The sequence below is a fragment of the Triticum dicoccoides genome, chromosome 2A, assembly GCF_002162155.2.
Source record: "Triticum dicoccoides isolate Atlit2015 ecotype Zavitan chromosome 2A, WEW_v2.0, whole genome shotgun sequence".
NCBI classification, from domain to species: Eukaryota; Viridiplantae; Streptophyta; class Magnoliopsida; order Poales; family Poaceae; genus Triticum; species Triticum dicoccoides.
The window spans coordinates 627,880,165-627,932,643 of NC_041382.1; the positions used below are offsets into that span (position 1 = coordinate 627,880,165).

Sequence of the window (52,479 nt, forward strand, 5' to 3'; positions counted from 1 at the left end):
CACCCGCCGCCTGGCCGCGCCGTCGCCCGCTGCCACTGCCCGTCGCCGCGTCGCCACTCCGCACCGTCGAGCCGCCTGCCCGTCTCGTCGGAGCCACCGCGTTGTTCACCGTTGACTGCCGCCAGCAAAGTCTGGTTAACCGGTAAAAAACCGACACTTTTCTTTTTGGTTTTTTCGATTAGTTAGGTTTAGATCGGATTTATTTTCGGTTCGTTATTTGACGAACGCTCACCCGTTAGTTTCTTTTTAACGAACAATTTCGTTCGTTAGGTTTTCATGGCGAACATTTGTTCGATCGGTTTTTCTTTTTATTTTATTTTTTGGCCAGGGACCTATCCGCGAATACTTTTATCATAGATTAGTCCCTGATCTTCGAACCCTCGTTACTTTTTACTCGTTTTTCCAAATCCAGTGAAACCAACACCAAAATCTTCGTCTTGTCGCCTCTTTCCAGATAACCAACTTGCACATGGTTTTGACAAATTAAAATTTGGTTTCAAGCAGATTTGAATTTGAACTTCTTTTGATCGTAGTTTGAGTTTCGTAGCTCTGATTTGATTGATTCTTTTTGCAAATCAAAGCTCTTGAGTTGAACTTTTAGTTTGGATCTTTTCATTTCAATTTTACCCTTGCATATTATGCTTGAGTGCTTATGTATGCTATTGTTTGTTTATGATAGAGTTTCCGGAGTGCGAAGCGTGCTACTGCGAATCACTAGGGTTTTCAGATCGTCAGCAAGGCAAGTAACACTTTGATCATACCCCTTATTTACCCAGTTTTATGCATTAGTTTCAATTCTCAAACATTGCATGAGTAGGCCTGATAACATGTGGGTATTGGGAAGTAGTTGATGAGGTAGAACCTATTGTCTTTAATTTCAAACCCTGGGAGTTACTTCTACGGTATGCTTATACTGCTATATTATGCTCGTAGACGTGGTTTGGTTTGAGTGATCCATGACAGATGTGAGAGTTTTAATGAATGGTTAACTTAAGGTGGCTACTTTAATACACATCTGGGTGGATTGGTTGAGGCACCCTGGAACACCTAGTGGTTGTCTGGGCACCTGGAGCAATCCAGCGTTGTCCTGGGATATCCCGGAGTACCTGTGTGATCATCCTATGGTTCGTCACCCAGGCTCAAAGGGATCATAAGATTATTCATGCTAGAAACTTCCGTGTGCAGTCATAAGCCATTATGGGCTCTGGTATAGTTGAGTAAGTTGTGGGAAACCTTTCCATGATGGGCTAGTAGATGTAGGGGATTGTAGGTGTACCGGCCTATCTATTGGTTAAGGGACCTCTTCGGAAAGACTGTGTTTCGGTCATCCGTTTCTCAAACATCATGCAATGTGAGAAATCCAGCGGAGGCGATCGAGTCTTGTGGGGAAAAGTGCGCAAACCTCTGCAGAGTGTATAAACTAATCATGGTTAGCCGTGTCCCCGGTTATGGACATCTTGAGTATCTGGTATTTGAATGATTGATTTGATCTCATCGCTCTATTTAATTAATTTGTTGGGTTGATAAATATTTATTTTGGGATTGAGCTGGAGGAACCTTTTCAATGTTTTCAACAAACTTTGTAGTTAAATGAATATTCCTTTGCCATAGGGGAAAACTAGCTTTATGCAAATGATAACCATAGAGCCTCCGCCAGCCAAATATGCATATAGTTATAGTGGTTACTTCTTCATTGCTCTATAGTGTTATTTTGCCAGCATATTCCATGTGCTGACCTTCACAGGCTGCAATGTATTATGTTGCAGACTTTTCAGACGAGGAGTAAGGTGCGCTATGTCGTTGTCGTGCACTCGGCTATGCCGTTGGAGTTGATGGACTCATTTACCTTCGAAGCTTCTGCTGTTATCGTATTTAGATGGCCTTCAGTCATACTATTGTAATAGTTCTCTTTTGAGACATTTGATGTAATAAGTGTGTGATTGAACTCTATTATAAAACCTTGAGTATTGTGTGTGTCAGCATTACCGATCCTGGGATGGCACTTATACACAGAGATTTGACCATCTAAGGTCGGGTCGCTACATTTAGGAGCAATTTTTATTGCGTTTTGCACCGATGAAAACTTACTTGAAGGATCTTATTCAATCCATTGGTAGATATGGTGGACACTAATGTTGCTTGAAGCTACGTCGGTATTTACCCAAAGAGGAAGGGATGATGCAGCACAGCGGCCGTAGGTATTTCCCTTAGATCTGATACCAAGGTTATAGAACCAGTAGGAGAACCAAGCAACGCAACGTAATCAGCACCTGCGTACAAATTACAACTACTCACGACCCAACATGTAAAACGGGTTGTCAATCCCTTTCGGGTAGCGGCGCCCCAAGATTGGCAAATGGACGTGAGAGAGTTATAAATAATGATAGATCGAACGCCCAATAAAATAAATTGTAGCAAGGTATTTTTGGGTTTTTGGTTTAATAGATCTGAAAATAAAAGCAAAGGAAAATAGATCGCAAAGGCAAATAATATGAGAAAGAGACGCGAGGGTCGTAGGTTTCACTAGTGGCTTCTCTCGAGAAAAATAGCAAATGTTGGGTGAACAATTTACAGTTGGGCAATTGATAGAACTTCAAATAATCATGACGATATCCAGGCAATGATCATTACATAGGCATCACGTCCAAGATTAGTAGACCGACTCCTGCCTGCATCTACTACTATTACTCCACACATCGACCGTTGTCCAGCATGCATCTAGTGTATTAAGTTCATGGAGAAACGGAGTAGTGCAATAAGAACGATGACATGATGTAGACAAGATCTATCTATGTAGAGATAGACCCCATCATTTTATCCTTAGTAGCAACGATACATACGTGGCGGTTCCCCTTCTGTCACTGGGATCAAGCACCGTAAGATCGAACCCACTACAAAGCACCTCTTCCCACTGCAAGATAAATAGATCAAGTTGGCCAAACGAAACCCAAATATCGGAGAAGAAATACGAGGCTATAAGCAATCATGCATAAAAGAGAACAAAGAAACTCAAATACTTTCATGGATATAAAAAGATAGATCTGATCATAAACTCAAAGTTCATCGATCCCAACAAACACACCGCAAAAGAGTTACATCATATGGATCTCCAAGGGACCATTGTATTGAGAATCAAGAGAGAGAGAGAGAGAGAGAGGAAGCCATCTAGCTACTAACTATGGACCCGAAGGTCTACAAAGAATTACTCACGCATCATCAGAGAGGCACCAATGGAGGTGGTGAACCTCATCCAAGATGGTGTTTAGATTGGATCTGGTGGTTCTGGACTCTGCGGCGGCTGGATGAATATTTCGTCGACTCCCCTAGGGCTTTCGGAATATTGGGGTATTTATAGAGCAAAGAGACGGTCTGGGGGCCACCCGAGGTGGGCACAACCCACCAGGGCGCGCCTGGGCCTCCTGGCGCGCCCTGGTGGGTTGTGCTCTCCTCGGAGCACCCCCCAGGCGCAGCGAAGGCCCATTATGTTCCTTCTGGTCCAAAAAAATCTCTGTCAAGTTTCGTTGCATTTGGACTCCGTTTGATATTGATTTCCTGCAATGTAAAAAACATGGAAAAAATAACAACTGGCACTTGGCAGTATGTCAATAGGTTAGTACCAAAAAATGATATAAAATGACTATAAAAATGATTATAAAACATCCAAGATTGATAATATAAGAGAATGGAACAATCAAAAATTATAGATACGTTGGAGACATATCAGCATCCGCAAGCTTAACTCCTACTCGTCCTCGAGTAGGGACATGATAAAAATAGAATTTTTGATGTGAAATGTTGCCTAGCATGCCATATCATATTCTTTCTTTATAGCATGGACATTTGGACTTTTATGTGATTCAAAGCAATAGTCTAGTTTTGACATGATAATTTAAATACTCAAGCATATCAACAAGTAACCATGTCCTTCAAAATATCAACACTAAAATAAGTTATCCCTAGCCCATCATGCTCAATCATTGACCCATTCATGAAACACACTCGCATATTACCTACACCCAATACTCAAGTACGATCATATTGCCTCCTAGTTTGGTGCTTTTATAAGAGAATATGGAGACTCAAATTCAAAATAAAATTTGCATAAAGTAAAAGAAAGGCCCTTCACAAAGGGAAGTAGGGATTTGTAGAGGTGCCAGAGCTCAAAGTGAAAAACTTAGAGATAAAAACAGGCAGTTCCCAAACAGAAAATAAAGTTTATTCCCTTTTTCACCATACTTTCACTTTCCATGGCTAACCGTATCCACGGGTGCTTTCCATACCAACACTTTTCGAAGGAATTTATTATTTGACAACATAAAGTAAATTCATTTGTTCATGTCGGGATTGGGCATCCCTAATACCTTTGCCTTACTCTCGTGCAATGACAAGTGAATAAACACTCATCGTGAGAATAACACATCTAGCATGGAAAATATTAGCCACCCCTCACCGCTCCGCGAGCGAAACGAACACACAAAAGAGAAGTTTATTTTTAAAATTAGATATGGCACATGAAAATTTTCTTAGAACGGCAAAAGAATACCACATATAGGTAGATATAGTGGACTCATGTGGCAAAACTGGGTTAAAGGTTTTTGGATGCACAAGTAGAGATCATACTTAGTGCAAAATGAAGGGTAGCAAAATATTAAGAAGTGACCAACCAAGAAACGGATAATCTAATAAGCAAGCATTAAGCATAATTAACACCAAATAATGCACCAGAAGTAGGATATAAATTCATTGCATGACTATTGACTTTCTTGCTTGCATAGGGAATCACAAACCTTAACACCAATATTCTTACTAGAGCATAATTACTCATCAACATAACTCACATATCACATCATCATATCTCAAAACTAAAGAACACCATGCTCAAAATGATATAAGTGAAGCACTAGAGCAAGTCCATAGCTCATAAAAATTTAAGTGAAGCATAGAGAGAAATTCTAACAAGTCATGACATAATTTTGGCTCTCTCAAATAGGTGTGTCCAGCAAGGAATCAAGACTTAAAACACAAAATAAAACAAGCAAAGACCCATATCATACAAGACGCTCCAAGCAAAACACATAGTATGTGACGAATAAAAATATAGCTCGAGTAAAATACCGATGGTTGTTAGAAGAAAGAGGGGATGCCACTCGGGGGCATTCCCAAGCTTAGTTGCTTGCTCACTTTTTGGATAATAGCGAGGGATGTCGGGGCATCCCCAAGCTTAGGCTCTTCTTACTCCTTATTCTTTCATACATCGTAAGATAACCAAAACCTTGAAAACTTCAATCACCCGAAACTCAACAAAACCTTCGTGAGATCCGTTAGTATAAGAAAATAAATCACTACTATAAGTATTGTATAAAACCAATTCATATTTTTTTCTTGCATTATATCTACTGTATTCCAACTTTTCTATGGCAAAAACTCATCAAAGAAAATCATAGAGCCATCAAAATAAGCACACAACGCAAATAAAACAGAATTCGTCAAAACAGAACAGTCTGTAGCAATCTGACTATTTCAATACTTCTGTAATTCCAAAAATTATGAAAATTAGGAAGACCTGAGGAATTTGTATATTGATCTACTGCAAAAGGAATTGGTATTTTGTCACACTCTGGTAAAAATGAGAATTATGTTTGTGAGAGCAAAAGTTTATGTTTTGTTTCCAGCAAGATCAAACAACTATCACCCAATAAGATCCTAAAGGCTTTACTTGGCACACACTAATTAAAACATAAAAAACACAATCGTAACAGTAGCATAATTTTACGAACACTCAAAAACAGGAAGCAAAAACCAAAAATAAATTCTATTCATTGGGTTGCCTCCCAACAAGCGTTATAGTTTTACGCCCTTAGCTAGGCATAAGATTTCAACGATGCTTAGACGAAAAATAAGAATTGAAAAACAAAGAGAGCATGAAAAGAAACATATGACAAACACATTTAAGTCTATCATACTTCCTATGCATAGGAATTTTATAAGCAAACAAATTATCAAGACAGGAAACATCTAACATATGCAAAGAAAAGGAATAAAACATTGACGATCTCAACATAACGATAGGTAATTTAGTAACATGGAAATTTCTATAACCATATTTCCCTCTCTCAAAATAATTACAAGTAGGATCATAATCAAATTCAACAATATAGCTATCATATAGAATTTTCTCTTCATGATCCACATGCATAAAAGTTTTATAATCTTCCAAAATAGTGGGATTAACATCAACTAAAGTCATGACCTCTCCAAACCCACTCTCATCAAAAATTTCATAAGATTCAACACTCTCCAAATATGTGGGACTATTCTTACCTAAAGATGACGCTCTTCCAAACCCACTTTCAATATTATTGCAAACATATTCATCATGAGGCTTAAATAAATTTTCAAGATCATAAGAATCATTGTCACCCCAATCATGATCATTGCAACAGGTAGTGGACATAGCAAAATTAGCATCCCCAAGCATGCGGTTTTGCATAGTATTAACACAATTGACATTAATAGAATTTATAGTAAAATCATTGCAATCATGCTCTTCATTCCAGGAGCTATCATGAATCACTTCATAAATTTTTTCATCACAAATTTCAGATGCACGAATCTCAAGCAAAACTTCATAAAGATAATCTAGTGCACTCAACTCACTAGCAATTGGTTCATCATGATTGGATCTTTTAAATAGATTAGCAAGTGGATGGGGATCCATATCAATTGATTTTTAGCAAGCAAAGATGCAAGCAAATAGAAGACACATGGCAACACAAGCAAACATGAGATCTGACGAGAAAATGGTGAACGAAAAAAAGGGCGAGTAAAACAGCAAATTTTTGTGAAGTGGGGGAGAGGAAAACGAGAGGCAAATGGAAAATAATGTAAATTGCAAGGAGATGAGATGTGTGATTAGGAACCTGGTATATGTTGAAGATCCTCCCCAGCAAAGGCGCCACAAATTCCTTTTGATGTCGCTTGAAGCTACGTCGGTATTTCCCCAAAGAGGAAGGGATGATGCAGCATAGCGGCGGTAGGTATTTCCCTCAGATACAAAACCAAGGTTATCGAACTAGTAGGAGAACCAAGCAACACAACGTAAACAACCCTTGCACACAAATAACAAATTCTCGCAACCCTATGTGTTAAAGGGGTTGTCAATCCCTTTCGGGTAACGGTGCCCGAAATTGGTGCATTGACAGGAGAAAGTTGTAATAGATTGAATAAATAGATCGCAAATAAAATAAAGTGCAGCAAAGTATTTTTGTATTTTTGGATTAATAGATCTGAAAATAAATGGAAATTAAATAGACCGCGAAGGAAAATAATATGAGAAAGAGACCCGGGGGCCGTAGGATTCACTAGTGGCTTCTCTCGAGAAAAATAGCAAATTATGGGTGAACAAATTATTGTTGGGCAATTGATAGAACTTCAAATAATCATGAAAATATCCTGGCATTGATCATTACATAGGCATCATGTCCAAGATTAGTAGACCGACTCCTGCCTGCATCTACTACTATTACTCCACACAACGACCGATGTCCACTAGTGGCTTTTTGGTTTAGTAGATCTGAAAATAAGAATTTTTTGGGTTTTTGGTTTAGTAGATCTGAAAATAAACGCAAAGGAAAATAGATCGCAAAGGCAAATAATATGAGAAAGAGACCCGGGGGCCGTAGGTTTCACTAGTGGCTTCTCTCGAGAAAAATAGCAAATGGTGGGTGAACAAATTACTGTTGGGCAATTGATAGAACTTCAAATACTCATGGCAATACCTAGGCAATGATCATTACATAGGCATCACGTCCAAGATTAGTAGACCGACTCCTGCCTAGATCTACTACTATTACTCCACACATCGACCGCTATCCAGCATGCATCTAGTGTATTAAGTTCATGGAGAAATGGAGTAATGCAATAAGAACGATGACATGATGTAGACAAGATCGATCTATGTAGAGATAGACCCCATCGTTTTATCCTTAGTAGCAACGATACATACATGTCGGTTCCCTTTCTGTCATTGGGATCAAGCACTGTAAGATCGAACCCACTACAAAGCACCTCTTCCCATTGCAAGATAAAATAGATCGTGTTGGCCAAACAAAACCCAAATATCGGAGAAGAAATATGATGCTATAAGAGATCATGCTTAAAAGAGATCAAAGAAACTCAAATACTTTCATGGATATCAAAAGATAAAACTGATCATAAAATCAAAGTTCATCAGATCCCAACAAACACACCGCAAAAAGAGTTACATCATATGGATCTCCAAGAGACCATCGTATTGACAATTCAGCGAGAGAGAGGAAGCCATCTAGATACTAACTACGAATCCGAAGGTCTACAAAGAACTACTCACGCATCATTCGAAGAGGCACCAACGGAGATGGTGAACCCCATCCGAGATGGTGTATAGATTGGATCTGGTGGTTCTGGACTCTGTGGTGGCTGGATCAATATTTCGTCGACCCCCCTAGGGTTTCTGGAACATTGGGGTATTTATAGAGCAAAGAGGCGGTCCGGGGGGCACCCGAGGTGGGAACAACCCACCAGGGCGCGCCTAGGCCTCCTGGCGCACCCTGGTGGGTTGTGCTCGCCTCGGAGCACCCCCCCCCCTCCCCGAGGCACAGCCAAGGCCCATTAGGTGTCTTCTGGTCCATAAAAAATCTCCCTAAAATTTCAAGGCATCTGGACTCCATTTGGCATTGATTTTCTGCGATGTAAAAAACATGCAAAAAACAACAACTGGCACTTGGCACTATGTCAATAGGTTAGTACCAAAAAATGACTATAAAATGATTATAAAACATCCAGGAATGATAATATAATAGCATGGAACAATCAAAAATTATAGATACGTTGGAGACATATCAGGCAGCGCCCCCTCCCCTCGTCCAATTCGGATTGGGCAAGGGGGCACGCGCCTCCTCTTGTGGCCTGCCTCCTCTCCTCCAATATGGCCCATTAGGCCCATTAACTTTCTCGGGGGGTTCCAGTAGCCTCCTGGTACTCCAAAAAATCCCCGAACCTTATCGGAACCATTCTGGTGTCCGTATATAACCTTCCAATATATGAATCTTTACCTCTCGACCATTTCGAGACTCATCATCATGTCCATGATCTCATCCGGGACTCCGCACAAACTTCGGTCATGAAAACACATAACTCATAATACCAATTGTCATAGAACGTTAAGCGTGCGGACCCTATGGGTTCGAGAACTATGTAGACATGACCGAGACACATCTTTGATCAATAACCAATAGTGGAACCTGGATGCTCATATTGGCTCCTACATATTCTACGAAGATCTTTATCGGTCAAACCGCATAACAACATACATCATTCCCTTTGTCATCGGTATGTTACTTGCCCAAGATTCGATCGTCGGTATCTTCATACCTAGTTCAATCTCGTTACCGACAAGTCTCTTTAATCGTTCCGTAATATCATCCCACAACTAACTCATTAGTCACATTGCTTTCAAGGCTTATAGTGATGTGCATTACCGAGAGGGCCCAGAGATACCTCTCCGATACATGGAGTGAGAAATCCTAATCTTGATCTATGCCAACTCAACAAACACCTTCGGAGACACCTGTAGAGCATCTTTATAATCACCCAGTTGCGTTGTGACGTTTGATAGCACACATGGTGTTCCTCCGGTATTCAGAGTTGCATAATCTCATAGTCAGAGGAATATGTATAAGTCGTGAAGAAAGCAATAACAATAAAACTAAACGATCATTATGCTAAGCTACCGAATGGGTCTTGTCCATCACATCATTCTCTAATGATGTGATCCCGTTCATCAAATGACAACACATGCCTATGGTCACGAAATTTAACCATCTTTGATTAACGAGCTAGTCAAGTAGAGGCATACTAGGGACACTCTGTCTGTCTATGTATTCACACATGTTCTAAGTTTCTGGTTAATACAATTCTAGCATGAATAATAAACATTTATCATGATATATGGAAATATAAATAACAACTTTATTGTTGCCTCTAGGGCATATTTCCTTCGGTCTCCCACTTGCACTAGAGTCAGATTACATAGTAATGATTCTAACACCCATGAAGTCTTGGTGCTGATCATGTTTTGCTCGTGAGAGAGGATTAGTCAATGGGTATGCAACATTCAGATTCGTATGTATCTTACAAATCTCTATGTCTCCCTCCTTGACTTGATCGCGGATGAAATTGAAGCGTCGCTTGATGTGTTTGGTTCTCTTCTAAAATCTGTATTCCTTCACCAAGGCAATTGCTCCAGTATTGTCACAAAAGATTTTCAATTGACCCGATGCACTAGGTATTACACCTACATTGGATATGAACTCCTTCATCCAGACTCCTTCATTTGCTGCTTCCGAAGCAGCTATGTACTCTGCTTCACACGTAGATCATGCCACGACGCTCTGCTTGGAACTGCACCAACTGACAGCTCCACCATTCAATATAAATACATATCCGGTTTGTGTTTTAGGGTCATCCGGATCAGTGTCAAAGCTTGCATCGACGTAACCATTTACGACAAGCTCTTTGTCACCTCCATAAGCGACAAACATATCCTTAGTCCTTTTCAGGTATTTCAGGATGTTCTTGACCGCTGTCCAGTGATCCACTCCTGGATTACTTTGGTACCTCCCTGCTAAACTTATAGCAAGGCACACATCAGGTCTAGTACACAGCATTGCAAACATGATAGAACCTATGGTTGAGGCATAAGGAATGACTTCCATATTCTCTCTATCTTCTGCAGTGGTCGGGCATTGAGTCTGACTCAACTTCAAACCTTGTAACACAGGAAAGAACCCTTTCTTTGACTGATCTATTTTGAACTTCTTCAAAACTTTATCAATGTATGTGCCTTGTGAAAGTCCAATTAAGCGTCTTGATCTATCTCTATAGATCTTGATGCCCAATATGTAAGCAGCTTCACCGAGGTCTTTCATTTAAAAATTCTTATTCAAGTATCCTTTTATGCTATCCAGAAATTTTGTAATATTTCCAATCAAGAATAAGTCATCCACATATAATATTAGAAACGCTACAGATCTCCCACTCACTTTCTTGTAAATACATGCTTCTCCAAAAGTCTGTAGAAAACCATATGCTTTGATCACACTATCAAAGCATATATTCCAACTCTGAGAGGCTTGAACCAGTCCATAAATGGATCGCTAGAGCTTGCACACTTTGTTAGCACCTTTAGGATCGACAAAACCTTCTGGTTGCATCATATACAACTCTTCTTTAAGATATCCATTAAGGAATGCAGTGTTGACATCCATTTGCCAAATTTCACAATCATAAAATGCGCAATTGCTAACATGATTCAGACAGACTTAAGAATCGCTACGGGTGATAAGGTCTCATCGTAGTCAACTCCTTGAACTTGTCGAAAACCTTTCGCAACAAGTCGAGCTTTGTAGATAGTAACATTACCGTCAGCGTCAGTCTTCTTCTTGAAGATCCATTTATTCTCTATGGCTTGTCGATCATCGGGCAAGTCAACCAAAGTCCACACTTTGTTCTCATACATGGATCCCATCTCAGATTTCATGGCCACAAGCCATTTTGCAAAATCTGGGCTCATCATCGCTTCCTCATAGTACACAGGTTCATCATGGTCAAGTAACATGACTTCAGAACAGGATTACCATACCACTATGGTGTGGACCGTACTCTGGTTGACCTACGAGGTTCGGTAGCAACTTGATCTGAAGTTTCCTGATCATCATCATTAGCTTCCTCACTAATTGGTGTAGGAATCACTGGAACTAATTTCTGTGATGGACTACTTTCCAATTCGGGAGAAGGTACAATTTCCTCATCAAGTTCTACTTTTCTCCCACTCACTTCTTTCGAGAGAAACTCCTTCTCTAGAAAGGATCCATTCTTAGCAATGAATATCTGGCCTTCGGATCTATGATAGAAGGTGTACCCAACAGTCTCCTTTGGGTATCCTATGAAGACACATTTCTACGATTTGGGTTCGAGCTTATCAGGTTGAAGCTTTTTCACATAAGCATCGCAGCCTCAAACTTTAAGAAACGACAGCTTAGGTTTCTTGCCAAGCCACAGTTTATATGGTGTCGTCTCAATGGATTTAGATGGTGCCCTATTTAATGGGAATGCAGCCATCTCTAAAACATAACCCCAAAATGATAGCAGTAAATCGGTAAGAGACATCATAGATCGCACCATATCTAATAAAGTACGGTTACGATGTTCGAACACACCATTACACTATGGTGTTCCAGGTGGCGTGAGTTGTGAAACTATTCCACGTTGTTTCAATTGAAGACCAAACTCATAACTCAAATACTCACCTCCACGATCAGATCGTAGAAACTTTATTTTCTTATTACGATGATTTTCCACTTCACTCTAAAATTCTTTGAACTTTCTAAATGTTTCAAACTTATATTTCATTAAGTAGATATACCCATATCTGCTCAAATCATCAGTGAAGGTTAAAGGGGAGGCCCGTGGGGCCCACAAGGCACCAGGGCGCGCTAGAGGCCCAAGCATGCCCTAGTGTGGGTAGTGGCCACAGGAGTCCTTTCCACTGCCCCTCAGCTCTATAAATACCCAAATATTCCAGAAACCCTAGGAGAGTCGAGAAACACAATTCCAGCCACCGCAAGTTCCAGAACCACGAGATCCAATCTAGAGCCCTATTTCGGCACTTTCCCGAAGGGGAACACGATTGATGACCCACAATTATAGGGGATCAATTCTAGCTCTTTTCGATAAGTAAGAGTGTCGAACCCAACGAGGAGCAGAAGGAAATGACAAGTGGTTTTTAGCAAGGTAATGTCTGCAAGTGCTGAAATTGTAAGTAATAGAGTAGTTTGATAGCAAGATATTTTGTAACGAGAAAGTAATGATAATAGTAACAAAAGTGCAGCAAGGTTGCCCAATCCTTTTGAGGCAAAGGACATGCCAAAACGGTCTCTTATAATACGCAAAGCGTTCTTGACGGTACACGGGAATTTCATCTAGTCACTTTCATCATGTTGATTCGATTAGTGTTCGCTACTTTGATAATTTGATATGTGGGTGGACTGGTGCTTATGTGTTGTTCTTACTTGAACAAACCTCCTACTTATGATTAACCCCCTCGCAAGCATCTGCAATTACGAGAAAAGTATTAAGAATAAATTCTAACCATGGCACTAAACTTTTGGATCCAAATGGTCCCTTACGGAATAGCGCATAAACTAGGGTTTAAGCTTCTGTCACTTTCGCAACCCATCATCTAATAACTACTCCACAATGCATTCCCTTAGGCCCAAATATGGTGAAGTGTCATGTAGTCGATGTTCACATGACACCACTAAGGGAATCACAACATACATACTATCAAAATATCGAACACATACCAAGTTCACATGATTACTTGCAACATGATTTCTCCCGTGACCTCAAGAACAAAAGTAACTACTATAAGTGATAAACATGCTCAAGATCAAAGGGGTATTAAATAGCATAATGGATCTGAACATATAATCTTCCACCAAATAAACCATATACAATCAACTACAAGATGTAATCAACACTACTAGTCACCCACAAGCACCAATCTATAGTTCCGGTACAAAGATTGAACACAAGAGATGAACTAGGGTTTGAGAGGAGCTGTTGATGGAGATTACCCTCCCCAAGATGAGATAGTTGTTGGTGATGATAATGATGATGACTTCCCCCTCCGGGAGGGAAGTTCCCCTGGCAGAATCGCTCCGCCAGAGGGGAAAAGTGCTCCTGCCCAAGTTTTGCCTCGAGACGGCGGCGCTCCATCCCAAAAGTCCTCTCTTTATTTTTTTCTAGGTCAAAATGACTTATATACCATAAGATGGGCACTGGAGGTGGGCCGAGGGGAGCACAACCCACCAGGGCACGCCCAGGTGGGTTGTGCCCACCTGGTGGACCCCTCTAGTACTTATTGGCTCCAATATTCCTCATATATTCCATAAAAAATCTCCGTAAAGTTTCAGCTTGTTTGGAGTTGTGCAAAATAGGTGGCCTGGCGTAGCTTTTCCAAGTCCAGATTTCCAGCTGCCGGAATTCTCCCTCTTTGTGTATACCTTGCATATTATCAGAGAAAAGGCATTCGAATTACTCCAAAAAGCATTATTATGCATAAAAACATCTTAAATAACAGTAGGAAAACATGATGCAAAATGGACGTATCAACAATCACGGAGGGGTTCATTATCCTCATTGGTGCTCCTTCGATGATGTGTGAGTAGTTTACCACAGACCTATGGGTCCGTAGGCAGTATCTAGTTGTCTTATTCTCTCTTTTTGATTCTCAATACAATGTTCTCCTTGATGTTCTTGGAGACCTATTTGATGTAATCACTTTTTACGGTGTGTTGGGATCCAATGAATTGCGAGTTTATGATCAGTTCTATCTATGAATATTATTTGAGTCTTCTTTGATCTCTTATATGTATGATTATTATAGCCTTGTATTTCTTCTTAGAAACTTTGGTTTGGTTTGGCAAACTAGATTGATTTTTCTTGCAGTGGGAAGAGGTGCTTTGTGATGGGTTCGATCTTGCGGTGCTCAATCTCAGTGACAGAAGGAGAAGTGACACACATGTATCATTGCCATTAAGGATAAAAAGATTGGGTCTATTCCTACATGAATATATCTTGTCTACATCATGTCATCATTCTTATTGCATTACACCGTTTCTCCATGAACTTAATACACTAGATGCATGCTGGATAGCGGTCGATGTGTGGAGTAATAGTAGTAGATGCAGAATCGTTTTGGTCTACTAATCTTGGATGTGATGCCTATATACATGATCATTGCCTTGGATATCGTCATAATTATCTTCTCTTCTATCAATTGCCAAACAGTAATTTGTTTACCCACCGTATGTTATTTTCTCGAGAGAAGACACTAGTAAAATCTACGGCCCCAGGGTCTATTTTCTATCATATTGTTTTTAGATCTATTATTCCAAAAACCCAAAATACCTTTATGCACTTTCTCTTTATTTATTTTATTTGTCTTTTTTGCTAGATCTATTTATCCAATCTCATACAATTTAATCTATCTCAATACCGAGGAGGGATTGACAACCCCTCTTACATGTTGGGTTGCAAGTATTTGTTTTTTGTGTGCAGGTACTATTTACATAGTGTTGCTTCGTTCTCCTACTGGATTGATAACCTTGGTGTCATAACTGAGGGAAATACCAACGTAGATACAAGCAATCATTCATACACTTGCGTAGAGCATTATTTAGAGCCTCCATCAATTTCATCCATTGCTTCTCACAATCCTACCTGATTTGCCCTGACCACGTCCCCCTCAAGCTTCCAACTTGACTAGTTTCCCCGGGGACAAGTTGCTTACATGATCTGATCAGCATGCTTTATGGTTAGATAGTGACCTCTACTGGCTAGATGTGTTGGACTTGCTCCACCTGTCCTGCGCTGGCTGCGATTGCGAATGCCTCTTGCTCTATCTTTCTCTGCTGTTTTTCTAGTATTCGTTGTAGCAATGCTCGATCCTGTCGCCGATTCGCATCCCTTCAACATTTGTATCCCACCGTAGAACTTGGATCGACCAACTATGCCTTGATAATCAGCCAAAATCGGAAAAATGTGGGACAAAATTTGAATAGACATGCATCTTTTGATCATTTGAATTTTGAAGGCCACTTGTCGACCATCTTTTGAATCTTCTCTTTTCTAGTGAAAAATGCTATACCGTGATGCGGGGACCTTGAGACAGGGTCGTCTTAGGAAGGAGATTGTGCAGTGTCGTCTTTCCTCTTCATCACCATCGTTGGATTCAACAATATTCGACATATAGATGCTAATGCACTAGTGGTTGAGAGGCACGCAAAGGTAGCATGTGCCATGTCGCACAATTTTTGACCATTTTAGCAATGGTAAAACATAACTGCCTCGGTCCATTGGGTCATGTCATTGACCCAAAGGTTTTTCTAACTTAATGTCTTCGACTCTTAGTTCTTTTGTGTGCTATTAATTTCTTTAAAGCAAATGAACTAGGATGGGTGAATAGGCTGACAAACCCGACCCACTTTCATCTCTATCCAGTGGCATCTGAGTATATGTTGGTATTTATGTGCCCTGTGATGTTGAGAACATTATCATGCATGTGTATCTCGGTGATTATGGTCGTACAATTGTGCAACCATCACACCATGAGTAGCCGCGAGTGAAGTAATAATCATTGGAGACAAAGGTTATGAATCGAGCCTCTAGACCATGCCAATGTTGGGGAATGTAGCATGCAATTTCAAAAATTTCCTACGATCACGCAAGATCTATCTAGGAGATGCATAGCAATGAGAGGGGGAGAATATGTCCATGTACCCTTGTAGACCGAAAGCGAAAGTGTTAGCTTAACGCGGTTGATGTAGTCGAACGTCTTGTCGATTCAACCGATCAAGCACCGAACGTATGGCACCCCCGAGTTCTGCACACGTTCAGCTCGATGACGTCCCTCGAACTCTTGATCCAGCAAAGTGTCGAGGGAGAGTTTCGTCAACATGACGACGTGGTGATGGTGATGTGATCCGCGTAGGGCTTTGCTTAAGCACTACGACAATATGACCGGAGGAGTAAACTGTGGAGGGGCACGCACACGGCTAAGAAACAATTGATGTCCTTTGGGGTGCCCCCTTGCCCCTGTATATAAAGGAGGAGAGGGGAGGAGGCCGGCCTAGGGGGCGCGCTAAGTGGGAGGAGACCCACTTAGACCCCTAGTCCAATTCGCCCCCCCATTCCTTTTACCGGAAAGGGAAAGGAGGAACGAGTATGAGGACGAGAAGGAAAGGGGGGGCGTGCCCCCTCCCCTTGTCCAATTTAGACTCCCCATGTGGGGGGGCATGCACCACCCCTTGTGGGTTGCCTCCCCTCCCCTCTATGGCCCATGTCTTTCCCCGGGGGGTTCCGGTAACCCCCCAGGTACTCCAATAAAAACCCGAAACACTTCGGAACCATTCCGGTGTCCGAATACTATCGTCCTATATATGAATATTCACCTCTCGACCATTTCGAGACTCCTCGGCATGTCCGTTATCTCATCTGGGACTCCTAACAACATTCAGTCACAAAATCACATAACTCATATAATACAAAATCGTCATCGAACGTTAAGCATGCGGACCCTACGGGTTCGAGAACTATGTAGACATGACTGAGACACCTCTCCGGTCAATAACCAACAACGGAACCTGGATGCTCATATTGGTTCCCACATATTCTACGAAGATCGTTATCGGTCGTACCGTAGTGACAACATACGTTATTCCCTTTGTCATCGGTATGTTACCTGCCCGAGATTCGATCGTCGGTATCTTCATACCTAGTTCAATCTCGTTACCGGCAAGTATCTTTACTCGTTTCGTAATACATCATCTTGTAACTAACTCATTAGTCACATTGCTTGCAAGGCTTATCATGATGTGTATTACCGAGAGGGCCCAGAGATACCTCTCCGATACACGGAGTGACAAATCCTAATCTCGATCTATGCCAACCCAACAAACACCTTCAGAGATACCTGTAGAGAATCTTTATAATCACCCAGTTACGTTGTGACGTTTGATAGCACACAAGGTATTCCTCCGGTATTTGGTAGCTGCATAATCTCATAGTCAAAGGAATATGTATATGACATGAAGAAAGCAATAGCAATAAAGCTGAACGATCAATATGCTAAGCTAACGGATGGGTCTTGTCCACCACATCATTCTCCTAATGATGTGATCCCGTTCATCAAATGACAACACATGTCTATGGTTAGGAAACTAAACCATCTTTGATTAACGAGCTATTCTAGTAGAGGCTCACTAGGGACACGGTGTTTTGTTTATGTATCCACACATGTATCAAGTTTCTAGTTAATACAATTCTAGCATGAATAATAAACATTTATCATGATATAAGGAAATAGAAAATTAACAACTTTATTATTGCCTCTAGGGCATATTTCCTTCAGTTTCCCACTTGCACTAGAGTCAATAATCTAGTTCACACCGTCATGTGATTTAACACCAATAGTTCACATCTTTATGTGATTAGTTCACATCGCCATGTGATTAACACCCAAAGGGTTTATTGGAGTCAATAATCTAGTTCACATCATGATGTGATTAACACCCAAAGAGTACTAAGGTGTTATCATGTTTTGCTTGTGAGAGAAGTTTAGTCAACGGTCTGCCACATTCAGAGTCATATGTATTTCGCAAATTTTCTATGTCTACAATGCTCTGCGTGGAGCTACTCTAGCTAATTGCTCCCACTTTCAATATGTATCCAGACTGAGACTCAGAGTCATCCGGATCAGTGTAAAAGCTTGCATCGATGTAACTCTTTACGACGAACTCTTTATCACATCCATAACCGAGAAATATTTCCTTAGTCCTCTTAGGTAACTAAGGATAACTTTGACCGTTGTCCAGTGATGCACTCCTGGATCACTATAGTACCCCCTTGCCAAACTCATGGCAAGGTACACAATAGGTCTAGCACACAGGATAGCATACTTTATAGAACCTATGGCTGAGGCATAGGGAATGACTTTCATTTTCTTTCTATTTTCTACCGTGGTCGTGTTTTGAGTCTTACTCAACCTTACACCTTGCAATACAGGCAAGAACTCCTTCTTTGATTGTTCCATTTTGAGCTACTTCAAAATCTTGTCAAGGTATGTACTCATTGAAAAATCTTATCAAGCGTCTTGATCTATCTCTATAGATCTTGATGCCCAATATGTAAGCAGCTTCACCGAGGTCTTTTTTGAAAAAACTCCTTTCAAACACTCCTTTATGCTTTCCAGAAAATTCTACATCATTTCCGATCAACAATATGCCATTCACATATACCTATCAGAAAGGTTGTAGTGCTCCCACTCACTTTCTTGTAAATACAGGCTTCACCGCAAGTTTGCATAAAACTATATGCTTTGATCAACTCATCAAAGCGTATATTCCAACTCCGAGATGTTTGCACCCGTCCATACATGGATCGCTGGAGCTTGCACATTTTGTTAGCACCTTTAGGATTGACAAAACATTCTGGTTGCATCATATACAACTCTTCTTTAACAAATCCATAAATGAATGTAGTTTTGATATCCATTTAGCAGATTTCATAAAATGCGGCAATTGCTAACATGATTCAGACAGACTTAAGCATCGATACGAGTGAGAAAATCTCATTGTAGTCAACACCTTAAGCTTGTCAAAAAACTTTTTGCGACAATTCGAGCTTTGTAGATAGTCAACCAAAGTCCACACTTTGTTCTCATACATGGATCCTATCTCAGATTTCATGGCCTCAAGCCACTTATCAGAATCTGGGCTCATCATCGCTTCCTCATAGTTTGTAGGTTCGTCATGGCCTAGTAACATGACTTCCAGAACAGGATTACCATACCACTCTGGTGCGGAACGTGCTCTAGTTAACCTACGAGGTTCGGTAGTAACTTGATCTGAAGTTTCATGATCATTATCATTAGCTTCCTCTCTAGTTGGTGTAGGCATCACCGGAACTAATTTTTGTGATGAGCTACTTCCCGATTCGAGAGAAGGTACAATTACCTCATCAAGTTCTACTTTCCTCCCACTCACTTCTTTCGAGAGAAACTCCTTCTCTAGAAAGGATCCATTCTTAGCAACAAAGATCTTGCCTTCGGATATGTGATAGAAGGTGTACCCCAACAGTTTCTTTTGGGTATCCTATGAAGACGCACTTCTCCGATTTGGGTTCGAGCTTATCAGGTTGAAGCTTTTTCACATAAGCATCGCAACCCCAAACTTTAAGAAACGACCGCTTAGGTTTCTTGCCAAACCATAGTTCATACGGTGTCGTCTCAACGGATTTAGATGGTGCCCTATTTAACATGAATGCAGCTTGTCTCTAATGCATAACCCCAAAATGATAGTGGTAAATCGGTAAGAGACATCATAGATCACACCATATCTAATAAAGTACGGTTACGATGTTCGGGCATACCATTACGCTGTGGTGTTCCAGGTGGCATGAGTTGTGAAACTATTCCACATTTTAAATGAAGACCAAACTCGTAACTCAACTATTCGGCTTCACGATCAGATCATAGAAACTTTATTTTCTTGTTACGATGATTCTCCACTTTACTTTGAAATTCTTTGAACTTTTCAAATGCTTCACACTTGTGTTTCATTAAGTAGATATACCCATATCTGCTCAAATCATCTGTGAAGGTCAAAAAATAACGATACCTGCTGCGAGCCTCAACACTCATCGGACCGCATACATTGGTATGTGTTATTTCCAATAAGTTAGTGGCTCGCTCCATTGTTCTGAAGAACAGAGTTTTAGTCATCTTGCCCATGAGGCATGGTTTGCAAGTATCAAATGATTCATAATCATGTGATTCCAAAAGCCCATCTGCATGTTGTTTCTTCATGCGCTTTACACCAATATGACCTAAATGGCAGTGCCATAAATATGTTGCACTATCATTATCAACTTTGCATATTTTGGCATCAATATTATGAATATGTGTATCACTATGATCGAGATTCAATAAACCATTTACATTGGGTGTATGACCATAGAAGGTTTTATTCATGTAAACAGAACAACAATTATTCTCTGACTTAAATGAATAATCGTATTGAAATAAACACGATCCAATCATATTCATGCTCAACGCAAACACCAAATAATATTTATTTAGGTCCAACACTAATCCCGAAGGCAGAGGGAGTGTGCGATGGTGATCTTATCAACCTTCGAATCACTTCCAACACACATCATCACCTCGCCCTTAACTAGTCTCTGTTCAATTTGCAAATCCTCTTTTGAGTTACTAATCTTAGCAACTGAACCGGTATCAAATACCAATGGGCTACTATGAACACTAGTAAAGTACACATCAATAACATGTATATCAAATATACCTTTTTTCACTTTGTCATCCTTCTTATCCGCTAAGTATTTGGGGTAGTTCTGCTTCTAGTGACCATTTCCTTTGTAGTAGAAGCACTCAGTTTCAGGCTTAGGTCCAGCTTTGGTCTTCTTCACGGTTGTGGCAACTTGCTTGCTATTTGAAGTTATCTTTCTTTCCCTTGCCCTTTTTCTTGAAAATAGTGGTCTTGTTAACCATCAACACTTGATGCTATTTCTTGATTTCTACCTTCGCCGATTTCAGCATGGCGAAGAGCTTGGGAATCATTTTCGTCATCCCTTGCATATTATAGTTCATCACGAAGTTCTAGTAACTTGGTGATAGTGACTAGAGAATTCTGTCAACTACTATCTTATCTGGAAGATTAACTCCCACTTGATTCAAGTGATTGTAGTACCCCAGACATTCTGAGCACATGCTCACTAGCTGAGCTATTCTCCTCCATTTTGTAGGAAAAGTACTTGTCAGAGGTCTCATACCTCTCGACGCGGGCATGAGTCTGAAATACCAATTTCAGTTCTTGGAACATCTCATATGGTCCATGGCGTTCAAAACATTTTTGAAGTCCCAATTCTAAGACGTAAATCATGGTGCACTAAACTATCAAGTAGTCATCATACCGAGCTTGCAAAATGTTCATAACGTCTGCATCTGCTCCTGCAACAGGTTCGTCATCTAGTGGTGCATCAAGGACATAATTCTTCTATGCAGCAATGAGGATAATCCTCAGATCACGGACCCAGTACGCATCATTGCTACTATCATCTTTCAACTTAGTTTTCTCTAGGAACATATCAGAGTCGTATGCGAGCTATTGATCTACAACATAGATATGCAAATACTATCAGGACTAAGTTCATGATAAATTAAGTTCAATTAATCATATTACTTAAGAACTCCCACTTAGACATCCCTCGAGTCATCTAAATGATCACATGATCCATATCAACCAAACCATGTCCGATCATCACGTGAGATGGAGTAGTCTTCAATGCTGAACATCTCTATGTTGATCATATCTACTAATGATTCACGCTCGACCTTTCGGTCTCCAGTGTTCCGAGGCCATGTATGTACATGCTAGGCTCGTCAAGTTTAACCCGAGTATTCCACATGTGCAAAATTGTCTTGCACCCGTTGTATGTGAACGTAGAGCTTATCACACCCGATCATCATGTGGTGTCTCGGCACGATGAACTGTCGCAACGGTGCATTCTCAGGGAGAACACTTATACCTTGAAATTTTAGTGAGGGATCATCTTATAATGCTACTGCTTTACTAAGAAAAATAAGATGCATAAAATATAAAGATCACATGCAATCAAAATATGTGACATGATATGGCCATCATCATCTTGTGCCTTTGATCTCCATCTCCAAAGCACCTTCATGATTTCCATCGTCATCGGCTTGACACCTTGATCTCCATCGTACCGTCGTTGTCGTCTCGCCAACTATTGCATCTACAACTATCGCTAACACATAGAGATAAAGTAAAGGAATTACATGGTGATTGCATTTCATACAATAAAGTGACAACCATAAGGCTCCTGCCAGTTGCCGATAACTTTTACCAAACATGATCATCTCATCCAATAATGTATATCACATCATGTCTTGACCATATCACATCACAACATGCCCTGCAAAAACAAGTTAGATGTCCTCTACTTTGTTGTTGCAAGTTTTACGTGGCTGCTATGGGCTTCTAGCAAGAACCGTTCTTACCTACGCGTCAAAACCACAACGGTGATTTATCAAGTTTGCTGTTTTAACCTTCAACAAGGATCGGCCGCAGTCAAATTTGATTCAACTAAAGTTGGAGAAACAGACACCTGCCAGACACCTTTATGCAAAACTAGTTGCATGTCTGTCAGTGGAACCGGTCTCATGAACGTTGTCATGTAAGGTTGGTCCGGGCCGCTTCATCCAATAATACTGCCGAATCAAAATAAGACATTGGTGGTAAGCAGTATGACGATCACCGCCCACAACTCTTTGTGTTCTACTCGTGCATATCATCTTGGATGCCACTGTTGGGGAACGTAGCATGCAATTTCAAAAATTTCCTACGATCACGCAAGATCTATCTAGGAGATGCATAGCGATGAGAGGGGAGAGTATGTCCATGTACCCTCGTAGACCGAAAGTGGAAGCATTAGCTTAACGCGGTTGATGTAGTCGAGCGTCTTCTCGATTCAACCAATCAAGCACCGAATGTACGGCACCTCCGAGTTCTGCACACGTTCAGCTCAATGACGTCCCTTGAACTCTTGATCCAGCAAAGCATCGATGGAGAGTTTCGTCAGCACGACGGTGTTGTGACGGTGATGGTGATGTGATCCACGCGGTGCTTTGCCTAAGCACTAAGACAATATGATCGGAGGAGTAAACTGTCGAGGGGGGCACCGCACACGGCTAAGAAACAATTGATGTCCTTTTGGGTGCCCTCCTGCCCCCGTATATAAAGGATGAGAGGGGATGAGGCCAGCCTAGGGGGCACGCCAAGTGGGAGGAGTCCCACTTGGACCCCTAGTCCAATTTGCGCCCCCCCCCCCTTCCTTTTACCGGAAAGGGAAAGGGGGAAGGAGTAGGAGGAGGAGAAGGAAAGGGGGGGCGCGCCCCTCCCCTTGTCCAATTCGGACTCCCCATGGGGGCGCCACACCTTGTGGGCTGCCTCCCCTCCCCTATATGGCCCATATGGCCCATATCTTTCCCCCGGGGGTTCCGGTAACCCCCTCCCCCCGGTGCTCCGTTAAAAACTCGAAACACTTCAGAACCATTCCCATGTCCGAATACTATCATCATATATATGAATCTTTACCTCTTGACCATTTCGAGACTCCTCGTCATGTCCGTGATCTCATCCGGGACTCCGAACAACATTCGGTCACCAAATCACATAACTCATATAATACAAAATCATCATCGAACATTAAGCGTGCCGACCCTACGGGTTCGAGAACTATGTAGACATGACTGAGACACCTCTCTGGTCAATAACCAAAAGCAAAACATGGATGCTCATATTGGTTCCCACATATTCTACGAAGATCTTTATCGGTCGTACCGTAATGACAACATACGTTACTCCCTTTGTCATCGGTATGTTACTTGCCCGAGATTCGATCGTCGGTATCTTCATACCTTGTTCAATCTCGTTACTGGCAAGTCTCTTTACTCGTTCCGTAATACATCATCCCGTCACTAACTCATTAGTCACATGGCTTGCAAGGCTTATCATGATGTGTATTACCGAGAGGGCCCAGAAATACCTCTCTGATACTCAGAGTGACAAATCCTAATCTTGGTCGATGACAACCCAACAAACACCTTCGGAGATACCTGTAGAGCATCTTTATAATCACCCAGTTACGTTGTGACATTTGATATCACACAAGGTATTCCTCCGGTATCCGGGAGTTGCATAATCTCATAGTCATATGTATATGACATGAAGAAAGCAATAGCAATAAAACTGAACGATCAATATGCTAAGCTAACGGATGGGTCTTGTCCATCACATCATTCTCCTAATTATGTGATCACGTTCATCAAATGCAAACACATGTCTATGGTTAGGAAACTTAACCATCTTTGATTATCGAGCTAGTCTATTAGAGGCTCACTAGGGACACGGTGTTTTGTCTATGTCCACACATGTATCAAGTTTCCGGTTAATACAATTCTAGCATGAATAATAAACATTTATCATGACATAAGGAAATATAAAATAACAACTTTATTATTGCCTCTAGGGCATATTTCCTTCGGCCAACTAGGGCGGTAGTTATCACATAAGAGGAGGATTGGAAGAGAATATCGAGAGCAATGGAAAATGCATGGAAGGAGAATAAGAAAGAAGGGAGCATATTTTGTGAAAATGTGGTTTGGGACATGGTTCGAAGCGAGGATGGAATCTGAACACTTGTTTCTCTATGATTGGTGGTGTATCGGTACTGTAAGACGTGTATAACTTGGGCCAACTTCTTAGAATGTTAGTATTTAGGATTGTATGGTACACGGCAGTTAATGTAGTGGGCCCACACGATTGGAAAACAGAACACCCATCCCAGTTTTATTGATTAGTTAGCCAACGACACTCTGCTCACCCCATGTGCATTTTTTCGCACCCCATTGATAATCCCCAAGTGCCGGGAATCATCGTAGCAATTCCCAAAGGTGGAAGTGATAAGTATGGAGTGTCTAACCCACAAGGAGCTAAAGGTAAGATCGATATTCTCTCAAGTCCTATATGCCACTGATACGACTCTACGTACACCGAAAGTTTGCTTCCAACTAGAAATGGGAAATAAAACTACATTGTGGGTATGAAGAGGATAACTTTGCATGATATCAGAGAGCTAAAATATAAAAGTAGGTGATGTTATCATAAAGTTAGAATATATTACTAAATATTATAAATACCAAGTGTGGAATAATGATGGGTCGGTGTGCGGAATTGTCCTAGGCAATTGTTAACAAGACCGATAGTCGTCATTGCAATTTCATATGAGGGAGAGTCATAAGCTAACATACTTTCTCTTCTTGGATCATATGCACTTATGATTGGAACTCTAGCAAGCATCCGCAACTACTAAAGATCATTAAGGTAAAACCCAACCATAGCATTAAAGCATCAAGTCCCCTTTATCCCATACGCAACAACCCCCTTACTCGTGTTTATGCTTCTGTCACTCAAGCAACCCACTATAAGTGAATCATGAACGTATTGCAACACCCTATAGCGGGAATCCCTCATGCTTGCGCGACACGGAGGGCACAATAGGGCAGCACCAAAATAAAACATACAACTCATACCAATCTAGATCATCAATCAACCCAAAGACAAAGGATATCTACTCAAAACATCATAGGATGGCAACACATCATTGGATCATAATATGTGGCATAAAGCACCATGTTCAAGTAGGGATTACAGCGGGGTGCGGGAGAGTGGACCGCGTAAAAGAGATGAGGATGGTGATGTTGATGAAGACGATCACTATGGCGATGATTGCCCTCCCTATGGCACTCCGGCACCACCGAGAGAGAGGAGGAGAGGTTCTCCCCCTTGTGCTACCTCCTCCATGGCCTCCCCCCTAGATGGGGAGAGGTTCTCCCTCTGGTCCTTAGCCTTCATGGTGATGATGGCCCCTCCGGGATCCTCCTCCATAGCCTCCGATGATGATGCCCCCCTCCGGCAGGGTGCCAGAGAGGGCCTAGATTGATTTCTCGTGGCTACAGAGGCTTGCGGCGGCGGAACTTCCGATCTAGGTTATTTTTTGGGGGTTTCTATATTTATAGGAATTTTTGGCGTCGGTTTCACGTCAGGGGGGTCTCCGAATCTTCCACGAGATAGGGGCCCACGCCCAGGGGGGTAGGGCGCGCCCCCCACCGTCGCGGACAACCAGGGACTATTCTAGCCCAACTCTTTTACTCCAGGGGCTTCTTTTGGTCCATAAAAAATCATCAAAAATTGGCATGTCAATTGGACTCCGTTTGGTATTCCTTTTCTGTAAAACTCAAAAACAAGGAAAAACAGAAACTGGCACTAGGTTCTAGGTTAATAGGTTAGTCCCAAAAATCATATAAAATAGCATATAAATGCATATAAAACATCTAAGATGGATAATATAATAGCATGAACATTTCATAAATTATAGATAGGTTGTAGATGTATCACCCATCTCCACCCAACATCTCCTCTACTCTCATACACCCTCTCGCTTTGTTTTCACCCCTCTCATCCATCTCCCCTCATGTATCATAAATGTCACAATCAAGTCCCTCTACCCTTTTAGCCCTTCTAGGGAACGATCTCCCTTTACTCCCCCAAATCAGATGTCCCAAATGCAATGATGGATATGTTTATGTGGTTTGTTTCAGGCACACTTCTTAATGTTAGATTTAACTTTGGGCTTAACATAATTAGGATCCGCTTCTCTAGATTAAAACACCAATACATGTGCGAAAAGCATGAGAACTTACAGGTGCTCGATGAAGTCTCATTCCCATTCAATTCAGACTTTGTGTACCTCATGGTTGCACCTTACGGTCGCCAGCAATAGGTAGATGGTCGGGCAATGGGCAGGAGCAACATGATGTAGTTGGTAGCAGCAGCAGCAGCGCTGCTGGCACTACCGTATGGTGGATGACGATGGTAGTGGCTTTCTGATCCCCTCTAGCACACTTTTAGGGTCGTTAGTTAGGAGTTTAGGGTTAGCCCGTACATGTAAATTTCTCGCAAGGGACATTACCTCCTCTTTTATATTCGGTGCTTAGGGACATGGACCACAACCAATCATGGGTTTGTGCACACCCCATCAATGCACAAACATGAGGAGATGAGACTTTGTCTCGCCTGTTTCTCTCTCTTGGTTCTTAAAACCATCAGATCAATTCCAATATTTAATCCACGGGGGCAGTTTTAATTACAGGTGTGAGCTTCAAGGGTAATTTGTTCTACGATGATCTTTATTGTATCATGTAAGCACATGCATCTCTCGTGGAAGTCTCATGCATGTTCATCTGATTCTCTTATAATCTCAATCTATGTGGGAGGTTGTAAGTCTGAATCTCTTAGGCCCGGATTCATAAGCTTCGACATGAGAGTCAAACATCATACCAACCCTAGGTGTCACAACTGTTATGTTTCCCAACCTATGAAACCCTAATCACGATCTCGAGAGCGGGGTCACAAATTCCAATTCTTGTTGAACTTTCGTCAGGCCTTGCTACCGTGATACCACTTCTTCTCCTGAAGGATCTACACCATGGTTATGTGCCACCGTGATACGTCTCCAATGTATATATAATTTTTTATTGTTCCATGATATTATAGTATCAATCTTGGATGTTTTATATGCAATTATATGCATTTATATGTCATTTTTTGGGACCAACCTATTAACCTAGTGCCCATTTCCAGTGGTTGTTTTTTTTCTTGTTTTTAGATTTTAAGAAAATTAGTACTAAATGGAGTCCAAATGCTACGGAACTTTTTGACCATTTTTTATGGAATAGAAGGGACCCTTGAAGTTCATAGAAGACCTGAAGAGTCACAAGGGAGCGAGCTCGGGAGGCACGCCCCAGGGGGTAGGCGCGCCTTGGTGCCTTGTGGGCCCCTCGTGGCACCTCTTAACCTAATTCCACATCTATAAATTCTCAAATATTCCCAATACATCAGAGAGCCACCCAAAAACACTTTTCCAGCCCCGCGAGTTTCTGTTTCTTTAGAGAGCCCATCTGGAGCCATTTTCCAGTACTATGCCGAAGTGGGAATTGATCACGGAGGCCCTCTACATCAACCTTGCTGCCCTTCCGATGATGTGTGAGTAGTTTACCATAGACCTACGTGTCCATAGCTAGTAGCTAGATGGCTTCTTCTCTCTCTTTGATCTTCAATACAATGTTCTCCTCGATGTTCTTGGAGATATATTCGGTGTAATCTTCTTTTGCGGTGTGTTTATTGGTATCCGATGAATTGTGGGTTTATGATCAGATTATCCATGAATATTATTTGTGTATTTTCTGAATTCTTATATACATGATTATTATAGCTTTGTATTTCTCTTTGATCTAACCTTAAGTTTGGCCAACTAGATTGATTTATCTTTCAACAGGAGAGGTGCTTTGTAATGGGTTCAATCTTGCGGTGCTCAAACCCAGTGACAGAAGGGGACCTGACATGTATTTTTATTGTTTCCATTAAGGATAAAACTATGAGGTTTGTTCATATTGGTTGGATTTACTTTGTCTACATCATGTCATCTTGCTTAAGGCGTTACTCCGTTCTTTATGAACTTAATACTCTAGATGCATGCTGGATAGCGGTCAGTGTGTGGAGTAATAGTAGTAGATGCAGGCAGGAGTCGATTTACTTGTCTCGAATCTGATGCCTATATATATGATCATTGTCTTAGATATCGTCATAACCATGCACTTTTCTATCAATTGCCCAACGGTAATTTATTTATGCACCATATGCTTTTTGTTCAAGAGAGAAGCCTCTAGTGATACTATGGCCCCTGGATCTACATTTATCATATATTAAAATCCAAAAATACCTTGCTGCAATTTATTTAACGTTCTTTTATTTTGTGTTTTTGTTTATCTATCTATCACCAGCAGACTTGATCCTTGCAATTAACCGCCGAGGGGACTGACAACCCCGTTGATCGTGTTGGGTGCAAGTATTTGTTCTTTTGTGTGTAGGTGTTATTCATGAGGTCTTGTGTGGTTCTCCTACTGGATTGATAACCTTGGTTCTTAACTGAGGGAAATACTTATCTCTATTGTACTACGTCATCCTATCCTCTTCGAGAAAATTCTAACGCAACTCACAAGTAGCACACTGCATCCCTAGAATAATAGTCATTGAACCGAGTCCACGGTTACAGGATAACAAAAGAGCAAAGGCATCAAGGTGAGTTCTCATGCACTAACATCTATGCGAGACACACGTGATTGCATGGTTCCCTTGACTTTCTCATATCTGCGCATGAGAGCTCAACGAAGGGCTACAATGCACAATAGGGTTGGGAGGGTTAGCGGTATGGAGTTGTATGTGTCCACATTGGGCATATATGAATTTACTCCAGGGCCGTTATTTGTCAAGCTGGATCGAGAGTATCCTATTATAGGAAGTTAATGTTGGCCCACCTAGCTCGTGTATCCAAGATGTATATGCTATTTTTATCATTTAGTATCACATACATATTCACTTAGTTGATATATTAATTGTGAATCTTACAACGTCAATGAACCGTGTCAAGGTCATCCTTGCTTGCCGCTCAGTCGAAAATATGTGTCTTTCAATTTAGCTAGAGAACTCCAAACGTTAGTAACCCTAATAAATCATCGCTATTAAAAGAGAGTTTCAGCCAAACATGTGAGAATTGTCAGAAACAACCAACCATGTTTTCTGGAATCTCGCCTCGTCTTGTCTCCAAGTCTATTTCTCATCTTGTCGCGTTGCAGTTCCTAACCTCCCATTAACTTTCCCATCTAATCTACCATTGTAGTCTAGATGTCACAACATGTCATCCACCTTGATTTCCTTATGTAGACATGCTGTCACCTTCTTGTCCATCTCCACACTTAGTGTTGAGAACCAGGTGGAACGAGGTGATAACAAGGACCAAGGACAAAATTCATAATATCAAAGATGTCACTTCGATGATAATGCATTGCTATTTCAATCTCATCAACATCTAAGAATCCAATGAGAAATCCAACGTCGAGATGTCAGCCTAGGTCTCTGCCGACCCAATGGCAGGTTATGGTAGTCTGAGCACAAGACACTTGCAGTACATTCAACACGAGTATGGTATAGGTTCAGATCTCCTATCTATATAGATAATGGTGAAGTGATGAAACAAAAGCATGCAAATTCTCATATTAGTCTACAATGTATGTTCTAGAAATAATTGAACTTTGTTTCAATTTGATCCTCCCTGTAGTTATAAGTTCTAACTGGAAGCTTTTGCTCCCAATGTTTCCTCTCCACATGTTAGAAGTGATAACATTTGTGCTGAATTAGCAAGTATTTTTTTAATTATACTATATCATTTCTATGGTTTTCAAATTAGTAATCAAGTGATTGTCCTATCTTTATGAATCATAGTCATTAATACTGCCATATTTACATCATCCCCGGAATGCCAAATCTTAGTTGCTAATGATATGCATGTATGCCCTCATCGCATGAAAGTTGTGCACGGACAACTTAAAAGCACACATATATCCAGTTTTTGAATATCTTCTGCAAATGCGTAAATCTGTACGAGCGCACGCGTACTTTGCTAGTAAATGGTTTACTAAAATTACCGACAAATCAGGAGGAAGATAATTTTTCTTCTTAGCGACCCCCTTTTGGTGCAAAGGATGATTCCCGTGAAGGTGATCTCGTCTTCAAGATAAGGATGCAACAATAGGGGTTTTGTGTTTCCATTGTTGTCAACAAATAAAAACACATTATACTTGAAAAATGAAGTTTATCACAGTTACCTTGGGCCAATGTAAAATTTGCGCATAAAACGTGCACACATGCCCATGCCTATGCATACACGCGCATATATCATGTTTGACACACCATTGCAGTGAAAGAACCATGTGTATTTCATTCAAACACAAAAAACATGTGTACTTTTTTGCGGGTGAAATGAGACTTCTACTTTTACTTGCTTCGTTTTAAAACAGATGATTTAACTTTATACTAAAGTTAGTATAAAATTGGATCATCTATTTTGAAACGGAGGAAGTACTTTTGTACCACACCTGCGCAGGATGCGTAGCACTACAACTGCTAGTGTGCTCGGCACACATAGTGGTGAGGAGCCAACAACAGTCAACACGTGAGAGATCATCCTCTGTTACACCCTCGTAATGGTACGGTCATGCCTCGCGATTCACGAAGTCACCATCAGGAGTACTACTACTACTACTAACAACATGATAATCCACGCCTGAGGATCGATATACTATATATGCATTTACCACCGGTCAAATCCCCCACTAAATATGACCGCCGTACCGATATGTACCTCCGCCATCTTGACCATCCATGGAGCAAGTAAATCTTTTCCAAAAAATCTTGCAGATTTCCACCACCAGCATTAGCAGGGACTCAAATCTTGTGACCCGCGGAGGAAAATACTCGGTACCGATCGAGCACGGCCTTGTCTAAGGGCATGTACAATGGTGCTATCTTAAGAGTGCCATGTAGGATAAATGATGAGGTGGAGGAGAGGGAACTCATAAGAGAAGGCTTGTCTTCTCTTATTTAAGATAAGACAAGAGATGATCTCTTAGCACAATATGTCTCACCACATTTTTAAGAATTGCTAGTTATTAAAGATAAAGCTAAGAGATGATCCATTGTAGACATTTTTTTTTGTCATCTTTAAATTACATGCAAAACTTAAGATAAGACTATCTTATCAATCATTGTACATGCCCTAATCGATAGATAAGCCATCATCACGTTGTCCGGGGAGATAATTGATGAACCATCACAACCTTCCTATCAGGATTAGACACCGCCCCCTTAAAAATACAGTACTAAACGTTGTCTCAAAAGAGAGAGAGAGAGAGATAGAAAAATACAGTAGTAAACGGGGGAGAAACGATTTGGCATGGCAGCCACCTTTGGCTTTGGGTCCTTCGGCGAAGTTGCGGAATTGGCCCTCTGAAAAACGTTTCTGCAGAGCGCCCCCACGCCGGGCATAAATACCCGGGGCACCCCCGCGACTCCGCCATTACTCCGCGGCATCAGGCAGGCTAGCCGTGCTCCCTCCCATCTCTTCTCTTCTCTTGTCTTCTCTTCTCTCCCCCAAGGAGGTCAAAGACACAGCGCATCTGCATCCGGCCTCCTCCGCGCGCGCGAATTCGGGAGGGAGAGGGGCGGTAATGGGGAGGGCTCCGTGCTGCGAGAAGATGGGCCTCAAGAGGGGCCCCTGGACGCCGGAGGAGGACAAGATCCTGGTCGCCCACATCCACAGCCACGGCCACGGCAACTGGCGCGCGCTGCCCAAGCAAGCCGGTGAGCCCCTCCCTCCCTCCCTCCGTCCTTCCGCCTCACAAACGCATCTCCGCCGTCTTCTCTCTCCCTCTCTCGCGCGGCGGCGTGCGGCTGCACCGAGATCCGTCCCTGACCTCCGTTGTCCGTGCTGTTTCGCAGGCCTGCTGCGGTGCGGCAAGAGCTGCCGGCTCCGGTGGATCAACTACCTGCGGCCGGACATCAAGCGCGGCAACTTCACCGACGAGGAGGAGCAGTCAATCATCCAGCTGCACCAGCTGCTCGGCAACAGGTGCCTACCACTCCTCCTCGCCTCCTTCCTCCTCCTCCTCCTCCATCACATCTCCACCGTTCCCCTCCTGCTAAAACGGGGGCAATCATTGCCGCTGCTTGCTTCAATCGCAAAACAGAGGAGAGGTTTATTATTATTATATATTATTCCCCTTTTTTCCCTTTTCTTCGCGGGGGCAAAAAAAAATACATTATGTTACTACCATCCATCGCGGGCCCCGCCCGAAGTAAAGAATAATCGCAAGTGCGGATTTGTTTACGGCTAATTGCATCGCCGGTGATGCGCGAGATCTTTGAAAGATTCCATCTTGTTTGGCCGCTCCGGCCAGGGGCGAGCTGCGCCCTCTTGATTTCAGTGCCGCCACCACGGCTACTTTGGCATTAAACTACGGACGGCGTCGCGGCTCCGTCGGGGAATCAGATCACGTCGTGATCATCATCAGATTAAAACAAACAAACGAACACGAATTCATCTTTGCCTTGTCATCTCTGTCTGGACTGTGCGCTGATTGGATTCGATCCGTGTGTTGTTTGCTTGCGTGCGCGCAGATGGTCCGCGATTGCCGCCCGGCTGCCGGGGAGGACGGACAACGAGATCAAGAACGTGTGGCACACCCACCTCAAGAAGCGGCTCGACCCCGGCGCGCAGGAGCAGCTCGAGGAGGCCAGCGCCGCTAAGAAGCGCAAGAAGCCGGCGGCGGCGGCGCGGAAGCGCGAGGGCAAGATCAAGATGAGGAAGCTCGACGCGCTGACCGCCAAGGCGGCGCCCGTGCTGTCCTCGCCCGACCGCTCCGTCTCGTCCACGCTCACCGAGTCCACGTCCACGGCCTCGGCGGCGGCGGAGCAGCACGGCAACTCGGGCAGCTCCGCCTCCGCCTCGGCGTCCGTCAAGGAGGAGTGCTTCACCTCGTCCGAGGAGTCGGAGGAGTTCCAGATCGACGAGAGCTTCTGGTCGGAGACGCTGTCCATGCCGCTGGACGACATCAACGACGTCTGCATGGAGCCCCACGACGCGTTCGGCAAGCCCGCCGACGGCGACATGGACTACTGGCTCAAGGTGTTCATGGAGGGCGGCGGCGACGACAACAACGACGGCGCGGTAGACTTACCGCAGATTTAGGGAGGGAGACTTGGCTCCTGATTGATCGTTCTTTTTTCTCTCTCTACCCGCGCCACCTTGCTGCACCGGAGGGATTGCTAACAGAGAAGAGTGCGCTGCACCGTGGAGGAAAATTAGTAGCCAGCAAGAACGCGGATCATGCCCGGTCGGTAGATTTCTTTGATCCATCTTGTTTGTTCACCTTGCTGTATAGAAAGATGAGAGATCAGTGATCGGAACCGATGCATTCTGAGTTAGAGATTATCTGTTCTTCCGCACAGGGTGCAAATATCAGTTTCTGTACCACCATGGAGATTACTATCTGAAATGGAGTCTGCTTTTCTCATTTGGCTGATCAAAACCGATCATTCCTCACTGCATGTGTGCTCAGTTACCGAATCACATCATGTGATGTTTTGGAGAAGTGTGAGGATTAAACCAGTGTATGTATCAGTACGGGCTTTTGTCTTGCTATCTGTTCTTTTCCGGTGTGTGCACGCTTGTCGCCAGGAAAAACAAGCCTGAAAAACATGCGTTGGGACTGGGAAAACCCGGAGGAAAGGTCCCTTTTCTCCAGTGGCGAGAGCTAAATAATGACACGGACAGATCTGGCCGTCCTGTCATGGATCCTGTATCACCTCTGTTTGATCTGCAAAAAGTAAACGAACAACATGTGCCATACAGATTCACGCACAGTTATATATAGTACTACTAAAACGTTAGCATATCGGTTTTCTATTCCAACTTGTGCCAATTATGTTCTTCAGGCTGTGCAAACAGTATTCTAGTACTCAGCATTTTTTCTAGATTCACACACGAATATGTTAGTGAGAGTTTCGTGGCATGGCAGTTTTCTATTCCAACTTGTGCCAATTATGTATGTTCAGGCCCTGCAAACAGTATAATATTCAGCTTTTCGCACAGATATGTTAGTGAAAGTTCTGTAGCATGGCAGTTTTGTATTCCGACCAGTGCCAATTATGTTGAGGCTGTGCAGACAGTATTCAATTCAACCACTCTGAGGAATTCAGATACTGTATCGTTGGAGGACCCTATCTTTTCAGCTGTCCGATATGGCTAGAGCAACACACTGCTCATCATCACCGACAGTTTCATGGCCATCACGACACTCTGTCCTTGAACAAATCCTGCAAACTATGCTTTTGTTTCTACTCTGTTATAGTAGCAAGCAAATGCCGATTTTCCCAAATGGACTTGTGAACACTTTTGTGCGGCTGTCAAAGTCAAAGGTTCAGGTTTTCGGAAGGCATAAAGCATTATTCCGTGCAAGCCTCGAGAACATTCTGAAGGCATAAAGAAGAAGCTGTACCCTAGACCGAGAAATTTGTGTGCAGAAAACATACTACTATCTGATCGAAATGCTTCATGGTGCCCGTAAGCATCAACTTGGTTTACATACCACTCCTACAAGCTTCAGAGTTACTGCAATAATTCCATTTCTGAATTTTCTAAGTGCCAATCAAACTCTGCAGCTGAAGCAAGACGACACGCCGCGGCCCAATCAGGTGCGGCCAAGCTATGCTAGCCCTAGCGCCGCCAGCAACTGTTGAATTTTGGAATTGTTCTTTGCGCATGTGCTCCTTTGTGCCGGTTTTCTCTTCTCCTCCCTCGTGGTTCATTGCACCCACCAAATTTCTTCAACGGGTGCGCATGATTTTCCTGCTCCCGAACCCCTTGCAAATTCACACTCGTGATGGAATCTGAAAAGCAGCATAGGCGTCAGTATAGATCACCAATTGTCCTTTTGCTAGCCAGCGACCTGGTCTCGGCTACGTCCCCTGATTATCTGTCTAAATAGGACGATTAGAATTTAGATTAAGAAATGGCCGTGGATGGATGGATGGATAGATGATGTTCATCCCACCTTTCCAGATTCTATTTCCAGCAGACAGCACCCAACTGCTCACAGTGCTAGTGGAGGTGGTGGCTGCTACGACCTCAATCATAGGCCTTTTCTGTGCCCCAATATGAGTATGAAATATTTTTCTCCTCCTAGTTGCCACCCACAACCAGGTTTGGCCTTTGTTAACTTAAACCATGTGATTATGTGGACATAAAGGGTTCACAAGCTTTTTTGTGCATGATTATGAAGGGCAGCGGTGTGCTCGAAGATCGGCGTTTAGAGTAAACGCATGCGGGGAAAGAATAGTGATGGAGATTTGGTTATGTTATCTCGGCTTTTTTTTGAAGTCAAAAGTATGGTGTGCAAATTTCTACCTTGATTGGACCAACTCCACCAGCAAAATCTTGGAGGAATATCTGTCATTAGGTTAATAAGTCAAGACAGAAGACCTCGAAAGGTACTCCCTCCGTTCCAAATTACTCGTCGTAGAAATGGATGTATCTAGAACTAAAATACGTCTAGATACATTCATGCCTGCGACATGTAATTCGGAACGGAGGGAGTAATTAATTAGAGGCCAGGAATTAAAGTATCATATGCAGGCCTGCAACCGGTGTTCACTCATATATCCATGTTAGAGAAGATGCAATGAAGCTTGTGAAAAGAAGCAAGTGGGTTTTGTAATGCTAACTTGCTAAGGTTTAGGGTGCTTGAGGTTAAGGTTCAGGTACTTGTGCGTCTTATATAATTCACAGACGTGCATCAACGTTACAACATGAGAGAATACCAAAATTTATGCAAAAGCATTATCAGATACAATCTGCACAAAAAAAAAAGACATCGTTCGTTTTGCAGGAAGAAAAATACATAATGTTTGACTTATTGCTTTCAACATTGCAGGCGCGGACTTTTCTAAAGACAGAAATTTTGATCATACGTTTGCGGCAATTTTCAGATGCCCATGTTCAAACATGGTGTGCGGTACGTTGAGGATTTCTCCTGAACCCTAAATGCAAATTCATTCACCTTAGGCTGCTCCCAATGGACTGGTACTTAGATGGGGTGCTAAGCATATTAAATAACTTAGCAACCAAACTCCCCAATGCATAGGTGCTTAGCTTCTTGTAGCTAAGCTTCCTTCATTTAATGATTTGGCTACTAAACTCTCTCATGCATTGGTGAGTTTGCTTCATTTAAATGTTTTGCCTAGGTTTGCGCGCTTGGCATTGGTTCTTCCTAGGGTCACCAAACCCATCTCTCTCCTCTTAATTGCCTTGCCACATCAGATTTATCGCCTACATGGCATGCTTAACACCCGTACAATGTGGAGTATTGGGAGGGGCCTTAGCATGTCTAATAACTACATTTCCATTTCCCCAAATGGGAACTAAAATAAAGTTTCACAGCGATAAATAAATGCGATGTGGTGACAGCACCACATGTGCATGCAGGCACGGCTGGCCTGCAACTGCAAGCAGGGCCGAAATGATGGCTTGATTTGGACCACGAAGCAGCTCAACTTAACCCCATGTGATCCGAATGCAAGCAGCCATTACTTTCCACAGCACAAGACCACTCACTCACTCACTCACTCACCCGGTGTAAGCAGCCGTCCATTACAGTACAGCGCCACATGTGTATCATCAACTAACTAATTATCGATCGCTTTCTTGCTGCACTAGTACTGGAATTTGTTTACAGATTTTATTAGAAATAGTCGCTGCTGTAGCCTGGTTTGTCCGTTTCCCGGCTGCTGCTGCCGATCAAGTATGTTTTCAGCATCGTCCTGCAACCATAATCAAAGGATGCCCAGCCTTGTCGCGTCTTGAAAATATCTTAAGTAGGAGTAGTTAGTTTATCTTTCATGTCAGAAGAGGAAAAGATGCGTCGGGCTGAGTGGCTGCAAAAGTCGATTACTTTACAACCAAACCTGTAGTTAAATGGAGGATGTGTCGTTGTGCCACTAGTTGTTGATGGTGTTGATTAATTTAGGAGGAGCGGCACAATCATGCTGTTGCTGTGCACACGTTCGGTTGGTGCGTTGTACCAATTTAACACCCGAGCGTTTGCCTGGCCTGATGCTGCGTCCGATTTCTTAGGAATTTTTCCAGCGATCAAGTGTGTGAAATGAACCTGAATCTTATCACGCCTTTGTGCCTCGCAGGCTACTGGAGTTTTCAGATCATTGGTCAGTTACAATGCGAATGAAACCTGAAAGTTTCAACATTTTCTGATAAAATGGAATACTCCTACCGAGGGAGCATTATTTTCCATTGAGAGATGAGAACTGGATGCTTCCACCGAGGGAGTATTATTTTCTGATGACATTGGTCAGTTCAAATGCGGTGGAGTCACTGAATTTGGAGAAGTGAAGAGGGCAGAAACGTTGTACGTCACTAGGATCACTGAATTTGAAGAAATGCGGTGGAGTCGGGACTTAGAAGGCTTTTTGTCATGAATTTGTGGCGTCTACCATGTTCTCTCATTTCAAATATTAACATTTTGGACCTATGTTTTTGTACTTCCTTCACAACAACTGACGTCACAAGTTTAAAATTGATCGTACTTTTGTAAAATTCCTTTTTAAATGGTTTTCAAGTGTACTTTTTGCACTATAAAATAAGAGAAATTCTACCCTTAACACTCAAGATGCAACAAATTTTACTTTTTATCCTATTCAAATTAGTTTGTTTAAATTCCCCACAAAAAAATAGTTTGTCAAAAAATGTAATGGTGCTCTTGGCCTCTTGCACACATGGGTTTATAAAAAAAATGTAAAAATAGATTTAAAATATTTTATTAAGAATAGGAATCTATTTAGAACATGAAAATAACAATATAAAACTATTCCAAAAATAATTAAAAAAATTAAGAATATCAAGAATGAAAAAAAAAATCACAAAACCACAAACTAAATGAAACCTACAAGTCTAGTACAAACTAAGGCAACTGGAGTAGTTTGTCAAATAATTAACGAAAAATTAGGACATTTTCATAATTATTTTTTTGTATTTTTTAAAGTTCCTAAATCTTTTCCCTTCTTAGTACTACAAACACTCTTGGTTTTTTTACAAATAAAATTTCATATTTCCTGGCTTATTCTAAATGTTTTGAACATTGTTTCGTCAAATAGGCACCCATTGTGAGAACAAAATTGTTTGTCATTCATCAAAACACTTTGAATGAGGCGAGGGACCTCATTTGTATGGGCTTTGAATTGATTTTGTTTGGTTTAGAGTTCAAGGAGCAAACTAGATTAAGTCAGTTATTTTTTTTTGAAGAAAGGGTGACATATTAATATCAAGATAATATCAATTACACTCGGTCTCTACACCAACGTAATATCACGACCTAATCGAGACATCGAGGATGCACACAACCAACAAGGATAATAAGAAGAAACAGAAGAAACAAAAGAAAGTCCACAACACACGATTTGCAACAAACCAGCAGCAACGGCATTCAGCATCCTTGAGAAGATACGAACTTCGAGAAAGGTTCTCCTAAAGCAAGGTCTCCCTGAAGGTAACGACGCTCAATAGTCGCAATCGCAGGGTCCAACCATCTTATGTAAAATCTTAGATTTACAATCTGGAGAGCTCGTCTGATTAGACTCCAAAGCAACGCCATCAACTAGAACATGGTGCATAAAACACCACCATTGCCACATGCAACCAATCAAACCTAGGGTTTTCACCGCGGAGCCCTAGACCTAGTACTCAAAGAGCACTACCAATCCGAAGAGACCATGCATTGCCGCCACCCTTTGCCGAGGAAGACAAAGCTGCATGGAAAGGCATACAAACACCATGGTAATGTTGAATTAGAATCGGAACCATTATATGGCATTCACGTACGGAGACGGCCACTTTCGTGCGCATCCTTGGCATATACAACCCCGCGATCAAACCTATGCCTGCGAGCACATAATTGTCACATAACACGGAGAGTTGAACGCCGTCGAGAGCCATCTCATGCGCACGTGCTCCAGAAACCTTGTTGCAGGGGTCGGCAGCAACAATAGCGTTGAGACACGACAACAACTATGTGACCACCGCAAACCGCAACCACACCATTCCCGTCCCGCTGTTGCACGCCTTGGTGTCGCCATGTCGTTATTGCGTCGCCACTACCACTGTCGACTAGCCCAGAAGCCGCCGCTGCCAAATCTGGAGTTCCAAGGCCCATCACCACACCAGATGCCCACTCCGACCTCCACTGCCCTTGCATCACAAGAACACAACCACCACCTAGGGCACCCGGGACGGTCGGCCCGACATCTGAAAGGATCGATATGGTTGACTAGAGGGGGGGTGAATAAGCAACTACCAATTTTTAGCTTTTCTTTACCAAATTAAACTTTGCATCAAAGTAGGTTGTCTAGATGTGCAACTAGGTGGGCAACCTATATGATGCAATAACAACAAGCATACAAGCAAGCAAGGGTAGAAACAATAAAGAGCTTGCACAAGTAAAGGTAAGAGATAACCAAGACTGGATCCGGTGGAGACGAGGATGTGTTACCGAAGTTCCTTCCTTTTGAGGGGAAGTACATCTCCGTTGGAGCGGTGTGGAGGCACAATGCTCCCCAAGAAGCCACTAGGGCCACCGTATTCTCCTCACGCCCTCACACAATGCGAGATGCCGTGATTCCACTATTGGTGGCCTTGAAGGCGGTGACCGAACCTTTACAAACAAGGTTGGGGCAATCTCCACAACTTAATCGGAGGCTCCCAACAAGACCACGAAGCTTCACCACAATGGAATATGGCTCCGAGGTGACCTCAACCGTCTAGGGTGCTCAAACACCCAAGAGTAACAAGATCCGCTAGGGATAAGTGGGGGAATCGAAAATCCCTTGGTGGAAGTGTAGATCGGGGCCTTCTCAACCACTCCCGAGCAAATCAACAAATTTGATTGGCTAGAGAGATAGATCGGGCGGAAATGAAGCTTGGAGTATTTAATGGAGCTTGAGCAATAAATGGAGCTTGGAGGAGGAAGAGGTGGGTGAGAAGGAGGAAGGGGACTCCCTTTTATAGTGGGGGCAACAATCCCGTTGCCCCCCACCAACCACCCCCGCACAGGGCGGTACTACCGCTGAGAGGGGGCGGTACTACCGCCAGGCGACGGTACTGCCGCGCTGAGGAGACTTAGTAGGGAACAGACCCAAATGCGGTACTACCGCGGTGGTAGGGCCGTACTACCGCTCCTGGAACGGTACTACCGCCACTACAACCGTGACTAGTGCCGCAAAACCCGACACGAGAAAAAGACCTCTCAAATTGAGGCGGTAGGAGCCAGACTACCCAGCGGTACTACGGCAGATGGGTCAAGGGCGGTAGTACCGCTGTGGAGCGGTACTGCCGCTTGTGACCCTTCGGCCATAGGACCGCAGGCAGTGCGGTACTACCGCTGGGGCACGAGAGAGAGGGAGAAGGGATCTCTCAAGGAAGCTGAGGACCAGGCGGAGGTGCCAGGCCCCCAGTGGTACTACTGTTGTGGAGCCACGGCGGTACTACCGCTGCGAAGCGGTACTGCCGCTTGTGGCTTCTCAGCGGTACTACCGCTAGATGTGCGGTACTGCCGCTTAGACCTAGACAGAACAAGGAAGAGAGGAGAGATCTCTTCAATGGACAGGAAAAGCTCGGAGGGTGAGAAGCTGATGTGTACGTGATGATTCCACCCAAGCAAAATCCCAGCGGACCCCCTCTTGATAGTACGGTGTCCTCTACGCAACTAGTCCACCGAGAAAGAAACGAAAGAGCTACACCGTCTTGAAATACACTCCGAGGGGAAGAAAGCGTCTCGTGCCAGGGGAGAACCTGTGAATAATTCAACGCACAAGATTATTCCGCAAACATGTTGTCATCAATCACCAAAACTACCTTGAGAGAGATATGCCGCAACAACATCCAAGCTCCATCAATTGTGTCATGCCATTTATGGCCACCGCGTCACACGAAAGGGGAGCTCCTGGCATAATAGATCGTCTCACAAGAAGGCATCGCGCCGTCACGGTCGACAGAGCAGGCTTTGCCCGCCGGCGTCCTCCAGCGGCGGGAGTGGAGGAGGGGAGGAGAGGAAACACGATGGCTAGGGTTTCAAATTTCCGTGGCAGCTCAACCCAAAAAAATCACTTGTTGCGTGCGTGCATTTAAAACCCGGCCAGTGCAGTTTTTTAAGTTGTTTTCACAATTTTATGTACTGGCAAATAATGAATAGACAACCATGAAAACTTCACTGTGGAAACTTTGCCAAATGCACAAGTGCAGTTCAGCCGTCCAGGTGCTCCTTATTTTAACCTTACATAGATCAGCTTTGACTACGGTCAGAAATTTTGTGTCACTCACCACATACCTAAAAGCGTATATTGACATTTGACAGGAACCGTACTAGTGCAAATTTGATACTTCAACAGAGGCACACAGCCTGTCCCAGACAGCCCCTGCTTGGAGCCATTGTCGGCGGGCCAAGAGATCCATAGTTCTATAAGACTTCTGGGCAAAACGAACGGCATCAGGCAGAGCATGTTCCACGACCACTGTTCACATGTGCGCCAGCGAGGACCTCAAGTTTACATAGCTGAACATCCATTTCCAAGTATATTTGGTCATTGCGTCTGGAGAATCGAAGTGCATATGACCTCGCCGTGCTCCATATCGCGCTCTTGCTATCTGTAGGCTTGTTTCGTCACTGCTGATGCAGTACACACGCATTATCAGTACTACTTTGTTTTTGATGTTGACAGTTATTTTGAACAAAGAGAGGAAACTGAACAAAGCGCGATGCTATGAACTGGAGTATTTCATACAGTATCACTTTATGGAGGAAGTTCAGACTTCGTTTTCCGGGTGTTTGACCCTGAGGCCTGAACTAGTCAACATCGTAACCATCCAACCGATGTCTTGATTGATTGTTCGGCAATGTTACTTGCTATAACAGCTCGCCGACGGAGATAGTGAGTTCGTTCTCACAGATTTTTCTTTTCACGTGGTTGCCTCCAGTTCTCTCGACTAGTTTAGGCCTTCGTTTCAGATACGGAGGGAGTTCGATATCAGGGTCACAGAAATATACTTCCTCCGTCCCATAGTGCCAACAGGTGTCTTACATTATGGGACGGAGGGAGTAGTTTTCTTTTACGGCTTTTTTCATAAGCTGTGTTTTTTCGGGCATGGAGTATGTGAGCTCGAGCTCACATGCACCCTTTACGAAAAAATATTTTAAAAATTCAAAAAATCTAGTATTTTTTGAAAACAAACATTGATGTGTGTTTCACATGCGTGCCAATTTTCATGATGGAATGACATTTGTGAAGGTTTCTATAAAGAAACAAAATCATGCTTCAAAAAAACTGTTTTTGAAAGCATTTTGAAGCATCGATTTTGTTTTTTTTCTATGACCTGCATGAATGTCATTTTGTCACGAAATTCTGCACACATGTGAAAAACACATCAATGTTTGTTGGCAAAAAAACATATTCTTTTTAAACTTTTTTAAAAAAATGAATTTTACTGTAGCAAAGGATGCGTGTGAGCTCGAGCTCACAAGAACACTTTCGCTCTTCTAACCAGCTTCTCTTAAGGCTCCTCATTTGTTTGGGCTTCTAAGGTAATTCATGAAAATAGCTTATGAGGGCATTTTCAATGCTGAGGCGCCTGTTTGGGCACTTGCACCAGAAAATAAAGATTAATCAAGAAGAACCGGTGGAGGAGTCTTCCCTTCCAACTTAGGAGCGCCAGGTTGAGCGCTTAGATGACTTTTTCTTTTTGTACGAAAATGTGAAGCATACAGTTCCTCCAACGCACGCACCGAAGCGCCAATGCTAAATAATGAACAGTGTTTTTTAACCCGCCAAAATCTCTTGAGTTTGTTGAGGCTGTAGGATTATTTTAGCGCTCGTTCTAGCGCCTGACTCACCTCAAAACAGATGCATGCAAAAAAAAGTCCCCAACGTCCGACGACAGGAGCGGCATCGACGCTAAAGGAAATCTTGGGATCGCCCAGGAATTGAGCGGAACGGGCTGGCGCCCGGGCTAAGCGCCCGCATTGTAGATGCCCTGATAGAAGCTTGGAGGGGGCGGTTATGAAAGACGCTGTCAAAAGAACTGTCCCTTATGTGGGGATCCTCTCCGCCTAGTGATTCCTCAAAACAAAAGAAAAACTTCCACGACATAGACATTTTCTGTCCCGAATTTGCGGAGTGTTGCATGTTCATTCGTTTAACTGAAGTACATGAATTAGTCATTTTTTAAGTACAGAAAAAATACCTTTGTAAAAAAAAAGGAAATTACTCTCATTCATGACCCATGAAGAAATGAAGAAGTCTCTAAAAGTATTATAACGAGAGAAATTTGGCCCTTAACATTCATGCCACAACAAATTTCTCTTTTTGTCCTATTCAAATTAGTTTGTGCAATACATGTGATTGTAATTTTGCACACATGTGTTAGTAAAGAATGAAAGAAGTAACAATAATTTAAAAATATTTTAGTAAGAGCAGAAATATATTTAGAAGCTGATACGGCCATGAAACTACAAAAAGTAAAAATACATAAACTATACCAAAAATAGTGAGAAAATTTGGAATGAGAAAATTTCACAAAATTAATAAAATAAAATAAAATTAGAAGTAAGGTTGAAATCGAGGGAACTTGAGTAGTTTGTCAAATAACACATGAACTATCATGATTCCTGTATTCTTTTTTAAAGTTCCTAATTTCCTTGTTCGTACGTATTCAAAAACATTCTCGATTTTCTTCAGAAATATTTTTTCCTTGGTTTATTGTAAATGTTCAAAAAACGGTTTCATTATATAGGCATCTACTTTCCGGAAATTAAAAAAAGGGAAACACTTGGTATTGAAAAATGTTTGTGTCCATCAAACCATTTTGAGTGAGGTGAGAGACCTGATTTGTACTCCCTATATCCATATATATAAGGCCTAATACATATTTTAAGGTTTACAAGGTCAACAATATATGAGATGCATGATACTCCCTCAATTCCCTTATATAAGGCCACAAACTCAGATTACAAGTATTGAGATAAAATTTAATGACTGTTTTGCAAGCCAACTTTTCTTTTCGTTATCCAGATCATTAATACGTCTCACTCGCATGCAAGGAAGAAATGGGAAGGAAGTAGTTAGAGTGTCATTATGATCACATGCATGCAAGTATTATAAACAAATTGCTAGTAGTACGTATAAGAAAACATCATTAATTTTTGCCTCGATTACTGTTTCTGGCCTTGTATAAGGGAATAGAGGGAGTACAAAAATTACGCTAAACACGGCGGTATATTTTTTGTAACACGCACATCATATATTATTTGTCTAACTGGTGATCAAGGTAAATCTTAAAATACGTAGTAGGGCCTATATATATATATATATATATATATATATATATATATATATATATGTATATTTGGATGGAGGATTACCCTAATTTGTATGGGCTCTGAAAGTCAAAGGGTCGAGTTTGTTTGGTTCAGAGTTCAAGGAGCAGAATTGATTCAATCAGTTGGTGTGGGACCAAAAATGAGAAGTTTCTTTTTTATTATTATATTATAGTGTGCATTTAAAATGCGATGAGCATAATTTTTTGGATTCGTTTTCCACAATTTGATGAACTGACAGATCATTAATAAACGACCATGAAACGTAAACTTTGTCATAAAATGCACATGTGCACCTTTGAGGCCAACTCCACCGCGCGACCCCATCCTGTCTGGCGCGTTCGTTTGGGGTAAAACGGACGAATTAGACGGCCCAGCGCGCAGGGGCAAACATATTTTTTGTCCGTTTTCTGTCCGCTTTCGACCCATCCCCAGCCCAAGTTTGCGCCGATTTTGGGGTCAAACGGACAGCGCGCGGACGGGCGGGACGCGCGCGCTTTTCCTCCCCTGGTCCGCATGTCGGTGGCACAAAGCAAAAAAACCCTCCCGCGTGTTGGCGAACGCAGCAGAATTTTAAAATTTTCTACGCATCACCAAGATCAATCTATAGAGTCATCTAACAACGAGGGAGAGGGGAGTGCATCTACATACCCTTGTAGATCGCGAGCGGAAGCGTTCAAGAGAACGGGGTTGATGGAGTCGTACTCGTCGTGATCCAAATCACCGATGACCTAGCGCCGAACGGACGACACCTCCGCGTTCAACACACGTACGGTTGGGAAGACATCTCCTCCAACTTGATCCAGCAAGGGGGAAGGAGAGGTTGATGGAGATCCAGCAGCACGACGGCGTGGTGGTGGAAGCAACGGTGATCTCGGCAGGGCTTCGCCAAGCTCAGGGAGAGGGAGAAGTGTCACGGGAGGGAGAGGGAGGCGCCAGGGGCTAGGTGCGGCTGCCCTCCCTCCCCCCGCTATATATAGGACTCCTAGGGGGCGCCGGCCCTAGGAGATGCAATCTCCAAGGGGGCGGCGGCCAAGGGGGGTGGAGTGCCCCCCAAGCCAAGTGGGGCGCCCCCCACCCCTAGGGTTTCCAACCCTAGGCGCAGGGGGAGGCCCATGGAGGCGCACCAGCCCACTAGGGGCTGGTTCCCCTCCCACTTCAGCCCATGGGGCCCTCCAGGATAGGTGGCCCCACCCGGTGGACCCCCGGGACCCTTCCGGTGGTCCCGGTACAATACCGATTACCCCTGAAACTTTCCCGATGGCCGAAACTTGACTTCCTATATATAAATCTTCACCTCCGAACCATTCCGGAACTCCTCGTGACGTCTGGGATCTCATCCGGGACTCCGAACAACTTTTGGGTTACCGTATACTAATATCTCAACAACCCTAGCGTCACCGAACCTTAAGTGTGTAGACCCTACGTGTTCGGGAGACACGCAGACATGACCGAGACGACTCTCCGGTCAATAACCAACAGCAGGATCTGGATACCCATGTTGGCTCCCACATGCTCCTCGATGATCTCATCGGATGAACCACGATGTCGAGGATTCAATCAATCCCGTATACAATTCCCTTTGTCAATCGGCATGTTACTTGCCCGAGACTCGATCGTCGGTATCCCAATACCTCGTTCAATCTCGTTGCCGGCAAGTCACTTTACTCGTACCGTAATGCATGATCCCGTGATCAACCTCTTGGTCACATTGAGCTCATTATGATGATGCATTACTGAGTGGGCCCAGAGATACCTCTCCGTCATACGGAGTGACAAATCCCAGTCTCGATTCGTGCCAACCCAACAGACACTTTCGGAGATACCCGTAGTGTACCTTTATAGTCACCTAGTTACGTTGTGACGTTTGGCACACCCAAAACACTCCTACGGTATCCGAGAGTTGCACAATCTCATGGTCTAAGGAAATGATACTTGACATTCAGAAAAGCTCTAGCAAACGAACTACACGATCTTTGAGCTATGCTTAGGATTGGGTCTTATCCATGACATCATTCTCCTAATTATGTGATCCCGTTATCAATGACATCCAATGTCCATAGCCAGGAAACCATGACTATCTTTTGATCAACGAGCTAGTCAACTAGAGGCTCACTAGGGACGTATTGTGGTCTATGTATTCACACATGTATTATGATTTCCGGATAACACAATTATAGCATGAACAATAGACAATTATCATGAACAAAGAAATATAATAGTAACTATTTTATTATTGCCTCTAGGGCATATTTCCAATAGTCCCCCACTTGCACTAGAGTCAATAATCTAGTTATATTGTGATGAATCGAACACCCATAGAGTTCTGGTGTTGATCATGTTTTGCTCTAGGGAGAGGTTTAGTCAACGGATCTGCCACATTCAGGTCCGTATGTACTTTACTAATATCTGTGTCTCCATTTTGAACACTTTCACGAATGGAGTTGAAGCGACGCTTGATATGCCTGGTCTTCCTGTGAAACCTGGGCTCCTTGGCAAGGGCAATAGCTCCAGTATTGTCACAAAAAAGAGTCATCGAGCCCGACGCATTGGGAATGACTCCTAGGTCGGTAATGAACTCCTTCACCCAGATTGCTTCTTGTGCTGCCTCCGAGGCTGCCATGTACTCTGCTTCACATGTAGATCCCGCCACAATGCTTTGCTTGCAACTGCACCAGCTTACTGCCCCACCATTCAAAATATACACGTATCCGGTTTGCGACTTAGAGTCATCCAGATCTGTGTCGAAGCTAGCATCGACGTAACCCTTTACGACGAGCTCTTCGTCACCTCCATAAACGAGAAACATATCCTTAGTCCTCTTTAGGTACTTCAGGATATTCTTCACCATTGTCCAGTGTTCCATGCCGGGATTACTTTGGTACCTTCCTACCAAACTTACGGCAAGGTTTACATTATGTCTGGTACACAGCATAGCATACATGATAGACCCTATGGCCGAGGCATAGGGACGACACTCATCTTTTCTCTATCTTCTGCCGTGGTCGGGCATTGAGCCGTGCTCAATCTCGTACCTTGCAATACAGGCAAGAACCCCTTCTTTGACTGATCCATATTGAACTTCTTCAATATCTTGTCAAGGTATGTACTTTGTGAAAGACCAATGAGGCGTCTCGATCTATCTCTATAGATCTTGATGCCTAATATGTAAGCAGCTTCTCCAAGATCCTTCATTGAAAAAAACTTGTTCAAGTAGGCCTTTATGCTTTCCAAGAATTCTATATCATTTTCCATCAACAGTATGTCATCCACATACAATATGAGAAATGCTACAGAGCTCCCACTCACTTTCTTGTAAATACAGGCTTCTCCATAAGTCTGCGTAAACCCAAACGCTTTGATCATCTCATCAAAACGAATGTTCCAACTCCGAGATGCTTGCACCAGCCCATAGATCGAGCGTTGGAGCTTGCACACCTTGTTAGCATTCTTAGGATTGACAAAACCTTCCGGCTGCATCATATACAATTCTTCCTTAAGGAAACCATTAAGGAATGCCGTTTTGACATCCATTTGCCATATCTCATAATCATAGAATGCGGCAATTGCTAACATGATTCGGACGGACTTCAGCTTCGCTACGGGTGAGAAAGTCTCATCATAGTTAACCCCTTGAACTTGTCGATAACCCTTAGCGACAAGCCGAGCTTTATAGATGGTTACATTACCATCCGCGTCTGTCTTCTTCTTAAAGATCCATTTATTTTCTATGGCTCGTCGATCATCGGGCAAGTCAGTCAAAGTCCATACTTCGTTTTCATACATGGATCCTATCTCGGATTTCATGGCTTCCAGCCATTTGTCGGAATCTGGGCCCGCCATTGATTCTTCATAGTTCGAAGGTTCACCGTTGTCTAACAACATGATTTCCAAGACATGGTTGCCGTACCACTCTGGTGTGGAACGTGTCCTTGTGGACCTACGAAGTTCAGTAGCAACTTGATCTGAAGTTTCATGATCATCATCATTAGCTTCCTCTCTAGTCGGTGCAGGCACCTCAGGAACAATTTCCTGAGCTGCGCACTCTCCGGTTCAAGAGGCAATACTTCATCAAGTTCTACTTTCCTCCCTCTTACTTCTTTCGAGAGAAATTCTTTCTCTAGAAAGGATCCATTCTTGGCAACAAAGATCTTGCCTTCGGATCTGAGGTAGAAGGTATACCCAATAGTTTCTTTAGGGTATCCTATGAAGACGCATTTTTCCGATTTGGGTTCGAGCTTTTCAGGATGAAGTTTCTTGACATAAGCATCGCATCCCCAAACTTTTAGAAACGATAGCTTAGGTTTCTTCCCAAACCATAATTCATACGGTGTCGTCTCAACGGATTTCGAGGGAGCCCTATTTAAAGTGAATGCGGCAGTCTCTAAAGCATAGCCCTAAAATGACAGCGGTAGATCGGTAAGAGACATCATAGATCGCACCATATCCAATAGAGTGCGATTACGATGTTCGGACACACCATTACGCCGAGGTGTTCCAGGCGGCGTGAGTTGCGAAACTATTCCACATTTCCTTAAGTGCGTGCCAAATTCGTGACTCAAGTATTCTCCCCCACGATCTGATCGCAATAACTTGATTTTTCTATCACGTTGATTCTCAACCTCACTTTGAAATTCCTTGAAATTTTCAAAGGTCTCAGACTTGTGTTTCATTAAGTAGACATACCCATATCTACTCAAGTCATCAATGAGGGTGAAAACATAACGATAGCCACCGCGAGCCTCAACACTCATTGGACCACACACATCAGTATGTATGATTTCCAATAAGTTGGTTGCTCGCTCCATTGTTCCTGAGAACGGAGTCTTGGTCATTTTACCCATGAGGCATGGTTCGCATGTGTCAAATGATTCGTAATCAAGAGACTCCAAAAGTCCATCTGCATGGAGCTTCTTCATGCGTTTGACACCTATGTGACCAAGGCGGCAGTGCCACAAGTATGTGGGACTATCATTATCAACCTTACATCTTTTGGTATTCACACTATGAATATGTGTAACATTACGCTCGAGATTCATTAAGAATAAACCATTCACCAGTGGAGCATGACCATAAAACATATCTCTCATATAAATAGAACAACCATTATTCTCGGATTTAAATGAGTAGCCATCTCGAATTAAACGAGATCCTGATACAATGTTCATGCTCAAAGCTGGCACTAAATAACAATTATTGAGGTTTAAAACTAATCCCGTAGGTAAATGTAGAGGTAGCGTGCCGACGGCGATCACATCGACCTTGGAACCATTCCCGACGCGCATCGTCACCTCGTCCTTCGCCAGTCTCCGCTTATTCCGCAACTCCTGCTTTGAGTTACAAATGTGAGCAACCGCACCGATATCAAATACCCAGGAGCTACTACGAGTACTGGTAAGGTACACATCAATTACATGTATATCACATATACCTTTAGTGTTGCCGGCCTTCTTGTCCGCTAAGTATTTGGGGCAGTTCTGCTTCCAATGACAACTTCCCTTGCAATAAAAACACTCAGTCTCAGGCTTGGGTTCATTCTTTGACCTCTTCCCGGCAGCTTGCTTACCGGGCGCGGCAACCCCCTTGCCGTCTTTCTTGAAGTTCTTCTTACCCTTGCCTTTCTTAAACTTAGTGGTTTTATTAACCATCAACACTTGATGTTCCTTTTTGATCTCCACCTCCGCTGATTTCAACATTGAATATACCTCAGGAATGGTCTTTTCCATCCCCTGCATATTGAAGTTCATCACAAAGCTCTTGTAGCTCGGTGGAAGCAACTGAAGGATTTTGTCAATGACCGCGTCATCCGGGAGATTAACTCCCAGCTGAGTCAAGCGGTTATGCAACCCAGACATTTTGAGTATGTGCTCACTCACAGAACTATTTTCCTCCATCTTACAACTGAAGAACTTGTCGGAGACTTCATATCTCTCGACCCGGGCATGATCTTGGAAAACCATTTTCAGCTCTTCGAACATCTCATATGCTCTGTGTCTCTCAAAACGCTTTTGGAGCCCCGGTTCTAAGCTATAAAGCATGCCGCACTGAACGAGGGAGTAATCATCAGCACGTGATTGCCAAGCGTTCATAACGTCTTGGTTCTCTGGGATGGGTGCGTCACCTAGCGGTGCTTCTAGGACATAATCTTTCTTGGCAGCTATGAGGATGATCCTCAGGTTCCGGACCCAGTCTGTATAGTTGCTGCCATCGTCTTTCAGCTTGGTTTTCTCTAGGAACGCGTTGAAGTTGAGGGCAACATTAGCGTGGGCCATTTGATCTACAAGACATAGTGTAAAGATTTTAGACTAAGTTCATGATAATTAAGTTCATCTAATCAAATTATTCAATGAACTCCCACTCAGATAGACATCCCTCTAGTCATCTAAGTGAAACATGATCCGAGTCAACTAGGCCGTGTCCGATCATCACGTGGGACGGACTAGTCAACATCGGTGAACATCTTCATGTTGATCGTATCTTCTATACGACTCATGCTCGACCTTTCGGTCTTCCGTGTTCCGAGGCCATGTCTGTACATGCTAGGCTCGTCAAGTCAACCTAAGTGTATTGCGTGTGTAAATCTGGCTTACACCCGTTGTATTAGAACGTTAGAATCTATCACACCCGATCATCATGTGGTGCTTCGAAACAACGAACCTTCGCAACGGTGCACAGTGTAACACCCATAGTGTCATGCTACAGTAACCTCCTGTTAATGGTGCCTTGTCATCATGTTACTGTTGCTAATCCTCACTTGATCCAAATCACTGTTCATATTCAAACTCAAATTTAAAGTCAAAAATTCAAATTTTGCCAAACCTGAAAACTAAAATGTTCAAAGTGTGGCATATAATCCCGGGGTATTTATCATGTTGGAACCAACCTCTTTTGGATTCCGAAAGTGCCCCTGGAAATTATTTAGTGATCCAACATCATATTAACTAGCCTTTTCAATTTACAAAAAAATGCTTGAACAATTCCGTTGGCTCGAAAACTTTTGTGCAACACGACAATTTGGTGCATGAATTATGTGCCAAGTTTCAATCTTGGGAACTTCCATTTTTGTGCTCTAACTAATTGCAAAACAGAAGAGGAAAATAAGAAAAGGGAAAGGACAAAAAAACAACCCCTCCCCTCGCGCTGGGCCAACCGGCCCACCCCGATCTAACCAGCCCAGCCGCCCCATATAACTCCCCCAGCCCGCGGCCTAACCCTAGACTGCCTCGAACCCCCACCCTCTCCCTACCGCGCCACCAGGTGAGAGCCCCACGCTCGACCCCCACTCCCCACTCCCCACTCCCCACGATTCCCCTCTCCCTCGTCTCTTCTCCCCC

At 42.9% G+C, this 52,479-nt stretch overlaps 1 protein-coding gene across 1 annotated transcript; it reads left to right on the forward strand.

Moving 5' to 3' along the window:
- Positions 1 to 32,220: 32,220 nt before the first annotated feature.
- Positions 32,221 to 34,243, forward strand: LOC119355857 (transcription factor MYB4-like). The gene is made up of 3 exons (XM_037622740.1): positions 32,221 to 32,516; positions 32,655 to 32,784; positions 33,333 to 34,243. Exons 1-3 carry the CDS (start codon positions 32,384 to 32,386, stop codon positions 33,901 to 33,903), a joined length of 834 nt encoding a protein of 277 aa, XP_037478637.1. The 5' UTR covers positions 32,221 to 32,383; the 3' UTR covers positions 33,904 to 34,243.
- The last annotated feature ends 18,236 nt before the right edge of the window (positions 34,244 to 52,479 follow it).

What these genes read in the sequence shown, in the direction of transcription:
- LOC119355857 (XM_037622740.1), top strand. Translation starts at nt 32,384, where the DNA reads ATGGGGAGGGCTCCGTGCTGCGAGAAGATGGGCCTCAAGAGGGGCCCC. An exon ending in CGCGCTGCCCAAGCAAGCCG is followed by an intron (nt 32,517 to 32,654) that starts GTGAGCCCCTCC and finishes GCTGTTTCGCAG; the next exon opens with GCCTGCTGCGGTGCGGCAAG. An exon ending in CACCAGCTGCTCGGCAACAG is followed by an intron (nt 32,785 to 33,332) that starts GTGCCTACCACT and finishes GCGTGCGCGCAG; the next exon opens with ATGGTCCGCGATTGCCGCCC.